General features: G+C 35.5%; 4 protein-coding genes across 4 annotated transcripts; 2 read left to right on the top strand and 2 right to left on the bottom strand.

Moving 5' to 3' along the window:
- Positions 1-2,480: 2,480 nt before the first annotated feature.
- LOC122052416 (NADH dehydrogenase [ubiquinone] iron-sulfur protein 5-B-like) lies at positions 2,481-9,235 on the bottom strand. The gene is made up of 2 exons (XM_042613913.1): positions 8,979-9,235; positions 2,481-2,832 (listed from the first exon to the last, which is right to left on the bottom strand). Exons 1-2 carry the CDS (start codon positions 9,126-9,128, stop codon positions 2,725-2,727), a joined length of 258 nt encoding a protein of 85 aa, XP_042469847.1. The 5' UTR covers positions 9,129-9,235; the 3' UTR covers positions 2,481-2,724.
- Positions 9,236-19,677: 10,442 nt separating this feature from the next.
- On the top strand, positions 19,678-21,748 carry LOC122052415. Its single transcript, XM_042613912.1, has 3 exons — positions 19,678-19,839; positions 19,943-20,033; positions 21,355-21,748. Exons 1-3 carry the CDS (start codon positions 19,770-19,772, stop codon positions 21,485-21,487), a joined length of 294 nt encoding a protein of 97 aa, XP_042469846.1. The 5' UTR covers positions 19,678-19,769; the 3' UTR covers positions 21,488-21,748.
- A 15,643-nt stretch (positions 21,749-37,391) lies between these two features.
- On the top strand, positions 37,392-39,782 carry LOC122052414 (40S ribosomal protein S21-like). The gene is made up of 4 exons (XM_042613911.1): positions 37,392-37,525; positions 37,765-37,864; positions 37,968-38,100; positions 39,538-39,782. Exons 2-4 carry the CDS (start codon positions 37,815-37,817, stop codon positions 39,601-39,603), a joined length of 249 nt encoding a protein of 82 aa, XP_042469845.1. The 5' UTR covers positions 37,392-37,525; positions 37,765-37,814; the 3' UTR covers positions 39,604-39,782.
- Positions 39,783-41,579: 1,797 nt separating this feature from the next.
- LOC122052413 (acyltransferase-like protein At1g54570, chloroplastic) lies at positions 41,580-58,170 on the bottom strand (the record flags this gene model as incomplete). Its single annotated transcript, XM_042613909.1, has 7 exons — positions 41,580-42,189; positions 42,288-42,373; positions 53,898-54,011; positions 56,618-56,987; positions 57,074-57,207; positions 57,517-57,625; positions 58,046-58,170. Coding segments are annotated over 7 exons (1,236 nt in total), but the record flags the coding sequence as incomplete, so codon positions are not given.
- Positions 58,171-70,643: the final 12,473 nt, after the last annotated feature.

Genomic DNA, 70,643 nt, shown 5'->3' with positions numbered 1-70,643 from the left:
TTTGATCGGATCGCGTTTGACCGCGATCCATTGCGAAGGGGATAAAACTTTATCCCCTTCCAAGCGCCTGAAACCCTCTAGGCACCCCGACCAAGGCTATAAATATAACATTGGTCCAGAAGCTAGAACATGACAAGCAAGTGCATATTCTACACTTGTGCGCTTCTCTTGTTTAGTTTAGCTTCTCATTTTTTGTGCGTCATTACTGTAAGAGGCTTCTCCGCCTGAAAGAGATCTTTAGTGTGCGATTCATTCCTTGGATTAACAACCTCCCCGGTTATTAGAAAGTCAAATCCGTGAGCCTCTTCTTTTAGTTTCTTTCTTTATTTAATTATATGCAAGTGTTCTTTTAAAAGTTTGAGAAGGATATTTCTTTTAATTTGTGCAATGCTAATCAACCCTTCGATAGTCGGCCACGAACGATCCCCAACAATAGCATGATTTCAAGCTCAAAAAATATCGTCTGAATCCTTTTCTGAGGCTCCAATCAATTTGTCTTAAAAAAAAAATGTTGTAGCAGCTACAAAATCATAACTGCTATAACTATGTAGTAACTATGGTTTAGTAGCTGCTAAGCGCTCAATTTAGATGGGAGACAAAATAACAATGAGAACAATACTAAAAAATAGTTGTGTCATTTTATATGAGTATGAGATGCCTTTTTGAAAAAAAAAAAAAACAACATAGAATGCCCATTTGACGATTCGATAAAAAAAAATGGTGCTATTTTGACTTTTACCCTTTTTTTTTTTTTTTTTTTTTGTCACTTATTGGATGTCCATCATCGAATCTCACAAACCATCATCAAATGTCTAAGGTTAACTAGTCACTTTCAGCTCATTAGTAATGGAGAAAATTTCATTTTACCCATCATAGTCGTTTACTTCTTCAAAATACCCCCATGTTTAAAGTTGTTATTTTACTGCAGAATTCGAATTCCTCACTGAAATGTCTCCATAGCTGACAATCATTTGCACTACACATGATACCATATAATTTTGCAATTCAACTTGCAGTTGAATTTTTCAGCGAAAAGGTTTTCTAAGGGGAAAAAAACATGAAATGTCTTGTGGTGTTAAGAAACTCAAAAATGACCAAAGTACTTGATTTTTAGATCACGCAACTGATTTTCAAATCTGCTTATGCCATCAAAACTAGGACAAAATTGGCACAGAAAGCCTGCAAATTGTTGTAATTTTGCAAATCAGCTTGTAATGGAATTTCTAATCACACTAAGTTTTTCAGGAAAGAAACTTTGAATATCTCTCTAATCTCTAATGATGTTAATAAATTTAAATACACAAAAATTTGAATTTTTAGTGGAAACTGATTTGCATCATCAAAACGAGCACAATAGAATGTTTGTAAGCTGATTTGCAAATCAACTTCCAGTGGAATTTTTCATTAAAATTTTTGTGGCAAAAAGCTTTGAAATATCTTTCTAGTGGTGGTGACAAACTTAAAGTGGCCAAAATCTTCAGTTTTTAAAACCTACAGAATTTCAAGTCAGCTTGCACCATAAAATAATTTATTATCCGATTATGCAATCAGCTTGTAGCGAAAATTTTCATCAAAATTAGCTTCTTTGGATCAAAGTATATTTTACTATCTTTCTGCTGTCTAAAAGCTCAAAGCAGCTAAATTCTTTGATTTTAAACCATAAACTGATTTGCAATGGCTTGTGGTACATTATGTCACATGCAATGCACCCCCAACTATTAACTCCATTAGTAGTAGATGCAGGAGACGCATTTTGCAAGGGTTTAAGATATGAGACATAAAATGACAACTTTGATTGTGTGGAGACATTTTGAGTTTTCTCTAACAGTGGCACTAAATCACAAGTGGCATGTATAAGATAAAATTCTTAATAAAGAATAACATATATCAAAATATAACTATCAAATAGAATATCTAATTCGAACTTCTCACTAGTCAATTGTAATTTGAATAATTAAATGTTCACAATAAATGAGCACCCCAGTAATTTGTCAGTACTACAAGAGATGTACCAGCATTTTCCAAATATTTGGATGATTTGAAGAAATCTATGGCAAATAAAAGACAAATTTCAATTTAATTGATGGTGCAACAAATAGAAGCATGAATTCATAACTAGAAAATACAGAAACCAACAACTTATTAACTGTTTGAGGCAGAGCTACATGCAAAAGGAAAATAAGCATATAAAATAGCTTTACAATATCACTGGATCAAGGAATATTTTTAGGATAAAAGATCAACCATATGTCTAGTTTCTACGAATGCATTTCTCAACTTTGATGTGTATGTCATTGGGCATTCACTCAATTTTCATTGAAAAATAACCGTAAATCTGTGGATCATTTTATGACAACATTCCTTGAAATCAGCTTGCACAACTATGTTTATAAATCATTAAGATGGCATTCTAAAATAAATGTTTGAAGCAAAGGAACTTCAGCATTAGTAGATTTTGATGATAAGATGAATGCATGGAATCTTGGAATGGCTTATCAGCCAACAATGTAAACTTCTTAGCAAGGCATAAACCTTCCAACTGGAACAAAATAGTTTTCCTACAAAAGGTATTATTTTCTTGGTTTGCCACAAGTGAATCCCAGAGGTTCTTCAAGGGTAACAGGCCACAGTTCTTCAAATCGACAAAGCGTCAAGATACAAAAAAAAAAACACATCCAACATATCTGATCCACCAGATTTGATTGGGATGTTTATGATCAACTGCTAGTGGTGACTACTATCTTTGTCCCCTTCTGCTTCCTCCTTTGCCTTTCTTGCAGCAGCTCTTATCTGTCGCTGCTCCTCTTTGTAAATTCTGTTTCTCCGTTTAAACTGCACAAGTTGATAAATACTAAATGAGATGTGGGCTCAGAGTGTAGCTTCTTGTTAAAAATATGCCTGAGTTTGAAAGATGATACTTCAAATGAAATACGTGTCAATCACTGCAAACCATATTCTCGTGTACAATTCGGCAACATAAACAATGAAAATTGGCGACTTGCTGGACAGGCAGGCAAACATTCCAGAGATATTGGATAGAAGACTATCCCTTATCATTTAGAAAAAGAACAAAGTATACTAGTTAAGAGTGTTCACTAACTGAACCCAACTATTTTTCTACCTGACCTGAATTTTACTCCAAATGACAAATGGGTACACAAATTGGAAGCTAGATATACTAATATTAAGTTAGTTACATAATCTAGAAAAGGACGAACAAAAAAACAAAAGATAAACTATGACATTTAACAATGATAAAAAAACAACAACAACAAATAATACGATACTAGTGCAGCAGTATGAAGGCATGAATCTCTGGATAGATGTTGAAGGTCCCCTCCCCACCACAGGATTCTAGTTTTTAAGGATGGATAATACTTGGTGCAACGTTGCAGAGTGATATAGATAGGTTAGAGTTCTAGCATTTACCTTTAAACAAAGAGTTAGTATCCATCAGGCGACTGAGTAAAATCCGATATTACTCCAAGAGATGAGGATATGAGAGAGACTATTAAAATTCAAACGTATACTCAAAAGAAAGAGGATACTAAAAAGAAAGACTACTAATGTGACTTTTTGAAGTTGCTATCGACAAAGAAGGGTGTTACAAAGGTAGGTGAGATTACCGTTTCATTCATCCACTCTAATAACAGTGAAATGTTGATAGCAAACATAATTGTTGATCATTTGCTTGACTAGGAAGTAGCTTTTAGAAATAACAGATTATAATTAATCTCATCTTAAATACACAACAACAACCATAGTTATTAAAGGCGCTCACCTAGCTGTGCCTAGGCGCAAGGTACAGCTAGGAGAGCCTCCAACGCCTATGTGCCTTAAGCGTGCGCCTTGTGAGAGGCGGCAAGCATGCTTGAGGCATGATTTTTCTCGTACAAATACAAATCATGTAAAAAAAAAACTTTTTAAAGCCCCAGTCCATACCTTTAATTACCCTTTTAATTAATTACATAGCATACATGCGATACTTATTTCTCTACTTGTGAATGAAAATATTTAAAGAAGTACTAAATAAATTTATTATAAAAAATAAAATTAAAATAATTTGTTATTGTGTGAAGCTTCATTCCAAAAGAAGAAACATGTTGAAGCAAAAAAGACTAAATGATTTAGGCTTTATTAAGTATAATAGGACTTTGACGCGTCTATATGATATGTGTGACGCTGTTGACCTATTTCTTTGGATGAGATAAATGCTAACAATGAATGGTTGATGGAGGATTGAATGATAACACCAATGAAGAAAATGATTTAGTATTTAATTATGACAATTTGACTTGGGGTGAAGATGCATGAGCTTTTGGAGTTAGTGAAGATGCCTACCGTTTTAAATTTAGAATTTCATTTTCTTTAAAAAAAGTAAGGGCAACAACATCAAAAGGAACTAAGTGGAGCTTCTACAAGTCAACTTATTGATGAAGATGAGCTATATAAATTTAAAACATTCGGTGATGATGATGATATGATTGAGGAAGATGATGATGATTTAGATATCTGAAGTTTTTTTAAAAATTTGAATTATGCATATAATGTATTTATTTGCTAATGAATTTTATATTTACATTATTATTTAATATTTTATGGGCTATAGTTTTGTTAGTGAAATATTTTGGTAGAAATTCTTTATATATATTTGAATTATAAAAATTTATACCCAGAGCGTCTTACTTCGGTAAAGAGAGTGTCTTACTTCTGTAAGGTGTGTGCCTCACGTACACCTCATGCCACATAGCACTTATGCGCTTTAGGGCGCCTCATGCCTTAAATAGCAATGACAGCAACCAAGTCTTTATCTCACTATGTGAGGTTAGGTATATGGATCCTCTTGTGTCATTGGGCTCTATCTCCCACTATATCAATGAATTTTATATTATTTTATCATTGTTAACCGAGTGTTATTTACTCTCCCTATGCCTTTATTAATGTACATATTTATCATGCTCTCACATCACCTAACTAGAACATTTATTGAACACCTAAATACATGTCTATACCATCCTAAACTCTCAAATGTTTTCGTTTCTTATCCGTCTATCTTAAATAATACACAAAAATATGTGAAAACAAAAAAGATTGTAAATGTCATATATTACAAGGTCTAAATAGAAACTTTAGATTAATAATAAGTATAGATAGAGGGGGTTATCATATGTTAAAAAATGCAATGATCTTTCCTTCAATAACTCTAACTAGATATGAAAATCATGATTCACATCTCCATTCTCCAACGAACACCAATAGCCCGAACAAAAAAAAATATATCGAAGCTACCGCCTAGCTCTACTCTGACTACCTCCAGTATCTTCCCCGTACAATTCCTCTCCTACACAGACCACACATGCTTGCATCCTCTCAAACTCTCATGTATTAGTCATATGATTCCTCATTTCTAGTTGCAAATGCAAGCCTTTGCTTCAAATCATTATTAGCATCAACCCCAACACCACTTCAAATCGCCATTATGCACAAGTTGTGACTAAAGGGCACAATACCCCAAGGTTACTACCTCCGAATCACATGTAATGACTACCATTAACCTTAACGTCTAGAAACCAACCTCATCTCCGCACACTAGTGCGACTACAGCCTTCAAAGTGGGATACTTTTCTCTGCTATCAGTGTGTGTACATTGTCACTATCATAGTTGTTAGAATCATACAATTCACAATTCATATCGTATGATTTGTAATGATTCACATGAAAGAATAATATGGTTTTTATATATCAATCAAAAATGAAAAGAGCCTTGACAATTCACTTCAGTTCAATATAATTTAATATAAATCTTATCTTATACAATTCCAGAAAGAAAAAACATAGACTAATTGAAAGTAAAATATAATTCATTAAAAAATTGAATCAAACTGAATATACTAGAAATTAAATGTCATTATAAAATAAGAAACAGGATTTATGTTATATTATTAAAATATAAAGATTGAAGAAATTGACATCTCAAAGTTATTGATGACATCGAAGAAGACAAAAGTCACATGGAGACACAAATTCAACAATAGCCAAGGAAGGTAGATTTTTCACTCAACAATGACTCAAATTACAATAAGGGCCAAATCAATGGTGACTTATAAGTGATGTGATATCAAGTTGTGTTCAATTTGATGACAAAGATTTTTCTATATCAAAAGTATATGATGATAAAAGTTTTCATTGCTCATTTGTTTCAATGTTTAATGAGATTAAATACACAGAGCTTGCATATTGTCATAAATCTACATATTATAAATCAACATAACTTTTGTCTTTACTACTATATTATTAATAGAATATTCCATCATTTATATATTTTTAAATGTCAAAACTTTTCCATATGAAAGAGAAGCAAGTTGGAAGTCAGCTAAAAATCTACGGTAATTCCCTAAGAAAATATAAGGGTCCCTTGCACAAGAGGCTATATTGCCAAAATTATGGGGGAGAATGTTATGCACATACAATATCCTACCATGTGGGCTCTTTAGTGGAGCCATACTTCACATAAGCATTCTAGAATAAACAAAGTCAGCCATACACCATTATAATGCCAAATTCCAAAAAGCCATGCACAATTTTAAATATCATGCAAACATTTGAGTCTTATGGCATTCTTCAAGGTTACTTTAATGTCAAAGTCAACAAGCAACCCATGCAACCATAGAAAATGTGAAATGCGAATATTTAAAAAGAATTCAACTCTTTCCCAAAGAATCTTTTTATTTTCTTATGATTTTCCAAGTATTTCATTGGCATTCGTGACCATTTTGGAATATGAGGATCATGCTTTATAAAAGAGCATTGTATTTTGCTTAAGTGGAATCAAAACTAAGCATTTTTGAACTTCTGTATTCTAGCTCTCTCTCAAAGATGAACGCTGCTTACAACAAAATGACTGCATGACACTAGCTATAGCAATAATGTGCAAGATCAATCATCATCGTTTGATTCTATGTCGTCATCTACTTTTGGGTCTACCAACTCAGATCATTTATATACTTCTCATTATCCTCAATGTGACAATGATGATGAAAACAATGTAAACAATCTGGAAAAACATAGCATACAATGGTGAAATTAAGAACTAATAAATCATTAAGATTGTATTGATCCAGAAAGAGTTAAATTGCCTACTACTCATGCAGAAAAAGTTATTTATTGACAACGTAAGGTTTGACTCTCTTTTTTAACTTCATATATCAAAATAATATTTTGAGCACTTATTCAAGCATAATGTTAATCCTTCTTAGGATATTCTCAAACTTTTACCTTTTCAATATATGACAATTTAATTATTCATTTATTTTAAATTTTTTTCACCTATCCTACAATTCTAACTCGACCAATACTTTACTTTAACAACAAGCCAATATTGGCGCTGATATCTATTTTGTGAACTATGATGAGTAGGTTGCTAAAATAGAAAGGGCATTCTAAAATCATAAACGATTGTCATGTGCTCTTTAAGCTAAAAAGTTTTTTTTTATAAGGTTGTATATGTTCTATTTTAAGGAACTGAGAGTTGAGCTATTAAGAAACAATAAATAAGACAATTAAATTAATCTAAGAAAATGGGAATGTTAGGATCCAAATGTAGGGTTACTAGCAAAAATGATACAAAATTATAGTATTACAAGGGGGCAATTAGGTGGATCTTCAATAAATAGTAACATAAGAACAAAACATTGAAAGTGCATAAATACAATAAAAGGAAACTAATGAATTTATATGGGAGACGAAAGGAGTGTAGAAGGAAACCAAACAAACTTTTAGTTATTGTAATAAAATTTAAAAATTTAATTGATTTCAATATTTCTAGGATATATTTTTGCATAGTGCACCAAGTAATAAAAAAATCCACGTAGTCAACCCTAAATAGTTAAGGCATAGATGGCTTGGTATTGCCTGAAGTAATACAGATGTTACAATAAGGATGTCACAATTTTTCCATCTGCTCAAAGGCATATATGCTTTGAGTTACTGAGCCGTCAATTTCATAACATGTGAACTTGTAAGAACAAGATAAGCACAATGCACAAATTGTTGACAAGAGAGAAGATACGTTGCTAAACTGCTGCTAAACCACATTTTGACTGAACTTCTAAGCAGGTGCCAAACAGCTCACCTCAGAACTAGAAATTGCAGATAGAACTGACACCCCCAACCTTCAAATAACCAAATATCAATGTTCCAAAAAAAGCTCCCTCAAGACTATAAACCAGTAGAATATGAGCCAACAGCCTAAAAAAATCTTACCATCCAGCCATTTCTACAGGAAATTTTCAATCTGAAATTCTGTATAATTTAACAAACTTATCAAAACAGTCCTTTAGCTGTAATTAAGTGAATGCACCATTTGATTCCCTAGTAAAAAAACTTACTGATTAGTTATTACAAGATAAGGAGTTAAGGACCTTGGAAATAATCTATAATTCTCAAGGTGAGGAAAACATTTACTCGTCAACCTTAAATTACTTACAGCATATCACTGATAGATCCTAGCTTAAGCAAAATACCACATTTATCCATATGAGCAAATTAAATCCATGAGTGGTTATAGAGGCCAACCATATTTAGCTATCTCTCAGACTATTCACTACAAAGAAGTGAGGCAAAGTATTCAACAATGTTGTTTTCTTGAGTACAAAAAAATTAAACACCTTAAGATAGGATATCCATGTGCAAAAAATATAAATAACCTATGAGCAATCAAAATTTCTATATTTCTTATTTGGGTTCTAATAAGATTGGGACTACTGCTTCACCTCAGTCATAAATTACATACACAAGCGAATTTCCAAAATTTATTCCAGTTTCATGAATTAGGTGTACCAACAACCACACACATCGATGCCACCAAAACAAAAAAGCACGTCTTTACATTAAATACTGCATCTTCATGCGAAGGATTTAGGTAAAGAGAAGTGCATTAGAAAATAATAACTAAAAAGAGGTTGGACTTGAGGGATGACCTCTTTGGCGTGGTGGAGGCATTCGAAGTAGTCCTCCCGGAGGAAAGTGCACTCCTTTGGCTCCCGGCAGCGCGACATGCACTCGCTGAATTCGTTCCAGAAGTCATAGCACCGGCCCTTGTTCCCCGATATGCCCCATCCCGACGCCATCTCGCTCTCGCTGATTCCTTGCTCTCGCCCTTCAGCTTTCCCCTTCGAAACGATCTGATCTGAGAAATAGAAGAAATTGGGATCTGCCTGAGGAGATGAAGCACACAGTCATCGAAATCGATTGGGTGAGACCTAAATCTCTATGTATTTGGGCCAGCCCAAGTTCATGTAAATCCAGGCCCATTACTCAGACCAACCACCCAGGAGTAGGAGCCTCGATTTACCCACTCCCTTGGGGCCGGGCTAACCACTGAAATGGATTAAGCTCGGGTATTTATTTATGAGAAAAATAAAAATTAAAAATGTCCTAATTATCTGAATTATTAAAATGTATTTAAAAAGGATGTTTTATTGTATTTATCATATTGAAGATGGTCTATTACGATAGGTAAAATTAAATTATTTTTTTAATTTAATTTGATTATAAAAACTATGCATATACTTTTATATTAAAAAAATATTAATTTGGTTAATATTACGTAATGTTGGTTAAATCACTTTAAAAAAAATTAAAATCGTTTAAAACTAACTATTACAATTTGCAGTAATCACTTAGCCACTTAGGGAATTTCAAAAACTATTTTTTATGAATAAGGATAGGTTTTTTTTAAACCAAATATTGAACTTAAGTTTTCCATTAAGGCAGTCTTTTTTTTATTATAATTTTTTTCCCATTTCAAAGTGGCCATTAAAGAATTTTATTTTGTTTTGTTTGTTGTTTAGGAGGAACTAGCAGTTACAAATAACTAGTTTTGGCCATTTTTCTTTGATATATATATATCATTCATCCCGGTCAAGTCACTTTGTTTGTATTATTATCTTTATTTTTTCTAGTATATTTCATAAATCATTCTAAATTTCTACTGAATAGATGAAAATTAGAGTGCATCTTTTAGAAAAAAAATTAATTATGAAAATGTTGAAAAATATATAAATTCATAAAGTATACACAATCATTCTAATGTTTAATATTCTTAATTTTTTACTTGTATGCACTACTCCAAAATTTTCCAAATATTCTATATAGTTCATAATTTTCTTTAAATTTCCCAAGTTTTCAAAATTTTCTGACCCCTTCGAGTAACGTCTCTCAACTTTCATTTTATATGTTGACGGCCCATGAGTAGCTAATTCTTAATGTTGCCCCTCCTTATGGAATTTCTCCTCTACAATCATCATTCATGTTCTTAAACAAATCAAGAAAGGCTAGCATAGGCATATCCGAGACCCACAAAGAACAAGTAACATCATATGTTATCCCAAAGTTGGGCAATAAAGTGATTTCGGATGTGCTTGACACCAAACAAACAAAGTGATCAATGGACGAAGAGATACATTTTGTAAAGTCATGGATCAATATTATCACCGATCCAATCGTCGATAATAATCAAAGGAACAAATTTTCTAAAAATGAATCAAAAATTACTTTAGTAAGTATCAACTCATTGGTTGTGTGGAGTGACCTGGCAAAGTTAAACTAACATTTTTACAAGCTTCAATCGTTGGTGAATGAATTTACAGCTATTTACAATAATTTTTATACTTATCGTGAAAGCGGATAGAACGATGAGGACATACTCGTGAAAGCACATAAAATGTGCTCGCCCCCAGACCTCATGGGTGGCTACTAGTCATTAGTGCATGTGGCAAGACATGGGGGGAGACATGCTCGGATACATCGAATTTTGACCCTATGACCTCATGTTAGCGTTGTAATCGAGCCGAGCTCGAGCTCATGCCAATTCGAGCTCGAGAAAACTGCATAGGCTCGAGCTCGGCTCGAGCTTGTGAGTTTGAGCTCGAGTCGAGCTCGAGCCAGCTCGAGCTTGACTTAGAAAAATAAATTAAAAACCTATCCCCATGGAGATTTGAACTGTAGACCTCAAATACATCAAATGACATGTTCTAGCCACAAACTCATCCTTAACTTATTCTTTATCTTAAAAGTAATATTAATTTTAATTATTAAAATATTAAATTAACCTGGCTCGATAAGGCTCGACGAGCCCTCGAGTCAATGTTAAATGAGCTCGAGCTCAAATCGAATGTTAAACGAGCCAGCTCGAGCTCAGCTCGAGCTCGGTCAAATTCGAGCTCGAGTCGAGCTTTGACCGAGCCGCTCGCAAGTGGCTCACGAACGACTCGGCTCATTTGCACCCCTACCTCATGTGGCAATACCCTATGTCTAACTATCGTACCACCCCGAGGGGACAATGATTATTAGAAATATGCCCCATAGAAAGTTAGTCATCAATCATCATGCTAACAAGTAGTTCAAGACCTCCGAATCAAGGGGTTTCCAATCTGGATGCTCTTGTTGATGTGGACGATTGTAAAGTCTACAGTCGTCCAATTGAACAAAAGATAGCAAAGAGAAAAGATACATACAAAGCAGGAGACATTGATGACATGGAATTTGATAGTAGGTACAAATTACAAACACAAAGAATTAAGATGCAAAATCACTAAATATTAATGAAGGATTATAAAATTTTTATAAAAGGTACTACTGAGATGAAAGAGTAAAAACTTAATTTACATTATAAATTTGGTAAAAGTATTAAAAAGAGATATGATTGGTAATATATGTCCTTTAAGTGATATTTATAAGGTTTATTATTTTTATATTTCATTTATATAATTTATTTTTGTCTATATTAATATTATTTGTATTAAATAATAAACTATCATTTGAAAATTATCATTACAAACTAGCCTTTATAAAACTAATCATTACAATCTAGTCATTATAAAATTAATAATTACAAATTAGTTGTTATAAAACTAGTCATTACAAATGATTCTATATATATATATATATATATATATATATATATATATATATATATATATATGAAAAGAAGTTAGAATATTCCATTTTACTAACATTATCTTCTCAAACCACATTGATAATTTTTCATTTATTCCAAATGTTTCATGATCTCAATCACTATAGGTGTTCTATTCTCCACAAATAGTGAAGAAATATTTTGGCAGATTTAGATGACGATTTGGATCAAATGGCACTGATATTAATTGAGCATAAGGAAATGAAACTTCAAGCAGCTTAAAGTTCTTCCGGCAGAATACATAGGAGAAGGTATTTAATTCAAGATCATGAATCCAGACACGATCATCCTTTCAATAATTACTTCTTTGATCGACTAATATATCCTGATAAGTATTTCAATGATGATTTCTGATGTGAAGAGGGTTATTCCAATGTCTTGCGAAATCATTCAAAATATTTTGAATGGAAGGTTGATGTAGTGGAAAGACATAATTTGTCACCCCTTCATAAATGCACGACTGTTATCTGACAATTAGAGTATCGATTCACTGTCGACATTTGTGATGAGTATCTACATATAAGTGAAACAACTACTCTAGATTGCTTGGTCAACTTCAATCAGTGTGTGATTGAAGTATTTGAGCCACAATACATAAAGAATGCCAATGTTAACTTAAAATGCATGAGGTCACAACACTTAAAGTAAGACACGACTTCCCTGACATATTAGGTAGTCTTATTTATATGCATTGAGAATGGAGAAAAATTTTCATTGCTTGAAAAGGCCAATTCACCTGAGATGATCATGGAGTCCCAACAATCGTTTTTGAAGTGGTCACATCTACAAACTTATGGATATAACAATTTTTTTTTGAAATTGTAGGGTCACGTAATTATATTAACGGAATCACTTTAATTTTATTCAACAACGTCTAACAAGAAAACACACTAGAGATTAATTTTATAGTAAACGACACATAATATACAAAAGGGTAATATCTAACTGATGAAATCTATCTAGAATGGGCTCCTTTCTTCAAGAGCTTTCCATGCCCCAAAGATTCCAAGAGAAATATATTCAAGCAAAGACAGGAAGCTACATGAATGATGTCGAGCGAGCATTTAGGGTGCTCCAATCGTGTTGGGTAATGATCATATGTCTAGGACGATTTTGGTATAAGAATAACTTGAAAGTATCATATATATACATTCATTATTTTACATAACATTATTATTGAGGATTAGAGAGATGCAATAATCAATTAGTTGAATGATAAAGGAGATCCTTCGACGTAGATACTTCAAAGCTCTATCCAAGAGCTTTAAGAATATATTCGAAAAAAACTACGAGCTATGTGATAGTCAAGTATATTATCAGCTTCAAGCTGACTTGAGTGAGCATATCTCGATTACATGTGCGATAAGTGAAAGATTAATTAATTAACTATCTTATTATTTTTTATATAAATTGTTGATAATAATTCATTGTTTAATATTGTACTTCTTCTTTTAACATTTTAAAATTTTCAAATTTTCTTAATAGTTTTTAATAAATTATTATTTTTAATAAAAATATATATTCATTATATATAAAATATAAATAATATATATTAAATATACACCATGGTGTATATATATATATATATATTCAAATATAGAATTTATGATTGAGTTTCAGTCAAACTCAGCCACTGACTATGATTTCAAATTTATTATTTCTTTCGTCAAGAGTTCTCTACAAGCCACTGAGGTAGTTCGTACATCATCTTTCAAAAGTGTGAATATCTCTAAGATGGCGTTTGGTTTATAGGTTTGGAAATGAGAGAATGGATTAATTCTCAAACCTTGTATTTGGTTGATAGGAATGAAATCCAAAAACTTGGGGTATGGATGAAACTCACCTCCTCCCTTGGGTTTTGATGGAATAGGAATGTGAATTAAGTTTTAGACAAAAATACTCTTAATATATTTGTTCAATTTTTATTTTAATTTCACACTCTATCTCCTTGTTCTCTCTCATAATATTTTCTTTCTCCTTATTTTATCATCACACTTTCTCTCTCAATACACTTTTTCTCTCCTCATTCTCTCTCATCACACATTCTCTACCATTTTCTCTCTATATTCTTTCCCACCATACACACTCTCTCCTCATTTTCTCTCTCGTCATTCTCTTCCATCACACTTTCTCCTTATTTTTTCATCATATTTTCTCTCTCATCATGCTTTCTCTCTCCTCAATCTCTCTTAGCATACTCTCTCTCCTCATTTTCTCTCATCATAGTTTCTCTCTCTTCACTCTCTCTCATCACTCTCTCTCTCTTTATTTTTTCTAATCACACTTTCTCTCTCCCAGTCTCTCATTTTCTCTCATCACACTTTCTCTCTCTTCATTTTCCCATCAATCTTTCTCTCTCAACCCACTTTCTCTCTCATTACACTTTTTCTCTCCTCACCTTTTCATTTTCTCTCATAATACTTTCTCTCTCTTTATTTTTTCCATCACTCTTTCTCTTTCAGCATACTTTCTCTCTTCTCAGTCTCTCATTTTCTCTCATCACACTTTCTCTCTCTTTATTTTTTCCATCACTCTTTCTCTCTTAGCATACTTTCTCTCTCCCAGTCTCTTATTTTCTCTCATCACACCTTCTCTCTTTTCATTTTCCCATCACTCTTTCTCTCTCAACCCACTTTCTCTCTCATCATATTTTCTCTCTCCTCACCTTTTCATTTTCTCTTATAATTCTCTCTCTCTCTTTATTTTTTCCATCACTCTTTCTCTCTCAACATACTTTCTCTCTTCTCAGTCTCTAATTTTCTCTCATAATACTTTCTCTCTTCATTTTTTCCATCACTCTTTCTCTCTCAACCCACTTTCTCTCTCATCATATTTTCTCTCTCCTCACTCTTTCATTTTCTCTCATAATACTTTCTCACTCTTCATTTTTTCCTAATACTCTTTCTCTCTCAGTACACTTTCTCTCTCATCATACTTTTTCTCTTCTCAATCTCTCCTATCATGCGCTCTCTCATCATACTTTCTCTCTCTTCATTTTTCCCAACATACTTTCTCTCTCATCACACTTTCTCTCATCATTTTCTCTCATCATATGTTTCTCACATTCAACTTTCTCTCCCATCTAATTTTTTCTCTTATTTTCCTGTAAGGGTAAAAAAAAAATTTAGGTTCATTCCGATTGAAAATATTTAACTAACTAAACATCATTTTTAAAAATAATACCCAAGCTCATACTCATTCCCATTCCATAATACTATAATACTCATTCTGATTCTGATTCCTAGGAGAGAACCAAACGCCCCCTAAAATTACATTTATAATTTTTCATAACTTATTTAGCTTTTAAATTTTCAATCTTCAAATCGTCCCTCATTATATCGTCTAAAATTTTTTCCTTCTCTAACTTATTTGCAGCTGAGTGTTTATAAGAGAATTAATTTTAAAAATATATATAAATTAAGAAGTATAAGAAATATATTATAAAATTTCGATTACTTAGGTTAGTTATATATATATATATATATATATATATATATATATATATATATATATATATATATATATATATATATATATTCTACCAAGTACTTTATGTGCGACTGGGATGACGTGTTGGAGTGACATTGCCAGCTTGATTTTTATTTATTTAATTTTTTCAAATCTAAATTTTTCTTGTTCTCGCTCTAGGACGGATCTAGAAATTTTTTTATTTATTTAATTTTTTCAAATCTAAATTTTTCTTGTTCTCGTTCCAGGACGGATCTAGAAATTTAAGATGGGATAGGCTGAGCTTTAAGTTGATTGAATCCGTAAGTATATCATAGAAAATGTTAGAGTTAATTTCACGTGAGCATATTATCATCTTATTGTATAAAAAAATTGAATTAAAATCTAAATCCATTGATAGACATCGAAATAAAAATTATATTAATTTAAATTGGAGTTGATTTAGATATGATTTAGTTAAATTATAATCAGACTAAATACATGGATTGATTAAAAATGACTTAGGTTTTTTTTTTTTGATACTTGTTTTTTGGCCTTTTGCAATCCACATACACAACAACCACAACCATCCTCACAGCCTCACAATGTTGACTTCTTCTCTTCTTTTTCTTCCCTTCTTTTCTTCCTTCTCTTTTCTTTTCTCTGGTTTTCCCAAGTGTAGCCTCTGCTCTGTTCTTCTTCGATGACAGCAGCAACCTTGCTATTTCTTTTTCTTCTTCCAGCCACCCTTTCCCTCTCCAACTCTCCTCTTCTCAACCATAGTTGTTGTTGCCCTTTCTCAACAAGAAAAGCAGCAACTTGCTGCCCTCTTTCAACCATAGCAGCAGCCATCTTCCAGCAGGGCGACCAACAGCTCAACAACAAGTTTCTTCCAAGTTTACTTCAAGCCTTAACATGTTTCACTTGTCATGTTGTTTAACAAGAGCAACAACAATAGTGTTCTTCTCTTCTTCCATTTAGTTTCTTTTTTTTTTCTCCCAATCCACAATAGCCGGCTCTAATTCTCTTCCTTTATTTTCTGATGAGCATAGCAGCAAGATCCAGTGATCCACCGCCGCTGAACATTGTCAAAGCCTACCAACTCGTCACTGTTGCTTGCTTGCCATCGTAAGCTAAAGTGGAAGTAACACTAACCTCCTTTTCTTTTTCTTTTTTTTTCTAAACAATTATATTTACTAGGGGTGATCGCGGATCGGGTTGGTTCGGTTATTGAGATAAAAAACTATCCGGCCCTACTAGATCGGATAATGTAATATCATGACCCTACATTCGGCCCTATATCCGGCGGTTATTATGTATTAAATATCCGACGGGTTGTCAGTTATTTGGATATCCGACCCTATATCCAATGAAATATAAAATATAAATATAAAATAATAAAAAATAAAATATTTTAAAATGATAATAGACATTACTCATTACACGTTGTAGTAGCTAATCGTCAATAGCTGCTACAACGTGTAACAACTTATTGGCAGTAGCTACTACAACGTGTAGCAGTTTATCCGCAGTAGCTACTATAACGTGTAACAACTTATCGGCAGTAGTTGTTACAAGTAGGGGTGATCGCGGATCGAGTTGGTTCGGTTATTGGGATAAAAAACTATCCGGCCCTACTAGATCGGATAATGTAATATCATGACCCTACATCCGGCCCTATATCCGACGGATTTTGTTTTTTCGGTTCGGTTCAGGTCGGTATAAGCGGGTTGGTCGGTTTGGCGGGTTGACTGCTCACCCCTACTATTTACTTGTGTGCGATAATCATTCGATTACTTTTCTTTCCCTTGATGTTGTACTTAGGCAGGGCTGGGCTATAGCCCAGGACAGCTCTTGGGTGGCTCCATCTATGCTCTCGCTCCTTCCTTCGCTATCATCATCGCTCTTGTTCATGTTGTCAATGCCCCTTCCAGCCCACCCACCGCTAGCAAAGCAAAAACATTGCAAGCTAAGGGCAAAATACAACCGCAAGCTTCTTCTCAAATGGATTAGAAACTTTCAAAATAGTTTCTTAAATCTATTTTCCCTCTCAGTCACAAGCTTTTTTTAGTTAATCTTTCTTTCCGCCCGCCCTCAACTTAAAACCTTCAAAATACTTTCCAAAATATGTTTTCTCTCTAAGTCACTCCCTCGCTCAGACATGCTCACTCTAAACCCTTCATCGTTGCCGCCAACTCCCCTTCTGCTCGTCCGCCACAAGATAATCAAAAGTGTTGCAAGCTTCTTCTCAAACAGGCTGGAAGTTCCCCAAACTATCGCCACAAACAAAGCCAACGCTACGACTCCCACCCCTCCATTCTCGATCATAAGACCTTCCTATATAATATTTTTTATTAGAGTTTATGCTACAATATACAAATCCTATATGCTATACGTTGTAGCAGCTATTTGTATAATAACTGCTACATGTCAATTGATATCTTAATCCTTCTACATTGTGAATTAATGATGAAGAATAGACATAGTATTTAAAGTTGTAGTTTCTGGCTTAAACTCTTCCACGATGTATTAACTCTTGAACAAATTAGTGATGAAAAATATACTTTTAAATTTTTCTTGTTGTCATGTCCTATCCAATATTAACTACAACGTGTAGTTACTTGTGGTACCAGCCAGACAATCTTTGTTTACAATGTGAATAAATTTTTTTATAATTTTTAATTTTTTTGTTATATATTTTTTAAGAAACTTATCGAATATCATTTCCCACATTTCATTATATGGTAAGTCATTTATGTTGGACAAATAATCTGTTGTCGGAGATTTTAAGAACTTAGCTGAACTTAAAATTACACAGAATTTAAATTCAACTTACAATAGAGATTACCTGAGTGGATAATCTTAGGCTGCCAGCAAGGGCTGGTTTATACTCCGTGCCGAAGAGCAACAGATCAGACTCAGTTGTTGAGCAGGCAGATCTGTTGAGCAGCAGGTCTGTATTACCGAGCCGAGCAGTCAAGAGCACAGAGTCCGATCAGACAGAGCAGTCGTCCAACTAGAGAGACCGACCAAGCAGTACGGTCGGGCGGGCAGTAAGGCCGACCGGGCAGAAAGGTCGACCGGGAGGGCAAACAAGCCTAGTGAGAGGCAGGCTGGGCGAACAGACAGGTCGGGACAGGTTGGGTGAACAGACAGGTCGGGACAGGTTGGGCGAACAGACAAGCCAGGCGAACAGACTAGCCGACCGGGCGAGTAAATAGGTCGGGCGAACAGACTAGCCGACCGGGCGAGCAGATAGATCGGGCAAACAGATTAGCCGACCAGGCGAGCAGACAGGTCGAGCGAACAGACTGGCCGATCGGGCGAGGAGACAAGCCGACCGGGCGAGCTAACAGACAGACCGAGCAATCAAAGAGACAAACCGGGCGAGTGGAGAGGTCGACCGAACGAGCTAACCGAGGCTTGTGATTGACACAGTTTCCTTGAAACAGATTCACCCCACCTCCGACATTGCTTCGAGGTTTACTCGGGTCGTCTGTTTCCCAGGATACAACGGTTGATCATGATTTCACCAAGCACTAGTGGTTATGACGAACTAAGTGACACCCGAATGCTATCACGGCACTCAGCGGAGCAGGAGTTACACGACAGAGAACGAGGGAATGAAAGTGGAGAGCTTCTGCTTGTGTTGTTGTGTGTCTTTTGTCTGTGATCGTAACCTCCTTATATAGGAACTCATATCAACGACAGCATTAATGGTTGATTAATAACCATTACTCGCCGAGCAGTTAAACGCCAACCGTTTCACTCATTATCACTCGATCATTTTTATTCTGTATTAATCTTGAATTTAATATATCAATTATATAATAATAAAAAATTTACATGATAAAATATTAATTATTCTACTTTGAAATATTATCCCGATCAGTATGATATTCGGCGCGTATAATTCATACCCGTACATAACTCAATATGATTTATTGCATACCCGGACGTCAACAGGAGGTTGGAAAAATTCTTCACGTCTTCTGATGTAAACAATAATTTGTTAACAGTGTAAAACGTCCCTACATACGTAGCCAAAAGCCACAACCCCTACCAACTCGCCGTGTGTTTCTTCTTTCTCCCGCTAAGTGACATCGAGACCGTCCACGTGTGATGTGACCAATCGCATCCCTCCGATCTCAGACTAATCACAATAAACGATGTTCTCGTGCTACGAAGCGACGCGGCGCGAGTTCTTCCGCGTGACCCCTGGCCGGCGACGGTCAGCGCGACGGTGGCACACGCTACCTTGGACTTCCTCCTTCTATATAAAGCTCGAGATCGAGAGAGAGCGTGACACGAACGGAAAGGGTATTTTTTATAGAGCAATCTAGGAATGGCGGAGAGTTCGAACTCGTTGGAATCGATCAAGAAATGGGTCGTCGACCACAAGCTTCGCGCCGTCGGTAATAAACTATTCGATCGTCCTCTTCCTTTTCTTCTTCTTCTTCCTTTTGATGAGTTTGCTGACGATTGATTTGGGCGTTTTGTGGTGTGGTGACCAAAAAGGGTGCCTTTGGCTCAGCGGGATAGGTGGCTCCATCGCGTACAACTGGTCCCGACCTAACATGAAACTCAGCGTCAAGATCATCCATGCCAGGTTTGATTCTCTCTGTTTCCCATCCTCAAAAGTTGTTTGGGTCTCTAATTCGTTGTAGCCAACGAATATGTTTGCTTAAATGCTTCTGAGAGACTTTCCCCCGGCCTCCATACTTTTCAACAGCTGAATTAGTATAAGGTAGAATGGTTCTGGAGCTTAATTGAGATTATAGATGAGCCCTTCTATTGTGCGCTAACTGAATCTGATGAAAACCAAACTTTACCAATGTAAATGTATATTGGACCATGCGTGACCGTGTAATGGGAATGGCCATGGCCTCCCCGATGAGCGTTCCTCTGCTAATAGTAGATGCAGGCTCTTGAATTGAAAAGGCTCTCACGCCTCATGATATCCATGTTTTTAGGTTCGCAATTGCAGTTTGGTATCAGTAAATCACATCCCAGTAATATCAGTAATGAATATCATTCCAATATTTTCTTACATCCGTTCGCTCAGGTTGTTTTCTTTAACGAAATAAAATTTTATCTCCATGTTTCAGAGAGCATTTCATACTGTTCAAAAAGCCATTGTGTCACATATTTTGTATTTTGCTAGTAGGGCTAAAGAGAGCAGATGCTAATGATATCCCTTACTCTCTTGTTCCACTCCTGGGCTTTGCTTCCACTGAAAACTAAATTGACACTCATGGTAGTAGAGCATTTTACATATAAAATTTGTTAACTTGGTAAAATTTTACTTATTTAAATCCTTTGAGACAATTATCAAAATTAATTCTGTTCAAACAAACAATTTCTTTTATGTAGCGCACTTTCTTAAGCAAGTTAACAATATCATTGCCAATGTAAGATATATCTTTGACTAAAGTTTTAGTTAAGTCCAATCTCTGAGCTAGGCCTGAAGATATTACTTACAGCTCAAGAGGGGCTTAGCTTCTGACTGATATGAAGTTGGCCATGCTTGTGTTTAGTGTCATCTCACTAGTTTGAATATGTTTAGATTGGTTTTGCCTTATTCTATCGTAATATTTTGAGACGCTCTATTGCAATCCAGTCAATAGAAACATGTTCCTTGAAGAGACAATTTAAAGGGGCATTGTTTCTATTTCCATCAAAAATTTCTTTTTGGAGTGTACTGCTAATCATAAAGAACTTAAAAAGTGTAGTCGTTTAGAAAATGCAACCTTATTATCCTTAGCTATACTCATTAGGTTGCTGATACCATGAGCTTAGTTGCTTCAATTTCTCCATTTGAGTTTGGCTTGAAACTTAACCTTTTCTCTATGTGCACCTGTCTTGTTTGTACAAAACAACTTCGGGTCGACTTATATCTGTTTGCTTATATCAGTGCGCATATCCTGCAGGTTACATGCTCAGGCTTTGACACTTGCTGCCTTGACTGGTGCTGCAATGGTCGAGTATTATAATCAGCAGGAATCAGGAGCAAAGGCAGTCAAGTATCAGAATCAATTCTTGGTACATCCGCACAAAGAATAAGGAACCTGATTACAGAATTCGTGCCCTGCCTTCTGCTCTGGCTTTCCCCCATTCAATTGGTGATAAAAAGGAACGGCATATGTTTCTAGAGCTGATAATCTACTACAAAATCTACTTTTTTTTTTCTTTTCCTTTTGCATTTAATCTTGAATACATGAATCATTAATGCAAAATAAGAACGTATAGTATTGATTCACTCCTATGTATGTATAGAATGAGTTTAAATGAAATGAGGATGTCTATCAGAATGGATTGCTTGTATGCGTTCATATTTTTTGGTCCACTAACTTTTAATTTACTAAGAATAAAGCTTTAAATTATGGTCCATCAATACTAGTTCTTTCTCTATCCTTATATCAAGGGAACATGAAACTAGTGAATGATCTAAACACTGCCAATAAAATCATTAGAAACCATAAAATCTCCATTCTTATCTTTTTTACATAATTAAAGCCCCTAGCAACTAATAAAATAGTCACACCTCCTATAGTGTTCCTTGCTTGTGTAATAAGATTATAAATACTATGACTTGATGGTTTGCTTTCTGTGGCTAAACAATCTAATAACCATTTGAGTAGTCTAACAATCGAAACCGTATAATTTGATCATACAAAAAAACTAAGGGGGTATTGTTTAAACTCATGCCAAGTTAATATAATTTGATCAAAACTATCATTTTAGTTTTTTTTTTTTTGCTTAAATTGTTCTCTTGCAATTACTTTTCAATGAGAAATAATATAGAAAAGAATTAAGAGAAAGCAACAAGCAAGCTAGATAGTTTGTGCTAGTAGAAATGTAAGAAAAAGACGATCAATGAAGAATTTCCAAGAGGATCACTTGAATGCATTCTAAAGTTACATAGTATGAGTAACATAAGCACGGTTTATTTATTTTTGATGAAATAAATTGTTACCTTGCAATTGCTTTTCAACATTAAGCAAAGATTAAAGATGTTAAGCAGAGTAAAGAACAAGTATCACATAAAGTGTGTCGACGGAGAATTCCCTAAGAGGACAACAAAGATGCATAGCATGTTGACATAATTTGTGATTGGCCTTCAATGGTACTCACAAGTCACAACTTTAAGAAGAGTTGAGAGCATGTATCCAATGAAATGCATGATCTGTGTGAGTAACATTTCTAGTTAAATATATAATCTCTTTTTATTTAGATTGAACCTATAATGCTAGATTAGATAGTTAGTCTAATCTCAATCTTAAGTCTTAAAGTGTATCAAGTTATGAAGGGTAAAATAAAGCTAGAAGAAAGAGATACACTTGAGAAGTGTAATGGCAACTCTTCCACTTAATGACTTTTATATATGACCTTTTTCAAAACATAGACCCAAATTAGAATTAATAGGAATGAAATGGAAGGAAAGTTAAAAGAGAAATATAGAAACAATAACTACTTCTTGAATGTTATATATTCTTATACTAATTCATTATCTAACTCACTAAATTAAACTAAAGGAGGCGCTAAGGAGATGTTCTGAGGTGCCAATACATTCTCTTAAAAGAAAATTTGATGGTCTCTTAAGAAGGTCAATTCAAAATTTAGAGTAATGATAAATTGAGATTATTCACAACTTATAATATTTTATATTTACATGTTAGGATTAGAGTTGGAATTTTTTTTATGTCTTACCAAAAATCCTCTATAGAATAGCTAGGGATGTTCTTTTTCTTAAAGGGTACACTTTTATTATCTATAATCAACTTATCTCGCAATATAGAGTGCAAGTTAGAACTAGACAATGCTAATTTCTCATCATTCAACTTTCTTATTCGGATAATTTATACATCTTTTTTTTTTAACTTTTAGTAACTTGTAAATATGAAATTAGTCATTGCATTACAAAGATAATCCATCAACTTGCACTCAACTTATTTATGATTTCTAGAAAAAAAACACCATTAAATATGTGTCATTTATCAAATTAACTTAAGCTTTACATGCACAAACCTAACTCCACTAATAAATTATTCCATCCACCGATGAATTTGGCATTGTAAAAATTCTCCATCTAATTCACGAATAATTTATTTATAATTATAATACATTCAACCAAAGACATTTAAATATTTGTAAAATTAACAAACATTTTGAGAAAATGTTTGCATTGGTGGCTTGGGATGTTGGCTATTGGGTGACACAATGCTTGCACTTTCGGATTTATCTTGATAACCGGTAAAAATTTTTTGTTTATCCATACTGGTAACTCTTTTTCTCAAATTAAAAAAATAACAAACATGGGTTTATCAAGAGTGTGTAGATATGTATCTTTAAGTAAGACAAAAATTATTACAAATTTCTAAGTATCTATTCAGATATGATATTTCATCAGACATGAATAAGTCCTAAAATCTCATTTTGGATACATGATATATCACTTTTTACTTATAAAAAAAATAATATTAACAATATGGTGAAGCTATGTTGGTTGAAGTTAGTAGCTATTGAAGATTGGTAGAGGTGGTGATGTATAACTCAACCCACCAAGTGATGGTAAGAAACTAGGCACTTGTTGTGGTGGCATTAAAGAGGAAATGGGAGCAGGAGGAGATGAAGTTGATGACTGTGATGGTGGAGAGAAGACTGGGGATAGGGGTATAGGGGTGTGAGAACATTGGTGGAGGTGGCGAGTTCATAGATGGAGAGGTGAGTAAATGAGTGATGGGGAAGAGTAGAATGGTGGGGGTGGCAATGAGTTTACTAGTGGTAGTGGATATGGTGATTAGAGTGGAGGTGGCGGCGAGTGTATTGGTGGTGGTGGTGAGAATACAAGCGGAGGAGAGGATGTTGGAGGTGGCGGCCAGGCAACGGGCGGTGGGGGAGATTGTATTAGAGGAGGTGGTGAGTAAATGAGCGGTAGAGGATGAAGGGGAGAAAATATGATATTTGGGGATAGAAGAGGAGTATAACAATTTAGAAAATGGATATACTTAAGGAAGAAATGTAACTTTTTCTCTCAGTATATTTTTTTATATCGCAACTTAACTTATATAGCTATGACAAAGGAAGTCCAAAGAACAATTTGGATTTTCCTACATTAAACACACCATTACATTAAACACACCATTACATTTTTCTAATCAAATGCATGTACTTGACAATTTAATTCAACATGATAACTTAATTAGACATTGATCCTATCCGAAAGTCGATGAGATAGATGCTAAGGATGTGGCGCTCCCGCTGATCTCCTGTGGACTATGCTCCGACCTACAACACAAGTGGCATTAGTGTCGAGCCAGGGAAGGGGTCCCCGGCGATGACCCTTAGACGCTTAAGTCAGTCTCTGGCGAAGAAGAAGAAGCAAAGAGTGGAGCAACAAGAAGACTGTAGCGTAACAGTGAAATATCGCATACCTCCGTCAATGCTTGGACCCCCCTTTATATAGAGCTCTTGTAGGGCGCGTGCACACTTCCCAAGGAAAGCACGTGCCCCAAGTTTTCCCTGAAAAGACTCGTCAGTAAAGTGTCTCTAACACAGTACCTTAACAGACCGAGCATATCTCTGAAGTGACTATAGAAGCTTCCGCCATACGATCCTCTGTCTGGCCATGCCGCCTGTCAACGACATTAGCTCCCAAAAAGATATCAAAAGATAGCCTGTTGTGTTTGTTGCTTGGCAGAACGGAATAGCCTCTCGATCGGAATTCCGTCGTCCACTTGTTGTCTGTTGCTGGGCCGAGCGGGATAGCCGCTCAGCCGGAAGTCCAATGTTCGAACGTTCTGTTGTTGGGCCGAGAGGAATAGCAGCTCAGTCGGAAATCCACTATCCGCGTGCTCTGTTGTTGGCCCGAGCGGGATAGCCGCTCGGCCGGAAGTCCACTGTTCGCGTGCTCAGCTATTGTTGAGTCTGCTGCTAGGCCGAGCGGAAGAGCCGCTCGGCCCGGTTTCTACATACTGCTCCCTTTGTCGTCCTCTTATTTGAGCGTTGGGTGCTCGGCTCATGGCCGAGTCAAAGGTGATATCGGATCGGGCCTTTCTCTTCCTGATCGGGCCATTCTCGTCCGATTGACCAATGACTTCTAAGCGTTGACCACCTTGACTTCGACCTCCTTTGACCTCCACCATGGCAGCAGGGTAGGACCCCTCATCATCACCGCATCACAAACCTCCCCTTCAAGTTAGTCACCGGCGATGAAGAAGAAGGAGGAGCAAAATGAATAGTAGCGAGAAGTGTCTATCGTGTATTGCGTCCCTCCGTCGATGTTTGGCCCCCCCCTTTATATAGAGTTCCTGTAGCGCGCGTGCGCGCTCCTTGAGACGAGCACGCTTCCTAAAGTTTTTCTTAAAAAGACTTGTCAGTAAAGTGTCCCTGACATAGTACCTTAACAAGCCGAGTATATCTCTGAAGTGATAGTGGAAGCTTCCGCTGTATGATCTTCTGGCTGTCCATGCCCGGTGTCGGCGACACCAACTCCCGAAAGGATGTCGATGGATATCAGAATGTACTGCTAGGCCGAGTGGGTTGGCCGCTCAGTCAAAATTTCGTGGCTCCGGTGTCCGGTTCCGGTCGATCAGAACCTCGCTACTCATGTACGTGTGTCCGCTAGACCGAGGTTCCACTCTGCCACTATCGAGACCTGCTGCCAGGTCAAGCGAGGTAGCCACTCGGACGGAGTTGAAATCTGCCAAGGCCGAAACCTGCTGCCTGGCCGAGCGGGGTAGCCGCTTGGCTGAAGTTCCGCTCTGCCAATGTCGAGCTCTGCTGTCTGACCCAATGAGGTAGCCGCTCGGCCCGGATTCTGCACATCGTCTCTTCCTTCGTCCGACGTCCAATACTCCATTAAGCATCGGTCATTTGACCTCCCCGTGTCGAAGGTGGGATCAGATCGGGTCCTTCTGCCCCCGATCGGGGCATGATCGCCTGATCGATCGATGCTATCTGTGTGTTGATCGCCTTGACTTTGACCTCCACCGTGGCTGGTATCCTCCGCGGGGTGGGTCCCCTCATCATCACCGCATGACCATGCATCATGTGGTGTGCAATCTTTCAAGATTTTTGTTGGAGAATGATTAATAAGACAACCTACACAAGAAACAACTTTAGCCTAAAATTCATTTGGTAATTTTTTTCTTTTGATCATGCATCTCATACTTTCAACAGTAGTTTTATTTTTTTTTTCACTTATACCATTTTATTGTGGTGTAAAATGAGCTGTCAACTCATGCCTTATACTATGCTCTTTAAAAATTTTCTCAACTTTATTTGAAATATATTTGCCACCACAATTAATTCTTAAAGTTTTGATATTAACCCCCGGTATAATTCTAAACTTCAACTTTAAAATACTTAAAAGCTTGTGACTTTTCTTTGAGAAATTTAATTCATACCTTCCTTGTGAAATCATTAATAAAAGTAATGAAGAACTTTCTCCCACCAAATAATTATGTTGGCATATTTCCATATAGGTCAAAATGAACAAACTCCAATGGCCATTTTGCTCTCCAAATTTTTTGTTATAGGAATGGATCTCTGTGTTGCTTTCCAAGTTGACATGTTTCTTAAACTTTCTCAACTTGGTTGATCGTTGGTAGTCCTCTAACCTTCTCTTTTGTTAATAACAACTTTAAACTTTCATAATTCAAGTGTCCAAACCTATCATTCCACATTTTTGAAACCTTTATATATATATATATATATATCAACAACAACAAAACAAGATAAATTTGTAATTTCAAGTTTGAGAGGAAATAAGTTGTTAAAGGTCACACCAATCTTTGCAATAATCTAATTGCCTTTTGATATAGTGCAAGCATTATAATGCATATGCAAATCATACCCTTTCTTCATAAGATGACCCACACTAAGCAAGTTGTTGGGGATACAATCAAAGTCTCGTATTAGAAATATATGAAAAAGATCATTGATTTAAAAAATAAAAATATTTTCATTGGTATGAGGTCTTTTGGTTAGAACCCAAAAATAAATCCATAAGGCCTTAAGCTAAAAGTAGACAATATCATATTATTATGAAGATACGTCAATTCTTTTAGTTCTAACAAATGGTATCAGAATTAGGTCACTCTTCACCTGACTAACCGTTGGAAGAAGCACGAGCCAGAGCAGGTCAATGGTGACCATATGCTTGGTAGAAATCCTAGAGGAGTAAACCCTAGGTGGTGAAAAGTTAAGCAGGTCAAAGGTGACCAGATGCTTGGCGAAAATCCTAAGGGAGGTCCGGAACAGGTCAAGGATAATTGGATGTTTGAGGTGAGGTCCAAAGCATGAGAATAATGGTGAATTATTGGAAATACAATCAAAGTCCCATATTGCAAATACATGAAAAAGATCATTGGTTTAAAAGATAAAAATATCTCCATTGGTATGAGATTTTCTAGGTAAAACTGGTAAAACTCAAAAATAAATCCATGAGAACTTAGACTCAAAGTAGATAATATTATACTATTGTGGAGATATGTCAATTCTTTTAGTCCTAACACAAGTTACTTTTTAAATCAGGAACAAAATAAACTTTAGAAATTTTCTTAATGTTTTACAAATTTAGTTTTAAAGAAAATCTCACTAATTGCTTCAATTTTGTAAATATAGCATCACCAATCATCACTACACCATGATCAATTTTAGATAGATTGGAAAATATTTTTTTTGTTACCTATCATGTGTTTGCTAGCCCCACTATCTAGGTACGACATATTTATCAACTTTGCTATCATTGGAAGCAAGCAACAAAGTTTATTCATTATTGCTTTGATGAATAAGATCACTTTCAGTTTGCTTGTCATCTTCTTGCTTAAACCAACAATCTACAACTTTATGTCCAAGTTTGTGGTAGTGGTTACACTTGATATAACCATTTTTCTTATCATCTATTTGTTTTGTACCAATAATCTCTAGCTTTCTTCCCTGGGTTTTGACAATAAATGCATTCAATATAACCATGTCCTCAACCTCTTTGATAACCACCATCTCCTCTTTCTCTTTGAAACTTGAAGCTTTGGTTTTTATTATTGTCATTTTGATGATATTGTTGATTATTTCTTCCTCTTATGCGAGAGATTGAATCACCACACCCTCTGAAATTTTTGTCCTTGTTGTTGCGATAGAATGAACCATGACCTCTAATAGAAACTTAGGATTTAAGAGCTTGATCAGATTGTTGTGATGGGGGAAATAATAAATTAATCTTCACTTCATAGGCTTTTAGAATGTTTTGTAAATCCTCTAAAGTCATGCTCTTCAAATATCTTATCTGCTCAATAACAGTACCAAGAGTAAAATATTTTTCAAGAAGAGAACGAAGTACCTTTGTACAATTCTAAGATCATCCAAAGTTTCATCATTTAAAGCATTTGATTCACTATATAGAACCAACTTTTGTAAAATCCTCTAACAACCAAGGTTCTAAAATTCACTAGGCGCTAGTCGGGCGACAAACCAGCGCCTAGGCCGCCTAGGCGGGGACTAGGCGCCACTAGGCGGATTCCTCGGTATCCCTTGTTTCATGTGGACTGTGGACAATGTCATATGCAAATCTAAATGTTGTCTTAAACAATTTCATGGCAATGAAGATCTAACTATGTATGCTGAAATAAATACATACTTTCCAATACCGAAAAATGAAAAACTATAAATGAAAACTAATAGTTTTGTGCAAAGGAAATATACTAGGCTCAGTAAATATGAGTAAAAGAAACAGTTAAACAATAGAACATACAGTAAGTTATCATAATCATATAGTAAATAGTAGAACATTGGAAAATAGTAGCAATAGTTCAATTAAAATTACAATGCATTGTGAACTAGTAACCACTAAGCAAAATATAATTGTTAAATAATATAAATCATGTCTTAACAAAATGAGTTCAAAATTACACAACTAATAATATCTCATAGAATCATATTTATTCTGCTTCTTCTTCTCCATAATTTTTAATAACTTGTTCTTCATCGGACACAAACTCAATATCATTATTGTGATTCTTGTCTTCTTCTTCGGATTCAAAATCATCTTCATGAAGTTCTCTCACTCTAGAGCTTCTTCGGGGTTGTAGATTTTCATCTGCTCCACTTGCTTCATCAACCATTTGCCAAGTGAGCCCGGAAACTAGTTCAACTTCATCATCTTCCCCACCATCCATAATCCAACCTTGTGCATTTGAAGCATCTTTTGCAAGAAGGACATCAACATTTCTTTCTTTTTCTCTTTTTTGTTTGTTCAACAATCTAGCATTAAATTGGACAAATACTAGATTGTTCAACCTGTTAGCATTCAACCTATTTCTTTTCTTTGTGTGAATATAAAAAAAATAGAGAAAGTAAATACTATAGTTAGTACTTGAATATAGAGTATAGACGTTAAAAATTATAACTAATTTAATTAAAGAGTAGACTGAAAGTTTAAAACTTACTCCTTCAAATGTACTCCAATTTCTTTCACACCCAGATGAACTTGTAGTTAATGAAAGTATCCTCAATGCCACCCTTAGCAAGTTAGGTGTGTGAGCACCGTATGTACTCCACCATGCACATGAATCAAATGTATCATAATTTTTTTCACATGCTTTTGCTGCCAATTTTTTTCCAAATAACCCAGTCTTATTTCTATATTTTGGAAATTCCTTGTTAATAATTGTATCTTGTAGATCTAACTCATTGGCATGCAAAGTTTCCATGCATTCAAAAATCCCCATCGCGACCTCCTCATAAAGAGCAATCGAACTATTTTTCTAGTAAAAATAAGGATTCAACAAAAATACAGTGGTATGCAATGATGTATCAAGTCTATCCTTCATTTTTGACTCAATAATGACTATGATAGGCTGATAATTTGATTCCACGTTATTCAGAGCCACCTTGATATCTTCTTTAGCTTGAAGAAGCTCCCCATATAGAAACCCCATCGATGGCTTTCTATCTCCATCTACCAATCGAAGAACTCTTACCAAAGGAGTAAATATTTTCAAACAAAGTGTCACACTATTCCAAAAACTCATGCTCATCACTGTAGAGTAAGCCAATTTTCCTTTGTTTGTTTTTGACCATTTACATTTCTCCCACATATCCCTTGTAAACATGACCCTTAAACTAGCTTTTTTTTTTCAATCAAACTTTGCAATGTGAGGAAATTTGATGCAAACCTGGTAACTCCTAGTCGGACTATGTCTCTCTTCTTCGTGAAACTTCTCATCAATGATAAAGTCTTATGGTGAGCATCGATGAAAATGGTAAAAGTCTTGGATTGCTCAATCACCTTTTTATATCGTGGAAGTTTGTCAATACTTTCAAGCATGAGATTAATAATGTGAGTTGCACATGAACCCCAAAAGATCCCGGGTCATTTTTCTCTCATCAATTTAGCTGCAGCCATATTGTTGGTGGCATTGTCTGTAACAATCTGAACAATATTCTGAGCTCTTACTTGTTTAACACACTTGTCAACATACTCAAAAATAAGTTCAGCTGTATGCACCTCCTCTGAAGACTCCTTAGACTCTAAAAATGTAGTACCCTCCTTGCAATTAACACACAAATTTAAGATGCTTCTTCTTTTTCTATCACTCCATGCATTTGTCATGATCGAGCATCCATTCTTTGTCCATTCTTCTTCATGTTTCTTCAGCAATTGTTTTGTTCTTTCAACTTCGGCTTTCAATAGTGGCTCCCTAAGTTGATATTGAGTTGGAGGCTTGAATCCTGGTCCAAATTGACCCACTGCCTCCATTAGTTGCTTGAAGCTATCATTATCGACAGCATTGAATGAGATTCCATTTTCATAAACCCATCTCCCAACATATTGTTGAACTTGTTGAGTTCTCTCTTTAAAAAGAGCCTCATTTATATTTTTTTGGTGAAGCACTTTACTTCCACTAGAGGCTGTATTTTCTAGAGCAATTGCCGATGCATATCTATCCATAGGGCCAAGTGGAAAAGGTTTTTTAATTCCATCTATCCCTTCAATTTCAAGACCTTCTTCTTCATCTACGAAAATAGCCACCTCTGCTCTACAACTTTGTTCTTCCATTATTTTGTTCTTCTTTCTATTCCTCCCTTCTAAAATAGCATGTTTGCACTTATTTTTGTCTTCTTGAGATGCTTTTCGACAACCAGATACATTTCCAGGTATATTTCCAATGTGCTCCTTTATCCTATACACTCCTCGTGACATTGCTTTTTCACATAACTTACATTTAATTTTGTCGAGGTTCTTAGGATCAATCAATGCCCCAAACTCCCATCCGATGTCATTTGACTTTCTTCTAGGAATTCCGGATTCGGGTTGAGTGACAGATGCTGTCGAAGATGGATTGTTTGCCATTGATAACAGATAATCTGAAGAAAAAAATTATATATAACAAGACATAATATGATAATAAAATTTAATTATATCATACAAATATACAATACAAAATAATGAAAATATGAAATATAACATTAAGTCCTTAACAAGTCTGAGAATTTTTTTTTATATATCTTAATCTAATTAATAAAATTTATTAGATATTTGTTTAAATAAATTTAATTTTAAATATATTTTTTATATTATTAAATCTGTTATATATTTACATATAAATTAATAATATTTATTAGAATTTTTAAAATTTTAATTTAATTTTCATATTTTTAAAACTGATTTATATAAATTATAAATTAATAATATTTATTAGAATTTTTAAAATTTTAATATAATTTTAATAATTAATATTTATAAATCCGATTAATATACATTTATAATATATAAAATTTATAAATATGATTTATATAAATTAATAATACTTATTAAAAATTTTAAAATTTTAATATGTATAAATCCGATTAATATAAATTTATAATATATAAAATTTATAATTTATAAATAATTAAATATGATTTATTAATTTATTAATATTAATTATATGTTTTTAAATTTTAAATATCTTTATATTTTTAAATCTGATAAAGTGATAAATGATAATATTTATTATAATTTTTTAAATCTGTTAATATATAAATTAATATTTAATATTATTTACTTAAATAAATTAAATATATTATTTATATATTTAAATATGATTATATAAATTAATAATGGTTATTAGAATTTTATATATAATTTTATATATTTAAATTTGTTTTATATAAATTAATAATATTTATTATAAAAAAGATAAATTTTAAATATATTTAATTGGGATCTTAATTTTATTAGGCTTTATAAACTCAACCCTATTATTAAAATTATCCCCGTTAGGAGTTAGAAATTGTTTTAATTTATTAAATCTAAAAAAATTAAAAAAAAGAAAAAAAACACTAAAAACGCGTCTCTGTCGCGAGTCTCGCGTGATGGTGCGGACGCCATAGGCCGCCACCGGCGGCTCGCGAGAGGGCTCCGGCGCTGCCGGAAGCTTCGCCGGACGAGTCCGATGCGTCCGGCGAAGTCCGATGTTGCTTCCAGTGGCACCGGTAGCGTCGCGCGGAAAGCGTTTGGCACAGCCAGAAGCATCACGACTCTACCGGCGTTGCTCGAAGCAACGCCGGACTTCGTCGGACGCATACGGCGCGTCCGACGACGCTTCAGGCAGCGTCTGACACTTGCGATGTCCGGTGTTGCCGCGACGAAGATTTGAGAAACAAAAAAACATAAATGAACATAAAAAAAAAACTTACCGAAAGCAACGCGATCAGGGAAGACGAAGAGTCGGGGCGATGAAACAAATGAACGCCTGGCAAATATCTAAAAAACGGGTTTAAAATGCCTTAAATAGGTAGGCCCGCCGAGCCCGCCGAACTCGCCGAAGCCCGCGGAGGACCGCCGAGGACCGCCTAGGTGGCCCAGCCGCCTAGGGCTTCCGCCTCGCTGGTTTCCAGCGCGGCATCCTGCCGCACAGTGCCTAGGCGGCCGCCTAGGGCGCAATTTCGAACACTGCTAATTATCATTTTTTTCATCTTCAAATTTGTAAATTTTGATCTCAAAATTTAAAATTGAACATTCTTTACTTATTCATCACCTTTATAAGCTTTTTATAGAATTTCTCAAATTTGCTTTAATGTTGTTACTTTGCAGATTTTCTCGTACACCCATTTATCTATTACAAGATTAATCTGATTGAAAGAATGAGTGTCCTTCTTCTGATTATACACTAAACTTTCTTTTTAGCATCACTCAAAGCTTCTTCATCTTAAAACTCAATAAACCCTTTATCGACTATACTCCATAAGTTGACTGCTTTCAGGCAAATTTCAAATCTGCTGCTCCAATAATCATAATCTTCTCCGTTGAAAGCATGTTGAAATGGAGAAGTAATATTTCTAGATGTTATTTTTCTTGAGTCTCAACTCACTCTAATACCAATTGAAGGAGATAAGATATGATATTTGGAGATAGAAGAAAAGTATAACAATTTAGAGAAGGAATATATATAGCTAAAGAAGAAATGTACCTTTTTCTCTCAATATATTTTTTCATGTTACAACTTAGCTTACATAGCCATGACAAAGGAAGTATAAAGAACAATTTGGATCTTCCTAATTAAACACACCATTACATTTTTCTAATAAAATACATGTCCTTGACAATTTAATTCAACATGATAACTTAATTAGTCACTACATAATTCAATCAAACTTGGCTTGATGAACACCAAAGCAATTTGGTTTTGAGTTCCGCGATATAATTTGATTTAGACTTCCAAGCATGCAATTTAATTTAGACTTCCGAGCATTGATGATGGTGAGTAAGTCGGTGGTGGTGGTGAGTTTACTAGTGGTGGTGGTGATTGGAGTAGAGGAGGTGGTGAGTGCATTGGTGGTGGAGGATATAGGAATGATGTTGGAGGTAATTTTCTGAAAAAGGATATACATTGACCTCGGATGATCCACACGGTTAGCCTCATAGCCATTTGTAGAGAGGTAAATCAGGAAATCGAGTAGATCACCACATAGGAGGAGTGGAAGAGGTGGCAAGTACATTGGTAGTGGAGGAGACTACAATGGTGGTGGAGGCGATGAGTACATTTCTATAAAAGGTTATATGCTGACCTCGAGTGTCTCACACAGCCAGTTCCGTAACCATTTGTAAAGAAATAAATCAGGAAACTAAGTAAACCATGACATGGAAGGGTATTTTTGTCGGCTTCGTTGGAAATTGATTCTTGTCTATTTTTATAAATCTATTATGTGGTGATCAACTTAATTATATTCTGAAAGATAAATGATCTTTTGAAACCGTTTGATTCATTATAAAACTAACTTCTATAAAATACAAGGTAATATTTTATCATTCGCTTTCATCTCCGTGCAATAATGGTGGTGGTGGTGGTGGTGGTGGTGGTGATGATGATGATGATGGTAGTGGTGGAGAAGGAGGAGGAGGAGATCACTCAGGTCAGCCTTGAAGTACTTGAATTTAAAGTCATCGTCGAGGTTGATATTATTTGAGAGGTTGAAGAGAAGCTGGCGACGACCAATGAAGGCGATTCCAACATTAGGTGGATTGTATGTTGACCATTTTCCTTAGGAAAATTTAACCATCTAAGACTAATTCTAATGTAAATATAATGTTAAAATTAGGTTTTTTTTTTCAAATCTATTTTTTTAAATTATATTCAAAAGTCAAATCTAATTTTTTGTTTTTTTAATAAAATATCGATTTCTTTAAACTGCCTAGTTTGAAAGGTGATTCTATTTATATATAAAAAAAATTTATCGATCATCCAAATAAATTTAAAAAATACATATATATTTTTTTACGATTTACGAATGACCCAATATCATTAATAATTCGAGCACATCGAATTGAGAGATAATCAAATCCTCATCATATGAGAATCAAATCCTCGTTATATGTGTGATCCGATAATGATGAGGGGTCTCACTAAAGATAGATCAAAGTAAAGAAGACCGACTGACGTGAAAGACAAAGTTAAGTGGAGTATCCAAGTCCACCGAGCAGATCGGCTACGATCGAATGGATTGGGAATTACCGAGTGCATGGTACAAGCTTAAAAGATAAATAAGTCGGGTCTTCCCCGATCGGGTAAATTGCCCTTCGATCACAAAGAAAGATAAGCAACCACTAGTCTCTCTGACTAGGCATCATATCCGGTCAGACAAAGATAATTGAGGACAGTCGGGAAGCTCTGAAAGGGACGAGCCAGCAGACCTAATGACATTGTCGAGCGAGCGAAGCCCAACCAAGCAAGGTCCCGCCAAATATCATCATATCTTTTTGAAAGTTTGTGCCGCTGACAATAGGACATATCCATCAAGTAAATTATAGTTTAGAAACTTCTAGACAGTCACGTCAGAGGATTGCATGACTACTTAAGGAATTGTGTCCGAGACACTTTCCGTCTTGTCTTTTCTTAGGACACCTAGGACAACGTGCGTACGCATTCGGACGTGTGTACGAGCACTACAATGACACTATAAAAAAGGGTTTCCATCCATAGGGAAAAGAATATGCAACTTCGTCTTCTAAATCCTTTAACTGCAGTTCTCTATTTCTTGAGATCACGGGAGATTAACTTGAACATCGGAGATTAACACCAAGAATCCTTTTCCGGTCCGGTACTAATATTTTATGTTACAGAGTTATGTGAAATTTTCACCATATCAATTATGTCCCCATATCCTTAACTTACCATCTTCAATATTTAATTTCTTCACTATTTATAAACACGATTTATATGAAAGTCTGTCCTACCTCCTGAGCCCCGGGCCATTCAAATCTAGAATTAGAAGCTCGGCTAAGTCTTCTTCGTTTCTAAAATCTAGATATGAAAATTTTAATTAATAATTAGTAAATTGAAAATTGAATAATTTTACATCTATTTTTGTATTTTGATTTTACATAAATTTTGAAATACATACAAGCTATGTACAGTGTGAAAATTTTTATAATTAATATTTTGTAAAAGAGTTATGCATGAGTTTAGAACTTATATATATATATATATATATATATATATATATATATATATATATATATATATATATATGATTAAACTTTATTTACTTTTAATTAAAGTCATAAAACTCAGCAATGGAAAACTAACTAAAAACACAAGCATATACCACTCTATAGAATAGGGAAATTAATTGGGATGAGTTATATTAAATTTGGATTAGATTAGAAAAAAAAATTATGAAAAATCTCAACCTAAATATGATCTAAACTCGAATACAACTTAAAACTCCTAAATCCAATCTCGATCCGACTAATTTGATCTGATCAGAATAGCTCAATTAAAAATAATTTTTTACTGATTATTTTCTCTATAATTCTTCATTTTTTCTTAATACTTCATCATTTTCATACTAATATTAATATAGATATATATAAAAACATCTTAATTTTTAAAATTAAATTTAATTTAACCTTAACAAATCCACTAAAATCTAAATTTGGATCAATCCGGTTCAACTCGAACTCGACTAAAAAATTTTTAACTTGAAAATCCTCCAACTAGAGTTGTAAATAAGCCGAGTCGAGCCGAACCAAGTTTTGGGATGTTCAAGCTTGTTTGATAAGATAACCGAGCCGAGCTTAAAATGAACCAATCTTTTGAAATAATTATTCAAGTTTGGTTTGGTTTATTTTTTATGAGCTTGATCGTGTTTGAAACTTGGCTTGAACTTGATTTGTTTAAATATTTTTAAGCTCTCAATTCAAGCTTGGCTTGAGCTTAGTTTGTTTAGATGTTATCAAACTCTCAATTTAAGCTTGTTTGATTATTTAAAACTTTTAATTATTTGATTCGTTATTAAGATTGATAATTTAAATTTATTTATTTATTTAATTTTATTATTTATTTAGTATATTAAAAAGAATTTTATTAATAAATATAGTTCCTCATAAATATTATTCACAAATCACAAATAGATTCACTTTTACCACCATTATATATGGGCCTGTGAACAGATCAACTTTGTATCTAATTGGACCGGCCCACTGGCAAACTCGTTCTCCGGGCCGGTCAAAGTTCACACGTTCTAGGGTTAATGCAGTCTTTATATAGAAGCCCTAATCCGTTGTTCTCCGCCTCGCGCCGCTTTCCTCAGTTTCCTGCTTTTATCGTCGCCAAGGTACGAATCGAAAGCCCGAGTCGCAGTGCTTTTCTCCTTAGGTTTTTTTGGTTCATTTGGAAGTCGGTGATCCTCGTTCTCTGATATTTTGAATTTTTATTTTCCTGTTTCTGCATTAAAATTGATGTTCATTAATTCGTCGAATGATCCTTTGCCATTTTAACATACACTCGAGGTCGACAAAATGCATGGCTTGTAGGAAAAATATTTCCCTAATTGTTTTTTTATTGTGTTATCAGGTGATTTGGTCACATATTTGTGAATCTAGGGAAGCGATCTCACTTTCAAGATGCAGAACGAAGCGGGTGAAATGATGGATCTTTACATCCCTAGAAAATGGTGATTATCTTATAATTAATTAGAACTTCTGTAGCCTGGATATATTGATCGATTATGTTGATTATTGTGATGTTTTTTTTCCAACTTTCGTTTTCTCCCCTAGTTCTGCTACGAACAGACTAATCACTGCCAAGGATCACGCATCCGTCCAAATCAATATTGGACACTTGGATGATAATGGAGTGTACACCGGCCAGTATACCACTTTTGCTCTTTCTGGATTTATTCGTGCTCAGGTTTGTTCCATCTTTGAACTTAAAGTATGATTTTTATTTGTATTCTCCCTCTGTTGATGAATTTACTTTTTTGTATAGTGTAGCCTGTTTAGTTCCATATTAATCAGGTCCTAACCAGGATTTATTCCATTATAGTGTAGAATGACCTGATAATTTCCCCTAGTCCCACCTCCAAAGTCCATGCTATCAAGTTGTCTTTTTTGCTAACAAAAGTTTACTTTTCAATTTCGAATGACATGCAAACTGTCCTGGATTGCTTGCATGATACCTCAATGCATTATTGACGCAGGGAAAAGTGGCAAGCTTGAACACTATTTGTGATGTTAAATGTTCAGATCAATCAAGTCTGTATCGTTGATTCCCAATTCCAAGTCAATGTTTCAATGCCCATAGTGATTTTTTGCAAGTAACAAAAAATCTAATTACAATTATCATGTCATATGTTTTGCCAAAATCACATGTTAAGGCTATTAACTAAGCATATCGAACCTGAAGCATTCGAGCATCCAATGAGCAACAATTAACATATTGATATGGGGATATTTTCTTCCTAGATTAGTTTGTCTTTTACAATTTTGACTTGGCATTTAAAATATATACTTGCAATCTGCCTATTATAGACAATAGACCTTGCTAGCTTTCTCTTAATCACTTATAATATTTAGCTATTGCTAATAAAAGTCATTGTTTACCTGATTATCACGAGATGAGTTAATCGTAGTGTAGGATAAAGGGAAGGCAAGGTACCTTATTTATGTCTCATTTTGGTAAAGTGATAAAATGATCTATGGGCTGGTAGGACAATTGATTTGGCGGTTCACTTTTATATGATGTATGTTTTTACATGTCACATGTTAATAGAATGATTCCATTTGGCTTAGTCTATTATTGATCAGTGCTACGGGCATTGGTTGTGGTGGGTTCAGCAGTATGCTTTCAATTGAGTTGGCCTCTCTGTGGTGATCGGTCCTATGGTAGTCTTGCCTTTTGTTTTGGGTTATATCCATCAGTTGGTTTTGAACTTGATTCTTGCTTGCTAGTTCTTTTTAGCTGTGTTCTTTTTTACCTGTTGGGGTTTTCCCTTTAATCGTTAGGTTTAAGTGAAGATGGTTGCTCCCATTACTCATTAGACTTAAATATTAAGTATTCAGTGGCTTATGTGCATTCTGCAGTGGCACTAGACAAGAAGTGGAAGCAGCAATGTGCTTAGATTTGCAGTCTGATTATAATATCAGAATTTGGTTTTGCTTTATTATTATTTTCTTGAATTGACCTGATCAAAGTTTTTCACTGCTTTCTTTTTTTTTTTTTTGATTCAAATAAATGGATATATGCAATATTTTTCTTATGATTTTTTTTTTCTATTGATGGGTTTCTGTGTATTTGGTTGTGTTGCAAATTTCTCACTTATTCTTAAATTTCTTCCACTTTGCTCAGGGTGATGCTGATGGTGCTCTTGACAGGCTTTGGCTAAAGAAGAAAACAGAAATCAAGCAACAATAGTTACTTAATTTCTTTTATCTGTTATGAACCTAAGCAGGAGTCATTATGGTTATGGTTTTGTTAGTTCTACAACAATTTGCTGCTGTTTGATGTTTTTAAACAAGTAGATTTCTGAGACATGCCATATCACATTGCCATTTGGTCGTGTTGATTTTTTAAGTTGATGATTTTCTCTTGAAGATCTGTTTAGCCTTGTGCGTGAGTGAAATTTAGCCCTAATAAAGTTTTTGATTCATAATCTAATCTGTAATTTCTTTCAAGCAGAGTTTGTGGGGTTATAATTTTCCTACCCAGAACCATTCTTCTATTAGTGATTGGCTGATGAATCAAAAAAAGGACAGTGATTGCCTATAATTAGAAACGTCACTTTCTTAGATACATATCTTGACTCCTAAACCAAACCTTCCAAGAGCAGCAACTCTGTTCCACCAGATCCTAGCAAGGTTATCCACCATTAAACTCGTGAGAACATTCTGATAAAGTATGTTTTGATTGGGATTTTTTCTGGTTGACCTTATGTTCTCAATTTCCCTTATTCACAAAATCCTCTGGGACATCTTCGGTAGCCAAATAACGCACCTGAAGACATGCTGGTACTTGCATAGCAAGGTCATCAACTAAGTCCTTGAGGATTTCACCTCGAGAAACAAAAGCAGTTTCACAGTTAACCACAGCTCAAAAACACAAATCACATAGGAGAAATGATTGAACTATATTGTTGCAGCAGCAACTTCCTCTGAAACAGTTATTTTTGACACTTAAGGGCTTGGCACATATGACAAGTACTTAACACTTGTGCACTTGTACTTTATTGTTAATCTTCATTAATATATTCAGAAATAATATTCTTGAATCATATTCATTAATAAAAATTTTATTAATATTTTAAATGAATAAATAAAATTTTAAAATGAATAAATAAATTTATATTATCAAATTGATGTAAAAATCTTAAACAATCAAATTTGAATTGAGATATCCATAATATCTAAATAATGGACAACTATCATAGTTTTGTGCAATTGACAGTTATGGTTCCAGTAACTTCTCCATTGAGTTCTATCAAGGCTACTTCATTTGTAACATTCAAATCAATTAACAATTATTTTTTATTACATTAACTAAAATTTAATTTGGTCTCACACTACCTAGCACATCGTTCACTCTAATAGATGAGGTAATTGATTCACCTTATCTAACTATAAACCCATTGATGTCGATAGCATCTCAATTTGTTTTCTAACTTTAGCACTCATTCTTAGTCTGAATTACAAATACCAGTTATGAATTATGCATTAATTTTTTAAAACAAAAACTAAAGAATTATAACATATATATTTTCATTTTCTTTAAAAATTGTATGATTGTGTTAAATTTTTTTAATATTTTATTTTTAAAGAATTAAGCAAACTCAAGCACTAGTCATTCTTGACACCACCGGCTGTCTGACTAGGTCAGACAGCCCCAACACGCTAAGAAAGCAGGCCAATCGAGCCCAAACTATGCTCGGCCCGGTCGGACATCTCCCTCCGTGTCCACCTCTTCTTGTAGCTTCATCAGGCACCCCTTGCGGACCCCACGGATCATCCGAATTGGTATATGACGAGTATTGCCACAATGAGATTGCAGGGTCGATCCTCGAGGCAGTTAGGGAATAAATCTCCTATCTCCGTATTATACCCTGTCCGTTACATGTTCGCTCGAATGCTGTGATTTACCTCCTTCGTAATGACCTTGGGTCGGATACGACAGGGGCGCTAGGGGCGAACGTTTCGCCTTTTGCCCCAACCAGGCACCCCTTGCGGCTTCGGTGAGCTTCACCTGTGACCCCGAGCTCACCGCATCAATCTCACATTCGGTATGTGTGCAACCTGTCAATTGCTATGAATCCAGTTCTGCAAAAATCTTAAGCAAACTGAAGAACTCAGAAGTAAATATGAACAAGCGTGTCAAACAAAAACTGAGTTGGTTAGACATTGATGCAAACAACATTTTAATATATATATATAATTCACTGTCATACAAATAAAGAAATAAGTTATTGGAATAGAGAGAGCATGAACTATTCCTATTCATACTCTGCAGCCAAAATAATAACTGCTTTTCAACAATGTAAATAAAAACGAATTTCATCTTTTCTTAGCTTCCAATGATCACTCTCATTCTTCATTGATCCAAAAGCTCCATCCAAGCTTGTGTAGATGTAGTGTTTACGTTGTACAGAAGTGTCTTTGTAATTCATGTACTTTAAAAGAATTGAGCTGAATGGTATGAGAAGAACATCCAAATCATGGTTCAAAGGTAGGTACTTCGACTGAAGAACCAAATGAAGCCTGATAGAGAATTCGCTGTACAATGCTTCGGTATGGATCACCCTCCCTTTTCTTCTTCAAGTAAGAAATTGAGCCTTCAATCTCTGACTTTATGCGTAGATATAGCGCATTTGCATCCTTTTTATTCTTCAGAATGTCCAATCCGCGTGTTTCAATTGGTTTTCCAAAATGATAATACAGTCGACCAGGTAATTTTGGAAGAAATCCAGGCAAATACATCGGTTGCTCTGATACCTCTCCGTCGGCATTGATCCTATAAACACAGAGAAAATTATCCGAGCACAACTCTTTGGCTTTATAGCTAATAGATTTGGTAGGTTGTGAGAAAAGACATGATGTTCTCGAAAGTACCTTATATTTGTGATGGTTTTATTCAGTTCTTCTATCCTCTCTCTGATGAATGGAATGCTCTCCAGATCATTGTAATCAAAAACCAACTACAAATAGCAATTCATAAGTTTTTCAACCAACACATGAAGAATCATGAGAGTGTCATAGGGGAAAATAAACTGTGTTAAACTCCAAAAGTAAAGAAAACATGTTTTGAACTAATTTACATGAAGCAAGTTTATCTAGATACAAAGGAAGGGAAACATTTGGAGGAACTTGGTAAAAGCCAAAATTATCATTTCAAGAGTGACAAAACAATGCAAACAAAAAAAAACATAAAAAACAAGAAGTAATAATATACTGAGAACTATTATCGAAACTATTTCTAAAATATCTTAATCATGATGTTTGTTAGTTGCTGGTGGAAACATCTAAAGAGGCAACTTCTAGGAGTTAGGTAATAAAGGCACAGGTAAATCTAAGTAGGTCATGACTAGGGGTGTAAATAAATTGAGCCGGCTCATGAGTTTTTCGAGCTAGCTCAAAAAATATTTGATTCGTATTCGAATTTATCGAATTTGAGCCGAACTTGTACATGTTTAACTTTTTTTTTTCGAGCCGAACTCCAGCCCAAATTATATTGTTCGATAGTTTGCGAGCCTTAATATTTTATTAATATAAGTTAAATATATATTAAATAAATAAATTTTGAGCCTTTCGAGTACACCTATTTTCGAGTAATAATTCAAATAGTTCATGAACATATTCGAATCTTTCGAGCCGAACTCGAACCCGAGCCCTAATTCGAACCGAACTCGAACAAAAAATTTTGAATTTTTCGAGTTTCGAATCGAGCTCAAACTCAAATATACCTTTTTCGAGCTGAATTCGAACCTTAGATTTTTCTGTATATTCGGCTCGATTCGGTCCGTTTACACCCCTAGTCATGACAATGGTTTCCTACATTTGACTAATGAATTAAGCCGCTTGCACAATTAGTTAGAATTTTATGTTGGATCCTTAATCCAACATTGGTCTTATATGTGAAATAATTGTGTTGCGGATTGTCATATTAGGTTAAGCCCAATTAAAAGTGGTCAACTAAGCTTTGAGTATTTGACTAGAATTTTATGGGTAATTTCTATTTTTATGATAGGCTAAAATAGGAATACCAAATATGTAACAGGAAAGTCATCTCTATAAATAGAGGGTTTTGAAGCCCATCATCGGAGAGAGTGCAGAGAGAAAACTGAAGGGGCTGCTCAAGAAACTGTGTTGATCAGAAGGCCAACCACACGACTCTAAAAGGCTATTAATGGTTATGGACTCAGGTATGCTTCTGCATGTTTGTCTATTATTCTTAATGATTAAACATGAACAATCTTACTTGATGGTTTTCACCATAAGGACAATCTTGATCTAACAAGTGCTGTAACGGTTTTCACCACAAGGACAATTTTGATCTAACATTATATTCTCTAATCATTTTCCTCAAATATATACTACTACCATTTAAAGGTATTTGGTGAAAATTTAAAATAGTTTTATAGTGCTTATTTTGATTCTTTTTGAGAAATAGTCAAACAGAAAATGAGCCTTCCAAAATTCTTTTTGATCCCATGCTACTGTACTGCCCACTTTAACTGAATTAATTCTTCTTTTTCCAGGCCTTCCAAAATACACTGAAAAAACCAAGTTCCTATCCTGATCCAATCAATCATTGAGCCTGATTTTGATGCCTCCAATAGGTATCATTTATCATAAAGACTTGTCAAACTCAATCTAGTTCACAAGATTTGTTTATTTTGATTCAAATTTATGTTGTGTTTGCCATTTGTTAGGAAGCGGAACAAAAAGGAAACAAGAGGGAAATAAAATGAAAATAGTGGAACAAAGATCTATCATCCGCTTCTGTTTATCCCTCTTCATTTGAGAGAGAAACAAGGGAAGGAAAAAATTGCCATTTCACCTTTTTTCTTTAAGAGATGCAACCATGGAGTACATCCACCGTTGTTGATCAGTCATGCCAGTGGAACCCAGTCCACTGTTGTTGGTTAGTTGTGCTCGCAAAAAACCATCTGCCATTGTTGTTCTGATATTGCAGTCGGTTGCCCGCCACTTGAGCCTTGCTGCCCACTATTGGCCGCCTGAGAGCCCCATTTGAGCCTTATACTAATAGAGCTTTGTCCAAACTTCCACTGTCACCTGATGCTACTTGAACTCCTCTTGGCCACTTGATCAGCATCGACCTGGCTGAGTGCTTGTTTGAGCTTTGCTGGCCACTCGGCACCACCCAAACTCTATTCACGCTTGCCCACCCGCCAGAGCTTTCTCAAGGTGCTCTTGCCCTAGCCAACCTAGCTACTGTTGCCCCAACCATCCACTTGCTTGTTGACTGGAGCTCCTACCACTCGGTGCCACATAGGGAAAAGTCATAAGCCCTCTTCAAAGTTTGCAAACAAAAGTGTCCGCCCAGCTTTTGGTGAATGCGATCCACTCAAAAACTGTTTTGTGAAAACCCTTTCAAATTCTTTCCTTCAAAATTTTGCAGCAGTTGAACACAGGAAAGCTGCTTGATTTCCTTTTCTTTCCTCTCAAATCCCTCAAACACAATTTTAATGTGGTGAACTTGAGATTGAATATGTAATTTTTGCTGAGAACTTCTGAGGTCTATTTGAGACAATGTAGGGTGGGAGGAATTGCCTCAAATCCAACAGATTCTACCAGCAATTGGAATTTTTGGTAGAATCGTAATAATTCTAATGTTCCATACATCTGTTTACTTCGCATTACATGTATAGTGAAGGAGTGACACACCAAGTTAAGACCTTTAATATGATGCTTGTGAAAGGGATTAGGTGTAGATGGCTATTCAATGCAAAGGAATGTAACATAAATTCTGGAAAATTGACTGTAAGAAATCACCACATTAGTGTCAAGATCGACAGAGCCAGAAATTCGAAGGAACTTGATGAAGGCCAAAACCTATTAGAATCAAGGAAAACAAAAGTTCCCTTTGCCTCTTTAGTCCCACATCCTAAATTTTGATTTCAAATATTTATGCCTTATTTTCCCTTTGATAAGCTTCCAAAAGCCATGTGGGCCTTCTAGGAGGTGGGCTCTCTAATAGTCATACAATTAACAAAGGACAGTTGGCTTGGCAAAAGGTCATATGCTGAATTGGGCGGCCCACACGACCGACCCCACAACCATAGCTAAATCAGGAAACTGAACAGGTCATCACATGAGAGGGCATTTCTCCAAGTTTTGTCAGGAATCGATCCTTGCTCGATTTGACAATTCTATCATGTGGTGACCAACTCAGCAGGACAATAAACAAAGGGCGGTTGGGCATTTAAGGCATCTTACAGTCAATTTTGAAAATAATTTTATCATTTTTTATTTATGGTGCCATTAGTTTTGAATTTTTTTCATTACTATTTATTTTTACATAATGAATAAATATAGAGAAGCTTTTATTGAGTCTATTGTTATCAATATTTATCTAGGTAATGCAATCAAACAATGCAGATGTGTCTTCAAGATAAAGCATGGGTTGAAGATGACCAAGCTAGCTTATCCTATTGGACAAGCTTGATTGATGCAAGTTTATTGGGTTTGGGTGGCTCTTCTTTACTTTCTTGGCATACTACTTTTCCATGTTGCTCCAACCTCTTCTACTGTTAACATACTGGGATCTGTGATAGTGAGTCTCAGAATTTGTGGCCAATAGAGGAACCTACTCCCATCCTTGGGAATGATAAAAAGGATAGGAGATAAGAGGAGACTCACTCTTAGGCCCACATGTCTAATCGAAGGTTCCTAAAATAAACTTAAATACCAAGATTTCCCACTTAGTATTTTGGTTTTGAGCTTAGATTAAGATTTCAAATTATATCAAAACCCCTTTTAGGTTAGAGTTTCTCCAAAGAAAAATTCCCTCAAAGAGGAGACCACTTGCATGGTAAGCAATGCATACTTGTTCCTTAGTGGATCACAAACTATCTGATAGGTGAACAAATAACTCACATCCCCTTAATTTGAATCTATCTCAAGACACAAGGACGGAAAGTTATAAAACTGATCAAATTTAGCAAAGTAGAGCATATTTAAAATTTTATGTTAAGTCTACAAATACATGTTATTCTTTATGAAATACATTGCAATATATTACTTTATTTTTACATGGTATCATCATCAAACTCTCCCCTCTTAAAACTATTGTTGGGCCTAAGGGGGCATGTTAAAAGGTGTAGGATGTGAGAGGAGGTAATAAACTCTACCCAAGGGTTCAAATATACTTAAATACCAAAGATACACCAAGTGTCTTAGCATTTGGCTTGGATTGAACTTTCTTGTGGGCTTTCACACGGTAAATTTTGACATGGTATATGTAATTCTTGATGTTAGGGCAGAAATTATTTTTTTCCTTTATGCAACAGAGTTGACTATTGTTAGGTTCTGTTTTTTTTAAAAAAAAGATATTTATGTTTTGTTCTATTTAGAATTATTCTGCAAGGGATAACAAAATTATGTTTTGTTGTGAATTATTTTGACAAATTCGTGTTTATGCAAAATTGATTTGATAACACTAATTTTACTTAAAATCTGTTTGGCAGAATCAATCATATTAAATATTATGCTTTCTATATAAAGTAGATTTTTTTAAACATATCTCACAACTTTTTTTATCTTAACCTCACAATTCATGACTCGAACATTCAACAAAATAATCAGAATCTCGATTTGACAACCTTGATGACAGGAATCCAGATTCAAGATGATTTAAGATATAAAAGATTACAAATGTTAGCCATATTTAGAAATAGCATATATTTGACAAAGAAAATGATATGCACATGGAAAAAATTTAGGAAAAAGCTTAAGGATAGACACATAAAGTGATGGATCCAAAAAAGGGAAAATGGTGGGCCATGAATTTATATGTTTATCCCTAAATTTTTCTCTGAGATTTTTTCCTTGTGCATATCATTACTCTTTGACAAAATAACATTGAAACACCATACTTCTAGGGAAGTCAAGCTAATGCTTAGCTATGTCTGTCAATCAGGCATGCATTAATATTAATAATACATAGCCAAGCAACACAAAATAAGGTTAGTAGACAAAGAGATAGCTGGGTCAATCAATCAATTCCGTTGAAAAAGTCATCAAATTATTATCAACTTTTTACCAAACCCAGTAGATAAGTTTTCAAAATACCCAAATCATGTATCATAGTTTCAAAATTACCAAATCATGTATCCACTTCCTCTTTTACCCTCATCCTCAACTCAATTCGACTGAAAAAATTTTCCAGTTGAATCAATTTCTTTCTATGGGTTTGAAAAAATTCATCAGCCAGTTTCGGCCAAAACCAGCTGATAGAGCTAGAGACCTCGAAATGGTATAAAATTAGTTCCTATGTGTTCATCTAGTTCTCCTGATTGTAAAAATGCTATCAAACATTAATTTGACCCAATATATTGAGAGCAGTGATTTTTTTTAAATACAAATGTGTTCGAAAACTAATTCATGTTTAAAAAATTACTGCTCTTAATATCTTCGGTCAAATTGATATTTGATAGCATTTTTATAATCGGGAGAATTAGACGAACACACAGGAATTGATTTCATGTCATTTCGAAATCTCTAAGTCCATGAGTCGGTTTCGACCAAAACCGGCTGATGAGCATAGAGACCTTAAAATGACATGAAATTAATTCCTATGTGTTCTTCTAGTTCTTCCGATTATAAAAATATTATCAAATATCAATTTGACTTAATATATTAACAGTAACGATTAATGCTTCTGGCGGAGCCAGAAGCGTAGCACCAAAAGTGTCATCAGACTCTTCTAGTGTCGTCGGAGGCATCGCCGGATGCCTCCAGCGCTGGCGGAGGTGCCACAGGCGTTTGTCGCAGGTGCAGGCCGCGAGCGTGCATCATCGAGCTACTGTGCAAAATTAATATTGTAATTTAAATAATTCAAACAATTCCTACTTAAGTGTGATATTTGAAAAGACTTTCATAATCCTAATTAAATTATTCCAATAAAATATAAAAATTATATTTAAAATTTTAAAAAAGTTAATAGATTTTATTAAATAATATTTTGAAATTGTTTTTACTATTTTAAAATTTATTTAGAAATTCTAATAAATTAAATTTATATTCTGATATTTTTAAATTATTTATATTTTTTTACTTTTTTAATATTTAATTGATATTTTAATATTTTTTATTATTTTAAATATATATTATTTAAATTAATAATTAATTAAATGATTAATTAATTAATTTATATAATTATTATATATAAAATAGTATTTTGTATTAATTTATATAATTATTATATATAAAATAACATCTTTGTATTAATTTATATAATTATGATTATTTAATCTGAACATTGGAGAACTATAGAAGTTATCTAAGTAAAATGTTACAAGAACTAATGTTTCCATCTTATTCACGCTACTCCTTTTAGTATTACTAAGATAACATATTGTGATGTATTAATTTTAATTCAAATTATTGATCGATCAAATTTTTCCATCTGGTCCAACGATTTTTCCATTGTGCATCTCATTTAAAGCTTGTTCTACTTCTGAAGTTTGAATTCTACGATAAAAATTTAAATTTCTATACTCATTTGACTTATTTAAATTACCTAAGTTAAGTTGATCACCTAAACCTTCATTAAAAAGTTGATGAAAATACCTCTTCCACCGCTCTTTCATTTCTCCATCGTTTACTAGTGCACTACTACATTAATTTTTAATACATTTTATTTGGATAAGATCTCTTGTCTTCCTTTCTCTCACTTTAACTATTCTATAAATGTTTCTTTCTACTTTTTTTGTATTCAATTTTTGATATAATCGTTCAAAAGTTTTATTCTTTGCTTCACTACTCTCTTAGCTTCTTTCTTTACTATTGTATATTTTTTTAAGTTGTTCTCGTTCTTACAAATATATAATTCCTTATAAGCTATTCATTTTTCCTTCACTTTCTCTTGTACTCTCATTCCACAACCAAAATTCCTTATTTAGTAGTGCATGCCCCTTTGACTCACCGAGTACACTCTTAGCTACTATTGTCAACTTTGATATCATCTTATCCCATGTCGTATTAGAATCTCCGTATATTTCACCTAATACTTATACTCCTACCTTCTCCTTAAATATATTTTGTTTCCCATCCTTTAACTTCCACCATTTCATTTTAGGAGTCGTATATATTTTCTTTTTATTGATACTATGTTTGAGGCATATATCCAACACTACTAACCTATTTTGGATAGTTAAGCTTTCTCCAAGATGACCTTGCAATATTTATAAATCTTTCTATCCTTTTTCCTAATCATAAGAAAATCAATTTATAATTTATTATTCCCACTTTTGAATGTGACTAAGTGTTCTTCTCTTTTCCTAAAAAACGTATTAGCTAATATAAAGTCATATGTGTTGAACTGGGTAGGCTAGCTGAAGAGGGTTGAGTTGCCTGAAACACTAAAACAAAACACCTTTCTCGTCTTTCAACTTAGATTAGCAGCAATAGCATAAAAATAAATAATACGAAACTAAAAGAAAGAGTCACGGATTTTATTTGATTACAACCGAGGTGGCTATTAATCCAAGGCAGATGAAAGTTCACTAAGAATCTCCTTCAGTGAAGGCGGAGAAGCCTCTTACACACACTAACAGCTCAGACTATTGCTAGGAAATGAATACTCAAGTTGTTGTTTAATTTCCTAGCTCCAGGGGCCTTTTTATAACTCCTAGAAATCCTATCCGTAGGCTGAAAGCGCCTTCTATAGGGCTGGAAGGCGCCTCCAGTGAGGCACCGTGGATAAAATTTTATCCACGGCCAACGACTCATTTCGGCCTAGTCGAAGGTGCCTTCCATGGCTAGTTGAAGGTGCCTTCAGCCATTGAAGGCGCCTTTGTCTGAAGGTCACGGAGGCGCCTTCAACTCCTGTTGAAGGCGCCTCTAGCAGCTCCATAGTTCCACTTTAACTCTTCCGCTGTTCCGATCGCCTGGGTGATTTCGGTCAACCGAAATAGGGCTCACCCGAACCCAATTTCGACCTTCTCCTCGAGCAGGCTTCCGCTCCGGCTTCTCATTTCTCGAATGTCGCGCACGTCCTTCTCGTCCACCGGTGTACTCTTCCGTAGCATCTCGTCCCTCGGACGCACCGAGCCCATCGGCTCTCTCCCGTGCCATCCTTCTCGCTAGCCGCGTCTTCGGCTCGACTTCCTGTGCTCCTAAGCTCCTACACACTTAGACACAGGGATCAAAACATAACAGGACCTAACTTAACTTGGTTGATCACACCAAAAATAACCTTGGGGTTCCAATAATATGCTATCACAAAATCTAATATAGTTTTTCCTTTCTCATTTCTCGTTCCAAACCCATAACCCCCATGTGTTAGGATCCTTGGCGGCTGGTTAGAGGGGGATGAATATCCCCTGCACAAATTAAGCAAATAAAAACCTTTCTCGAACAAATAACTTAATTAAAATAACACTTGCATATATAGAATGAATAATAAACTAAAAGACAGAGAGGCACACAGGTTTATTTGGTTACAACTGGGGAGGTTGTTAATCCAAGACAGATGAAGTCGCACTATTTTCTCCTTCAGGCGGAGAAGTCTCTTTACATCAATGAAAGCACAGAAAGACGAAGCTAAACAGAAACGGAAGTGTGTACAAGTGTTGCTTAGATATTTCTTGTTGTAATTAGCTTCTAGGAGCAGAGCCGCTCACTTGGCTACCAGGATTCATAAACTCTAGTACTTAAGCCTGGAGGTCTAGAGTTCGAATCCCGGGGAGGTAAAAATCCACTGGCCAGGGGTGGAAAGTCCTAGTGAGTAACGGCACGACCAAGGGTCGTCGTCGGTATTAGAGGTCGCCAAATGGGCCGACGACATAAGGGACCGCCAGTGGGCCCCCCAAGAGGCCGAGTCGTTACAATAAAAAGGCGCGCCTTTTTATTGTAACGACCCGGCCCTTTGGCCTCTTGGGCGGCCCACTGGCGGTCCTTTATGTCGTCAGCCCATTTGGCGACCTCTAATGTCGTCGACCGACGACCCTTGGCAGACAGAGGCACACAGGTTTACTTGGTTACAACTGGAGAGGTTGTTAATCCAAGGCAAATGAAGTCGCACTATTTTCTCCTTCAGGCGGAGAAGTCTCTTTACAGCAATGAAAGCACAGAAAGTCGAAGCTAAACAGAAACGGAAGTGTGTACAAGTGTGCTTAGATATTGCTGTTGTAATTAGCCTAGGAGCAGGGTCGCTTATAAAGCCCGGCTCGGGGTGCCTGGAAGGGTTCCAAGCGCCTGGAATGGGATAGAATTCTATCCCCGACGCAACGTTCAAACGCCACGTCGAAATGGCTAAGAATCGGGTTCCGGGCGCCCCGGACGGGCCCGGGCGTCCCGAGGCCAAAAATCAACCCTTTGCGAATTTTTGGTCTTGACCCCTGCTACGGTTCTGCTCGCATCGGTTCGGGTCTTCCGCTCTGGCTCCGCTCGCGTGAGTGATTTCGGCCATCCGGAATAGGGCTCACCCGAACCCAACTTCCGGCCTTCTCCTCGAGCAAGCTTCCTCTCCGGCTTCTCGTCCCTCGGAATCGCCACGTGCTTCCTTCTCGTCCGCTAGCGTACTCTTCCATAGCTTTTCGTCCCTCGGACAGCTGCGTCTTTTGCTCCTCGAGCAATCTTTCGCTCCGACTTCTCGTCCCTTGAAAACACCGCCGCTCCCTTCTCGTCCGCCGGTGTACTCTTCCACAACACCTCATCCCTCAGACGCACCGAGCCCGCGGCTCTCTCCCGTGCCGTCCTTCTCGTTAGTCGCGTCTTTTGCTTATCTTCCTGTGCTCCTAAGTTTCTGCACACTTAGACACAGGATTAAACACAACAGGACTTAACTTAACTTGTTTAATCACATCAAAACTACCTTGGGATACCAACACCATGTACCCTCTCATATTCCTCATTTTTCATTCCAACATGCTCATTTAGATCACCTCATATTAAAATCATTTCATTTGGCGGAATGCTTATAATATTTCATCTAAATCGTCCCCAAATCTTGATTTGGTAGCTTCATCTAATCCTACTTGCGGTGCATTTATGCTAATTATGTTCATAGTTTCTTTCACTACTATTATCTTAAGGGCTATAATTTTATCCCCTTTTCTAACTACTCCTACAACTTCATCATTTAACTAACTATTTACAACAATACACACTTCATTTTTTATTTTACTCTTTCCTTTGTACCATAGCTTAAAATCTGAGTTCTTTATCAGTTTTGTCTTCTCACCTACTCATTTTGTCTCTTGTACACACAAAATACTAATTCTTCTCTTAATCATCGTATCTACTACCTCCTGATTTACAGTGAGGGTTCCTATGTTCCATGTTTCAAATATTAGATTATTAGTTTTCCTATCATATTTGTTCTTATCTAACTTATGGTGTGAGAACTCTTGCTTATTTAACCGTTAACACTATACCCAAGTTCTCATGGAGACGTAACGATCATTGTCAATACGTTGCAATTGGACCTGTAACGCGAACTCTTGCATATTTAGCACTACACTTGAGTTCTAGAGATGTAGCGATCCTTCCGAGACGTTACAGACCCTGCAACACGTTCCTTTCAAGGAACAATCTAGCATTAACATAATAATTTAATGGATCCATTTATTGAATATTTGTCATAGTTTTAACGCTGGCTGACAACCTAACGCGATCCTCCTCTTTTATCCGGCTCGTCCCAGATAAAATTTTAAATAGGATAAAATTTCATATTTAACATTAATGAAGTGAAAATTTTCACTAATGTTAAATACTAAATTTTATCTATTTAAAATTTTGCATTTAAAATTATTTTTAAAATTATATAACTAATTAAGTTACTTAAAATTAATATTTTAAACTTTTAGGGTTGATTGGAAAAAAATTTAAGATTAAATGAAACTTTTCAAGTATACATAATAATCATGATTTAATGGGTTCAAACTAGACATGATTTTAATTTATTTTGGACAATTTAAAATTGAACCAAATATATATATATATCTATATATATATGTATATAGTCTCATTCAATTATATTTAATTATAATAGTGGTATGTTTTTCAAAAGTTAAAAATTATATTAAAATTTTCTCTCTACGCACATTTCTCACAACCTTCCTCTCCCGCATGACCACTATCATCGCCGCACCTATTGCAAACCCCACGCCCACCTACCATTGCATAGCGTGTTGTACTTATCACTAGTTTTCTCTAAGTATTTCTCTCTTCCTTTCTCTCTATTTCTCCTCGATCCTCTCCCTCTTTGTTTCCGCCATAAGTTGTTCCTTCAGTGTTGATGCCAAGCTATCTTGATATTAGCCGATGGGCAAAACGATATTTTTTAAATTATGCTCATGTTGACTAGCACGACTCAACACCTTAATCTTTGATCCAAACTAAAACTATTATGCATGAAAGAAGCATCCTCCCCTGAGAGCATATTTAATGTGCCATAAGAAATACATTAACGAAAATCTTAAAACAAATAACAAGAACAATGTTTACCAAAATAATGAACATAGGATGGGGTACCTCTATCAGATCATCCTCTCCAACGACTCCAAACGGAACTATGGTCGCCCCAAAGCGAGCAGCCATACGAACAAATTCTGGATGGTTTGGCCAAAACAACTTGTGCTCTTCACCCTAGCAAGCAGTTATGCATCACTAAAGATATGAATAAATTAACACTTAATTTTCACCAAAAAAAAAAACAACAGTTAATGGCCACCTATATGGAGTGTGTCACAATAAAAAAAGCAACCTAAAAATAAAGATTGTTTCCTGTATTAGTCTCTGTCATCAAAACATCTATCATTGGTGTTCAATGTCCTTTTCTAGGATATTATACCATGAAACTTGATCGAAAAGTTCTAGGATAGAAATGGCACTCTTTGGTTGGATCCAAAGAGCTAGTACACCAAAGATTTGAAAATTCTAGGAAGTGCTTCAGTTTTCCGTCATTAGTTAAAAGCATCTAGTTAAACAAAATTACAAAAGTATATTTTCCATAACAGAAGAAATAAACAAGAATTGGTTCATCCAGAAAAATATCCGAGTAGCTTTTGCTCAATGACAATTTCTGACTCAATATGACAAACAGCTACATTGTTCACTGATCAATTCACTGTTTCCTTTTATTTGTTTGGAAGTCGAATTTCTTGTTTCCTCACATTTACTTTAAAGAAATTTAATTACAACACTATACTTCCCAACTATCAAGTCCTAAATTATTTATAAGTTCAACCACATTTATGCACTCAACTAAAGCATTTCTTTTACAAATTTTTCATTCTCACCATGAACTAGCACCAAATTCTGACAGGTTGGACAATAATCAAATGGTATGTTCACAAACGTAAGACTAACAACTAGCTATCATTGATTTTCTCCAGCAACTTCCAGTTAGTGTAATCCAAGTTATAATATCCCTTTATGCCTCTCCCCTCCATCCACCTCCACCCTTGCTTCATCTGCTATTGTTATTTTATTATATTTCTACCTGTTTGTTTCTTTTGGTAGAAATGTGGTGTGAGAATGTATTTTGCTTTGCTGGATACACTTAAAGACATATTACAACTAAGCAATCTCACTTTTTGTCTAGACAAAATGGTGGCCCATGGCTGCAGGGCACCATTGCAAGGCCTGCTAGCCAAAAAAAGAACTTAACCTCTTCTTTCAATCAGACTTCCAAGTGAGGGAAGTGCATCGTACCAAATTGGTAACTCTTCTATCAAAAAGTAATGCCAAATTGGATTTGATTCATTTCAAATTTTAAATAAATTGTGTTTCCATACCAATGTGACTGATTAAAATTGTACCACTAAGCATGGTTTTAAAAATTGTTCCATGTTGATCATCATGGGCAAAACTTTTTGTTACGTCTGCCAACCAGCATGCAAAATAGCTCAAGGTGGCAGCGACTATGATGGAGCTTTCATGCAAGGATTCTACAAGTTACACAAGGTTTTCATGAGGGACAAGATTTGGTTGTCTGTGACAAGGCTTCCTTGTGCCAAATTTTCGTGACAAAATGATGGGGGATCTTCTACACTTGTGCATTTTCTTTCTCCTCCAGATCTTCTTCCACTTCTCATCTCCCTTCTCCTTTCTGATTCCATCAGTACCTCCAACACTGCTTATCAACATGCCCAACAAGACACTGACACCACATTATTTTAGTTGGAGAGTGAAACTAAAAACAATATTTTAAACCCTGCCTCAAAAGTAAAGGACAAGTGGTGGTAGGGAAAAGACCTTGTGTTTTTATGCTATGGATCAAAAGTAACATATCTGGGTTTACCTTTTGTATAAAATGGTCCACTCCCAACGTCTGCTACATTTTCCCTAATTCATTTTAAGGGAGCGAGTTGTCCTTTAGACAAAGTCACATGAATAAAACCAAGGGTGGGGAGAAGACAAAAGAGGGAGTGATGCACAGAGAGATCATGGTTTCTAAAGTTAGGGCAAGTCTCCTATAGAGGTTGTGCACGATGGTCTTGATTAAAGGTGACAAAAATTGAAAGCACAACATAAAAATCTAGGTGACCTTTGGGAGGCCAATGATATGTGTATCAAGGTTCAACCTTCAGAGCCTGAGGGTGACTTCCTAAATGACCGAGGATCACTAAACACTAAACACAAGGTTTACATGGATTCAAGTAAAATTATTATTCCCTTCCAAGGTTGAATACAATCACCCATATTTTGGTTTGAGTGGTGCATGGGACTGATGGACTTTATAAGATTTACATTAATTGGCAAGACATGTGGTGTTTGTCTTTTTTACTGTATTGTTTTTTGTATAACATGTGATCTTTCTTGTTGGAACAAAGTAAACCTCTAGATGTCAGAACTGTATTTTAAAATTTAAACTTTGCAATGTGCTTATGAAAAAATATTTCATGCAAAGGTTGTGCATATTGGCACTTCTATACCCCAATTTAACTGGAGACTTTTGCATGCCAATATGTATATTATATGCAAGAACTAGAACTACTGAATATGAAATGTTCTAAAATTTAATGTAAATCATAAAAATTCTTATGCAAAGGTTGTGCATATTGGCACTTCTACACCCCAATTTAACTGGAGACTTTTGCATGCCAATATGTATATTATATGCAAGAACTAGAACAAGTGCATATGAAATGTTCTAAAATTTAATGTAAATCATAAAAGTTCTAATTGAGAATCATTCTTCAGAAAGCAAGAAAAGTTGTAAAAGAACTATTTAACTTCCCTGAAGTTACCTTACGATGTAGAGCTTCACGAGCACCTCCAGGATACAGGAGTATAAATGATCCCTTTGAAAATAGCCTATACATATTCATTGGAGTCACAGGTGTTGCACCAAAAACACTGAGAGTTTCATTGATAGAAATCTCTTTCCGTGGAGTTTCGGTATCCCTTGAGAATAAAAAAGGGTGTGCCATGCCACGTAAAATGACCTTTTTCTCCTTTAAAAATTCCTCATAAAGAGGACGAAGCTCTAGCCCCAATATCATATGATTTCCAACTAAAAGTAGGGGACCTTTATCGGGAACACCTGCAAGACCCCTGACTATTCTCCCATCTTCAAGAGTAGATAGCATGACTGGACTTGCTGCAGCTACATACCATCTGTAGTCAATAATTGGTATGTTGGATGTGAAAGGCACTGTTTTCCATGAAACATTACTTATCAAATATGATATTGCTAACCTTACCTCTCGTTTTGAGAGAACGTTTTTCTGAAATCACTGAGAGATGGAGGAAGGTAATCTGTCACCGTGTCATATTGTCTAGAACGACGGTATGTGATGGTGCCTTTCAAAATATTTAATAAATTAATGCCCTCTTCCTGCCAGTGTTGGAAGAAAGAAATAAGTATTCATATGTCAAATGGACTGTGATATTATAAACTATTTCACAATTTGTGCAAACAAACTCAATAAATAACACTGTAAGTCTAAATTTCATGTTTTTTATGAGCTTGCATGTTCCAACATATTTCAGATACTAAAATTTAATCAAATATATATCAACAAAAGCAGTTACTGCAAAAGGCCAAGGAACTAAAAAAACCATATAACAATGAATTAGTCTACAAAAAGATTCTGACTCCTGAAGAAGAAAAGATAAATGATTCCTTGATCGGATGGCAACTTACTAGCAATAATGTGTGTCCGCTGTCCTTGAAATATCTAACTCTGCAATTCTTTAGTGAAGCCCAAAGTCGATCTGCTTCATCCCCACTTGGTAACAAGTTATCCTTCCCACTAAGTTACATTTTTCATAGATATAATTATATGTCTACCTTTCGTCCAAAAAATGCACACAATGTAAGGTACAAGGAAGAAAGAAAGAAAGAAACACAACATTCAGGATGAAAAGCATTTTTGTATTTGGACGCAACATTAGAAATCTTGTTTTAGTTTGTAAAAAAAAACGTCAAAATAGTTCACTTAAAAACAATCTGGAAAAAAAAAATCCATTGCCCTATTAACTAAAAAGGACAAAAACAGCAATATGTCAAGCTGGCAGAACTTTACACCTATAAGACCCATGTAATGGGAGCAAAACATATATAAAAACAAGGGAGACAACAATTTCTTGCTTACACGTACTATGTACCACAACACAATATGTACAGATTTTTTATTTACAATAAAGTTGACAGATATATGAAAAAAAACTACCTGGCAAGAACTAGAACTTCAGCTGAAATAGCATGCAGACGAGAATTCACATAAGCAGAACCTGACTTAAGCAGGCGGAGTTTCCACAAAAGAGTGTCTTTCGGTATAATTTCTCCCAAGTCCTGTTATATTCCACTAATTATCTATCATGGTAAAATCATTCCTCCTAGATTATACAAACTAAAGACTTAATGATCTAACTACAGTTATTAATCACTCAAAGGTCATTAAATGACATCAAGAGAAAAGAAATAAAGAAATAAAAAGAGGCCAACCACTTTGCCACGGGTTTAAAGGATCAACCTAGTGCATGGTCTTTTCAAAAGATATTGCAAGTCAGTAGCTACAGCAACCTTGCTAAGAATATTGATGAATGCCCAATTTGAGATAGCCACTGCCATATTAATTTAACTGAAATGATATATTATTTCATCTGGTTGTAAAAGGGTATGAATAAAGGGGCTTTTTAGAAGGTTTCGAATCCCAGCCTATATAAGAGACCTTTCTTTAATGAGGTAAAATATCCACTAGGTTTTTGAAAATGGAAACAATAAGTTTTGGAGAAAGGCTTGAAAGGAGTGTTTATAGAGGAAGTTCCTCCACTGACCAAGGAAATGGAAATGCCTCAAATAGACAAGTGTTGGAGTTAGATGGAGGAAATTTGTGATTATTTATAGAATGGGAGTAGCCAGAGGATAACAGACAAGCTTGTAAGGCCTTGCAACTTTAGGCCACCAAGTGAACTTTGATCAATGAGGTTTTGTTCATAAGGTCATTTTCCATGTCTAATCTAATGTGTCTTTACTAGGCGCAATGACGAACCCACAACTTGCATCAGGGTGGAAACTCTACTGAAATTAAATATATCATGGATTACATAAATTTTTTCCCATCATTTCACGCCACTATGAGCACATTCCCCCTCCCCACCCCCCTGGTGCATCACTGTGGAGGAGGCTCTATTGGTGTTGACTGTTGAGGAAAACTCATGAAGGGATGTGGAACTGGAAAGTACATCAAAACCAGGAACTTAGCTTTTAAAGTGATAAGAGTTGGGTAATTTCGACCAACCTTGTCAGCCGAAGCTGCAAACTTCGAGAAGTGAGAATTTGTCAATATTTTGATAAGGTTGCTCGAAAACCTGTCATGGAATTGTCACCAATGGAAAGTATGCAGTTGTTCTATTAATAGGGAGAGACATCTCGGGGGTTGTTTCTGATAAAAAGGGGTGGTCGGAAGAAGTTTCTGCTGGAAGGAGTCGTTCATTCCTCAAAATGGGTGGATATTGAACCCGTTTAAATGTGATGTCAAATAAAATGGCAATCTATTTCAATGTATTTGGTGATAATTATGGGCAATTTGTATAGCATTTTGACTGTCAGTTTGTCACAATATAATGGAGTATGAGAATATTATTATTGACACCCTAAGGTCGCCAAGTAGCCATTGAATCACTTAATAAAACTTCAGAGGTGGTCTTACTAGAACAACTGATTGTTTCTAGTGGCAGAATATCAATATCAAGCTCAGGCTATATAAAGTTTTAGCAATGAACAATATGACACACTTCGATATTATCAAGTTCAGAAACTATTATTGTTTAAAATTTAATTTTATGCCCGGCATATGCAAATCTTTTTGTTCTATAGGCTGACAGACAAGCAGAATAGCCCGAGAAAATAGAACATTGGTTTGAGGCTTCCTCTGGGTTGGAAAACTTTCTGTAACATGTTTCAGGCTCAAACAAGGTCATGTCAAGTCCTTGAGCCAATGAATTTAAGTTTCAACAAGGCATCCCAACACATCAAGGCATCTTCGAGGTGTTAGTATTAGCCCTAGTACCAATTATGAGATGATTGTAAATGACTCCTTTTGTATCATATTTCATTATTAATAAAGGCAAAGTTGGTTATTATATTTACTTCAATTCAGTGCCGAATGAATAAGTATAAAAATGTCCTAGAGTAGGAGGTTCTAATCTACAACATATCAATTAGTTGAATTGATAGTGAGATATTGTAGATATACATAAAACACTACTCTTAACTATTCCTAGTCAAACATTAATATGCAAGGACAATATTAATGTATTGAAACTAGCATAAAGGTCAACGGATGACTTAATCTCACAAGTCATGGATATGAGATATCAGGTTGACACATGAGTATATATTAGAAAATATATACTGAATGACCCGCCATGAGAATGTTTCATGGATCGTTATATGAGTGTCATAAACATTCTCATGTGACTATTAGTATGAATAGTCATTAGACCTGAAGTCACTACGATCCCTACATAAGGAGTTGTATACTTTGGTATCGACAAATATCACCCGTAACAGGGTGGACCATAAAGTCGATCACTGGGTATGCAATAAGTTATGCGGAGGGATGTGAGTGATGTAGATGAGATCTATCCCTTTCATATGACGGAAGTGATATCTATGGCCCCTGATTAGTAGGACACAAGAATGCATGACCATGCTTAAATGAGTCAATATGCGATATTGAGCTTATTTAATTGAGTGTGTCTACTTAGAGATCAAGAAACATAAAGATTGATAAGAGAATGACACGGTCTATGCCTCATTGATCAATCTAGATATCGTGGATAGAAGGATTGAGTCATACAAGATAATAGACACGGAAAGGTTAAGTCGAATCTCGACATTTTCGTCACTTGGGTAGCAATGATACCTTGCTAGATGTCACTCATTGCTTATGTATTTATATGTTCATTTGGATACATTGCCAACGTTACGAGAACCTATTGGATCACACACAAAGAACAAGTCAATGGAGATAGATTCATATGATGGATCATTGGATTTGGATTAAATCTAATTCAAATTAGACTCATTGAGTTAGACTCAATTGAATCCAACTTTTGGATTGAGTCCAATTTGAATTAGACTCACTAAGTCAATTGGATTGATGATTAATGAGTTGGACTCATTAAGTGATTTCATGAATTTGAATTCATGAAGAAAGAGGAGTGAACAATTTAAATTGCTCATGCATTGCATGCATTGGATGAAGAGTGAATAATTTGAATTGCTCATGCATAGGATGCATTGGATTCATTAGATGAAGACAAATATTAATGTCAATTAAGACAATTGACATTAAGACATAAGGCAATTTCATGAATCTATAAAAAGGGGTTTTGGATTCAATTTTGATGGTGAGTTTTTGGTGTTCTTGCTCTTCTTCCTCCTCTCTTCCACTTGGCCGAAACTTCCAAGAAGGGTTGCTAGCACAATCTTTGGTTGCTTCATTCTCCACTTTGTGAGTTTGTGAAACAAACGATGCTTGTTCATGTGAATACCATAGAGGCGCGACTACTTGATAGCGCTAAGATCCGCATCTAAAGAAACGTTGCTGTCGGGATTGCGAAGGACACGCAATAAAGGTACAACTCCTTTTTCATATAGAAACTTAGTACTTAGTATATGGTTTCCTTTCGTATGGATCTTCTAGAAAGGAACTAGATGTTTTCTGCTGCGCTTTCGCATGTTTAACGCCCTAGTTACAGTGGTATTAGAGCCACTTGCGAAGACATATACTAAGTTGTAGTAAAATTTCATATGTGATATAGAAATTGCGTGACATGTTTATTATGATTTGCATGATTATGAGCAAGTTTCGGCCAAGAGGTTTTTAGCAAGACCATCATAGCATTACGGCTCATAATTAGTTTTTTAAATCATAGTAAATTTTATGTCATAATAGATTGAGAATGTTATATGACATGGTGCATGGTTATGGCCCTTAAACCCCGATGTGATTGGATGTGTGTATTGTAATTCATAATACGGCATGCGTGTCGTGCCTCTCCTCTTTCATTCTAGTTATAAATTTAGACTACACTCGAATGCAACTCGAGTTTTCTTTAGATTTTGTAACGTACAAATTAGAGAAGAATAAATCTACTTGATGACGGTGAAAAGGGAGACGGACAACAACACACGACGACCAAGGAATCACTTGGAGAAGATGCTTTTGCCTAGGTTGACTTTTCGATCTTCTCATTGGCTTGAGAGGATCATAGAAAATGGGGTCATAACCATGTCACAATTTCTTTTATGCATATATGTGATGTATGTCATGATATGCTATGATTGTATGCGATGCATGTGTAGTTTAATCATGATTAGGTCTTTTAAATATGCCTACCAAAGTTTGACACTCACTTCTAGCTCGATCAATTATAGTCATGTTTTGCCAAAGCAAAGTGACTCGATTTATCTTGCTAGAGTGCGACAGGACAATTGTGATGTCCGACTACTAAAACTTTGGGTGTGACTTAACTAAGTTGAGAACTTAGAGACATATCCCATACGATGAAATTTAAAAATTATACTAGTCTTGGCGATTAGCCAAAGCTAACTCAAGATGAGTTATAATGTAAATTTCATAAGATGGGCAAATGAACAAATAGTCTTGTTCACACAATGATACAAGAGTTACATATGATATAATTGGTAAATATTATCTACCTAAGTTATACTAAGTCTTGGGCAATTAGCCAAAGCTAACTCAAGATGAGGTATAATATGGATCTTGTCCCACGTGAATGTTATTGCGATTGGATTTGGAGCTAGTAGTGTAGGTAAAACCACATCCATGACATGCTCCTACCAAAGCGTTACAATTTAGTGGGAGAATTATTTAATTAAAGGCCTAGTTAAATGATCAAAATACGATACTTATTTCTGCATTTTATTGTTGTAGATCACCATGTCGTCAAATACTCTCTCTCCGCGATCTGTCTTGATAAGGATAGAAACTTCCTGGACTGGTATAGAAACTTGAGAATAGTTCTCAAGCAAGAAAGAAAACTATACGTCCTAGAGCGGCCATTCTTAAAGCACCCCCACTACTGCCACTAGAGCTGATAAGGATACTTATAAGAAGTATCAAGATGCATGTATTAGATGTATCATGCCTTATGCTCGCTACCATGAACTCTGAGCTTCAGAAGCAACAAGAGAACATTGACGTCTATGATATGGTTGAACACCTTAGACAACTATATCAAGGACAAGCAAGACATGAGAGATTTGAGATCTCTAAGACTCTATTTCAATAAAGAATGCAAGAAGGAAGTCTCATACGACCTTATGTGCTCAAAATGATCGGGTATGTGGAGAACCTACAAAGACTGGGATTTCCAATAAGCCAAGAATTGACCACTGACCTAATTCTTCAATCATTGCCCGAAAGCTATAGTCAATTTGTCATGAACTATAACATGAATGAAATTGACAAACTATTGTCTGAGATGTTGAGCATGTTGAGAACTGCTGCACTCAACCTTAAGAAGACAAAGCCTAGCACCATTTTAATGGTGCCAAAGGGCAAAGGCAAATGGAAGCCCAAAGGTAAGGGTAAGACCCAAGCCAAAGTCAAGGGCAAAGCTCATGCATTGAAACTCAAAGGTGGGGTTGGAAGAGGAACTGCAAATTATACCTAGAGGAAGTGAAAAGGAAGAGAAGTGAAACTTCTGCCTCAAGTATACATGTTATAGAAGTCAATCTACCTATTTATTCTTCATAGGTATTAGATACCGGATGTGCATCTCACATTTGTACTAATGTCCAGGGCTTGAAAAATAGTAAAACATTGACAAAGGACGAAGTGGACCTACGAGTAGGCAATAGCGCAAGAGTTGCTGCTATAACTGTAGGAGCATATTCCTTATCTTTATCCACTGGACTTGTTTTAGAATTTGAAGAGTGCTGTTATGTGTCTGCCTTAATTAAGAACATCATCTCTGTTTTTTGTTTGGACAAGAAAGGATTCTCATTTGTAATAAAGGATAAATGTTGTTCCGTTTATTTCAATGAAATGTTCTATTGTAGTGCACATCTTATGAATGAACTCTATGTTCTAGACTTTGACAACCCAATCTATAACATAAAATACCAAACGATTCAAGTTTAATGATTTTAACCAAACATATCTCTGCATTGTCGCTTGGGTCACATAAATGAGAGTCGCATATCCCAACTCTATAAGGATGGACTTTTGGACTCATTTGATTTTGAATCATATGAGATATGCGAATCTTGTCTTAAAGGCAAGATGACAAAAACTCTATTTAGTGGACATAGCGAAAGAGCTAATGACTTGTTAGGACTCATACATACAGATGTATGTGGCCCTTTCAGAATAACAACTAGAGGAGGCTACCATTACTTCATTACTTTTACTGATGATTTCAGTAGATATGACTATGTGTATCTAATGCGACATAAGTCAGAATCCTTTGAAAAGTTCAAAGAACTCAAGAATGAAGTACAAAATCAACTTGGTAAGAGTATTAAGATGCTTTGATCAGATCGAAGTGGGGAATACTTTAGCCAAGAGTTTCATGACCATCTCGTTGAGTGTGGGATTATATCTCAACTCACTCCACCTGGAACACCACAATGGAATGGTGTATCAGAACGGAGAATTCGTACTTTATTAGATATGGTACGAACAATGATAAGTCAAACAAAACTTCCCTCCATGCAGGGTCGTTTTCTGAGGCATTTGCACCATAACCCGTTCCATCTAAGACCGTCGTAAAGACACCGTATCTGATATGGATTGGGAAGAGTTCGAGATGTCTTTAGAATTTGGGTATGTGAGGCTTCGGCAGACAGTCTCCGATAAACTAGGACGATCAGACGGTCTTTGTTACATAGGATATCGAGGAGCAAAGGATATTGCTTATATAATCCCGTACGAAGGAAGTGTTCGTTGCGAAACTAGTGTCTTCTGAAGAGAATTTATTTCTAGAAGAACTAGTGGGAGTAATGTCGATCTTGAAAATTCAAGATCTGGTGAATTAACCGGCCTTGATAAAGAGCGGTACTACTGAGATGTTATGGATCGTGATTTTGTTACACTGAGAAATTGGAGGCTGACTCATTGATTAGCATAAGCTACCGGATCTGATGGGACCCGTCGTCGACTGAGAGATATTCTTTCTCTTATCGACCGTGGTGATGTAGAGCTTATTGGTCTCGATGAGCCTACGTCTTATCGGGATGAGACCAGATTCTGAGAAATGGCTAGAGGCCATGAGATCCGAAACGGAATCCATGTACACTAACCAAGTATGGACTTTCGTTGATCCACCTGAAGGGATCAAACCCATTGGGTGTAAGTGGGTCTTTAAAGTGAAGACTGACATGGATAGTCATATGCATACCTATAAAGGTAGATTGATAGTTAAAGGATTCAAGCAGATTCATGGTATAAACTATAATGAAACATTTTCACCAGTTGTAATGCTCAAGTCCATTCGGATCATGCTTGCTATTACAGCTTATTATGATTACGAGATCTGGCAGATGGATGCCAAAATTGCATTTCTTAACGAAAATCTATTCGAGGATGTGTACATGACACAACCTGAGGGTTTTGTAGATCCAAAGAATGCTAGAAAGGTGTGTAAGTTGCAAAGATCTATTTATGGATTGAAGCAAGCTTCTAGAAGCTGGAATCTTCAATTCGATGAAGCAATCAAAACGTTTGGTTTTATTAAAAATGAAGATGAACCTTGTGTCTACAAGAAGGTTAGTGGGAGCACAGTCATCTTTCTCATATTGTATGTAGGTGACATACTTCTCATTAGAAATGATATCCCTACTCTTCAATCAGTGAAAACTTGGCTTGAGAATTGTTTTTCAATGAAAGACTTAGGTGAAGCAGCCTACATTTTAAGCCTTAAGATCTACAGAGATAGATCTAAAAGATTACTTTGTCTAAGCCAGAATACATATATTGACAAGGTGCTTAAACGTTTTGCCATGGAGAATTCAGAGAAGGGATCCTACCTATGTCACATGGTGTGAGTCTTTCGAAAACTCAGTGTCCCTCTTCTAAGGAAGAAAGAGACCGCATGGATCAAATTCCTTATGCATCTGCAATGCGGTCTATCATGTACGCCATGCTTTGTACTCGCTCAGATGTCTCGTATGTGTTAAGCATGACGAGCAGATACCCGTCAGATCCAGATGAAGGTCACTGGACAGCAGTTAAGAATATTCGAACGAGGTTTCGGATTTCGAGATTTGAAAATTTGAAATTTTGCCAAACTAGTTAAAGTACTTTGGATGATGCAATCAAAGAGGATGCTCTATGGATCAGATAAATACATCACACTTATTTGATACCTGATGAATGTATGGACATGAGAGATAGTGCACTCAGATTCATCACTAATCAGGTAGTTATTCTATATTCAAAATTTTATACTCGTCGGTGGATGCTATACGGTTTTACGAAGAATGACGAAGTGGTTAGGGCAGGATGGAGGGGTGTCTGTAGATTATAGTATTCTAAATGCATGATAGACGAATAAAATAAAAGCGGTAAAAATTTACAGTGATCTCCCGCAGATCCGCAATCGGTAATGGCGAAACTCGCTATCGGAAGAGCAATCACAAGATCGGAAAGCCCTCCGTAATTCCACAAACCAAATCCCACCGCCTCGGATGCTCTCCTCTTACTCTCGTCTCCAACGCACCCTGATTATCTTCTCTGATCCTTGGACGCATCCCCTTTATATAGGAAAATAAATCAGGGGCATAATGGACCTTTTCCATTATGAGTAGTGGGGAACATGGGCCACATTCCCCACTATCCCCATTTCCAACATCTCCCACTCGTCTAAGGTAAGTCACTAAGACTAGTTCATTCAGGTAAGTCACAAAGACTTAATAAGTCACATACACTATTAGAGAGTTTGGTCACATAAACCATATGAAAATATCCAATCCATACTAAGAGAAAATTGTTCGTGCGACAGCAAGCACACTGAGCAATAGTTGCTAAGAAGATTGTTACACCTTGACTTAGCCGCTCGTTGAGCAATCAATGCTAATAAAATTGTTACACTTTCCTTAGCTACTCAAATAAATTAGAGACACACTCTTTATAGCACATAGCCACTTTCCTGGTGGCATATAGCCTTTATCCAGAATCCATCCAATCTTCAAGTGACACACAGCCATTATCTTGAAGATATCTATGTCTTGTTATTTACCCAGATTAAATAATTTTCATTTACATCGATATGAACATCTCTAATCCCTTATAATGACCATTATGTCATGAGCATGTTCCATATCCAATATTCACAATCATTTCCGTACATAACAGAAATGGGTCGACCAGTGAATAACAATAAAAGATGTAAATATATTTAATCTTCCTTTTTAGCTAGAATCAATTCATTTTAATCAGTCGCTTTCCTAGTTATGCTCCATAGACCGAATCATCCATAGCCATAGGATACACATTAAAGTAGCAGACACTGATTAAAAATTCAAGTAAACAGCTAAATAGTCACTAAGGCAAAAATTGAGATTAATATATAATCTCAAAGGTCTCACATAGTAGAGAAACAGAGATTCTTTCTCCTACTACCTTTATTGTCGCAATAATACATGTGGTATGAATCACATGCTACGATGTTATTCTCTTTACTAAAAAAAGCGCATGTTGTCTTCAAATTTAACATCGTACAGATTTTGATCTAGACATACTTAACGTCTAATCCGGAATTCAACATATGAATTCTAATCTGGCCTTCAACAGGTTCAGTAAATGGTGGGTTCATTTACTTAGATCATTATTTACACATAAATGATCTCATCTTGACACAATTATCAAGGCGACCTCAACTTATGAATCTGTCTCTAATTTCATAATTTCAGCTACGTAAGTTGTTTCATAAGTAACAGTCTTACCCATATTTGTACTTAACAAACAGAGATGATTGTCCATGTGAGTGGACCAATCTCCACCTGCCAACATGCTCACCGAGATCTTATATGAATGTAACAAATACAACATATACACTGAATAAATTATGACAAATGACACAATCAAAACACAAAGTCTGATTGTTATTTCAATGGTGTTACATTCTACGAAGTCCCAAAGACTTTACATGTTCTTTAAATGACTCTTTAGTCATTGGCTTAGTAAAAGGATCTGCAAGCATAACACGTGTAGGGACATACTCAAGAATGACTTTTCTTTTAGCCACAATATCCCTTACAAAATTATATTTAATTTCTATATGCTTGCCTTTGCTATGATATTTGGGATCCTTGGAAAAAGCTATTGCAGCTTGACTGTCACAATAGACAGTTACTGGACTCCCACTATCCTCAGTAATTTTCAGATGCTTCAGAAACCTTCTCAACCAGACTGCTTCTTGCACAGCTGCTGAACATGCCACATATTCAGCTTCCATAGTCGACAAAGCTACACAAGCTTGTTTCTTGTTGTTCCAGGAGATGGCGCCACCATTCGGCAAGAATGCATAGCCTGATGTGGATTTTCTATCATCCAGGTCTCCAGCCCAATCTGCATCTGAATAACCTTTCAGACTCATATCTGATCATTGAAAACAGAGACAATAATCTGTTGTCGCCTTCAAATATCTGAATATCCTTTTTACTGCCTTCCAGTGTCTCGGTCCTGGATTTGACTGGAAGTGACTGACCAAGCCCACAACATAGCTGATATCGGGACGTGTACACAACATAGTGTATATCAAACTACCAATAGCACTGGCATATGGTTTTTTATTCATCTCAGCTATTTCCTCTGGAGTTTTAGGACACATACTCTTGCTCAACACAGTACCTTTCACAATAGGTGTATGTTCTATGTTGCAATTAGATATGCTGAAATGATGTAAATCTTATTTATATAAGACTCTTGTGACAGACCCAAAAGTCTTTTATGACGATCTCTTATGATCTTCACTCCTAAGATGTATTCAGCTTCTCCCATATCTGTTGTATCAAACTGTGATGACAGCCACTTCTTGACTTCATTCACATATCCTATGTCATTTCCAGCTATCAACATATCATCAACATATAATGATAAAATGACATACTTTCCTTTTTTCCTTTTCAGAAAAACACAATGATCCTCATTGATCATTTCGAAACCATAAGATAAAACGACTTCGTTAAATCTTATGTTCCATTGTCTTGATGCTTGTTTTAACTCATATATAGACTTTCTAAGTCTACATACTTTTTGCTCTAGGCCTTCAGCAATGAAACCTTCTGGTTGAACCATATAGATTTCTAAGTCAAGATCACCATTAAGGAAAGTGATTTTTACATCCATTTGATGTAATTCCAAGTCATAATGTGCCACAAAGGCCAAAATAACTCTTATTGATATAAATTTCACTACAGGAGAAAATGTCTCTTCAAAGTCAATACCCTCCATTTGGGTATATCCTTTTGCAACTAAACGAGCTTTGTATCTGTTAATCGATCCATCTGCTTTCCTCTTTACTTTGAGAATCCACTTATTCCCAATAGCCCTTCGGCCCGGAGGAAGATCGACTAAGTCTCAAACATGATTTTGAATCATGGACTCCATTTCTTCAACCATTGCAGCTTTCCATTTTTCTCTAACTCTACATTCCAATGCTTCCTCAATGGATTGAGGTTCGTCATCGTCAATTGGAAGTGTAACCAATGCCTCATTCTCAATATCAAACCTCTTCTTAGGTTTGATCTTACGAACACTTCTCCGTAAGTTGGGCTATTGAGAAGTCAACTCATGACTCGGCATATCCATCCCATTCGGTTGACTAGACTCAGGTATCCCTTTTGACACCTCTCTCGTTGATAATATCTCATCATCCTCAAATAAAGGAACATTTTTATCAACATCACCTCTGATTGGGAACTCTGTTTCGAGAAAAGTCGCATCTCTCGAGTCTATTTCGGAGATAGTTCCATCTAGTTGCTCACCTATGAAAACATAACCTTTGGAGGTCTCATGATATCTTATAAAGATACATTTCTTACCTCTAGGCCCTAGTTTTCCATACTTGTGAGAACTATCATGAACATAAGCAGCTGACCCCAAGGTCTCAGATTACTCAAATCTGATTTTCTGCCTGTCCAATGTTCATATGGGGTAGATGGAACTGACTTTGAAGGCACTTTGTTAAGTATATAGGCTGCAGTTAATAATGCATCTCCCCAATAGGATATTGGCAAATTAGCTTGCGCCCATCATAGACCTAACCATTTCAAGAAGAGTCCTATTTCTTCTTTCAGCTATCCCATTTTGCTGTGGAGTTCCAGTGATTGTCAACTGTCTAATAGTCCCTCTATCATTACATATTGTCTTGAACATATCAGACAAATACTCCCCTCCACGGTCAGTGCGTAAAGCCTTTTGATTCTCAACTTCGTTCATATAACGAATGAAACAATCTAATGCTTCAGATTTGTGAGAAATCAAATACACATGACCGAACCTAGAGAAATCATCAATAAATGTAATGAAATAGGAAGCTCCATGTCTAGCCTTCACATTCATTGGACCACAAATATCCGAATGAATTAACTGCAATGTTGATTCAGATCTAATAGTCTTACCAAATGGTTTCCTAGTTGCTTTTCCAGCAAGACAATGCTGACATATAGACAATTGAATCTTAGCTCGAGTGCCCAATAGACCCTCTCTAGCTAACCGATTCATACGTTCTTGTCCTATGTGTCCTAATCTAGCATGCCAAACCTCATCAGTTATATCTGCATCACTA

The sequence above is a fragment of the Zingiber officinale genome, chromosome 3A (assembly GCF_018446385.1).
Source record: "Zingiber officinale cultivar Zhangliang chromosome 3A, Zo_v1.1, whole genome shotgun sequence".
Lineage (NCBI taxonomy): Eukaryota > Viridiplantae > Streptophyta > Magnoliopsida > Zingiberales > Zingiberaceae > Zingiber > Zingiber officinale.
This window is presented reverse-complemented; position numbering and strand designations above follow the sequence as displayed.

Coding starts and splice junctions, on each gene's coding strand:
- LOC122052415 (XM_042613912.1), top strand. CDS start 19,770: ATGGCGGAGAGTTCGAACTCGTTGGAATCGATCAAGAAATGGGTCGTC. Junction 19,840..19,942: donor CCACAAGCTTCGCGCCGTCG/GTAATAAACTAT, acceptor GTGACCAAAAAG/GGTGCCTTTGGCTCAGCGGG. Junction 20,034..21,354: donor GTCAAGATCATCCATGCCAG/GTTTGATTCTCT, acceptor CATATCCTGCAG/GTTACATGCTCAGGCTTTGA.
- LOC122052414 (XM_042613911.1), top strand. CDS start 37,815: ATGCAGAACGAAGCGGGTGAAATGATGGATCTTTACATCCCTAGAAAA. Junction 37,865..37,967: donor CTTTACATCCCTAGAAAATG/GTGATTATCTTA, acceptor TTTCTCCCCTAG/TTCTGCTACGAACAGACTAA. Junction 38,101..39,537: donor CTGGATTTATTCGTGCTCAG/GTTTGTTCCATC, acceptor CACTTTGCTCAG/GGTGATGCTGATGGTGCTCT.
- LOC122052416 (XM_042613913.1), bottom strand. CDS start 9,128: ATGGCGTCGGGATGGGGCATATCGGGGAACAAGGGCCGGTGCTATGAC. Junction 2,833..8,978: donor GCCTCCACCACGCCAAAGAG/GTCATCCCTCAA, acceptor CAACTTGTGCAG/TTTAAACGGAGAAACAGAAT.